The sequence below is a fragment of the Bos taurus genome, chromosome 3, assembly GCF_002263795.3.
Source record: "Bos taurus isolate L1 Dominette 01449 registration number 42190680 breed Hereford chromosome 3, ARS-UCD2.0, whole genome shotgun sequence".
NCBI classification, from domain to species: Eukaryota; Metazoa; Chordata; class Mammalia; order Artiodactyla; family Bovidae; genus Bos; species Bos taurus.
The window spans coordinates 14,011,001-14,071,446 of NC_037330.1; the positions used below are offsets into that span (position 1 = coordinate 14,011,001).

The 60,446-nt window shown below is 49.2% G+C and overlaps 2 protein-coding genes across 2 annotated transcripts; one reads left to right on the plus strand and one right to left on the minus strand.

The window, feature by feature from the left end:
- Positions 1-16,672: 16,672 nt before the first annotated feature.
- Positions 16,673-26,570, plus strand: SH2D2A (SH2 domain containing 2A). The gene is given in 8 exon segments (NM_001105401.2): positions 16,673-16,773; positions 17,416-17,570; positions 18,324-18,505; positions 19,242-19,331; positions 19,603-19,771; positions 23,012-23,161; positions 23,501-23,809; positions 25,474-26,570. Coding segments are annotated over 8 exon segments (1,257 nt in total). The 5' UTR covers positions 16,673-16,739; the 3' UTR covers positions 25,642-26,570.
- A 4,962-nt stretch (positions 26,571-31,532) lies between these two features.
- Positions 31,533-59,245, minus strand: PRCC (proline rich mitotic checkpoint control factor). The gene is given in 7 exon segments (NM_001045961.1): positions 31,533-32,115; positions 33,785-33,850; positions 35,814-35,957; positions 37,565-37,660; positions 39,886-40,452; positions 42,627-42,674; positions 58,493-59,245. Coding segments are annotated over 7 exon segments (1,479 nt in total). The 5' UTR covers positions 58,964-59,245; the 3' UTR covers positions 31,533-32,028.
- Between the last annotated feature and the right edge of the window lie 1,201 nt (positions 59,246-60,446).

Consider the following 60,446-nt stretch of genomic DNA (forward strand, 5'->3'; position numbering starts at 1 on the left):
TTGAGCAAAGGGATGCTGGAGGCTCTGGGTCTCGTGTTCCACCTGCTCCAAGCTCAGGATTGACTGATGCATCTTCATGGGGTAGGAGATAGGCGCCTTCTACAGTGAGGGACCCAGAGGCCTGGGCTAGGAGGTCTGAGATCAAGTGGTCAAGGGTCAGGAGGGCCGTGCCACTGGATCAGACCTAGGTGGGGGCAGGACAAGTTGGGTTACAGTTCCTCTTCCTCTAGGCTCTGGGCATAGAGCAGTAGACTGCAGCCAGGGTGGCTGCTGGGCATCATCACAGAGGGGGAAGAGCAGGGTTCGAGGACAGGAGGGCCAGCATCCTGCTCCTGCTCCCAGGCCAGCCCCAAGCCCCATGCTCCCTCCAAGTCCTGGGAACTTGGATAGCAGGGCACTGGGTCTTAGCTTCCCAGCCAGGGGGCAAATCTGGAGTAGAAACTTGAAGCTTCCGCTCGGCCCAGTGTCAGCAACGGTGTGGAAGCCCCTCCCCCGGTCCAGCGGTTGTCTGTCTTCCTCTCCAACCTTCAGTTGTGACAAAGGACAGGGGAGATGTTAGTCACAGCCATTGCCCCACAGCAAGAGGCTTCCAGCCAGAGGCTTCAATGCACAACCCCTCGGGCCATCAGCACCCACCCCCAGGGCCGAAAGGGGAGTTTGGGGGGGTCCTCTCATCCTGTAAGGCTAATGGGCAGTGTGCTGGCACCTCCTGCCAACTCTTGATCTTGGCCCGGGAGTTAGAGGGTTTGAACACCCAGGGCTTCTCCTGGTCACCTTCCATGAATGGGAGCCCCTCTGGATCACTCAGCTAAAGATGCTACCAGTGAGTGGACACTCAGGTGGTATTATCTGTCCCCAGTGAACAAGGGAAGTGACACTGAATGCATGCCTAATCGGGAATCCGGGCTGCTGGGCTGGGATGGAGTCAGAAGGGAGGGCACTTGGTGAGCCCAGGGACATAACAGCAGGAGCTTGAGATCAAGTGCTCAGGCACCACTGATGCTGGCTGAAGGAAGGCACTTCAAAGGGGCCACAGAGCTGCGAGCTGTGATGTGCTTGCTGTGGAAAGGAGGCCTGAGGGCCAATGGGCAGGCATTCCCAGTGGGTGTGCTCAGGGCTGGCGTGCTTATCCAGCCCGGATATCTGGGTCACCAAACTCAGGGGCACCTGCCCTTCTCCACAGCCAGGAGATGAGGCCCTTGCCCAGGATGGTCTTGGACTGAGCAGGCCAGGAGCTTCTCTTCCCATCTTCAGTCCTGCTACAGAGGGGAGAAAGGAGAGATGCTGGGCTGGGGCGGGGTGGGGTGGGGTTGGCGGTCAGTGTGGGGGTGGGCAGAGGGAGGTACTCCCAGGATAAAGATGTCAACTGAAATCCTAGGACAGAGAAGGAGGCACAAAATTCCTTCCTGCCTCTATCCCCACCTCCATCCCCAGTGGCTGCAGCTCTCAAACCCCAGAGCCATGGTCAGATGTCGGGCAGAGGGGGAGCAGGAAAGGATGAGGATGCTGGGGAGGGAATGAGGGGAGAGAGCCAAGCCAAGGCAGGGGGTGTGGGAGGGGAGACCCGGGCAACAGGGAGACAGGCGTCAGAACCTCTCCACACACGAGCACTGGAGGCTCCGCAGACCCTCCACCCCTCGGCTCTCTGTGAGTCTGCCCCCACCTTCCCCACTCATAAGCAACAACAGGGAAACTTGGTGTTTAGTCGTATCTGGAGGTGAGGGGGGGTCACATCCTGAGGGAGCAGAGGGGGCCACCTGGGTTCCCGCCCTATCAGGTGGGGTCAAGTTGGTCCTCAAGCAGCACTGGACAGAAGGAGGGAAGTGGGCAGCGGTGCAGGGGGAGAAAAGGGAAGGGTAACCAGGGTGGCGGCAGGGAAGACATTCTGAGACTATGCAGGAAGATTCTCAAGCGAACAAAACAGAGGTCCCTTCTTCTCTGAGGGGCAGAGAAAGGAGAGAGGGTGACCAGAAGGACAGAGGTTGACAGCTGGGTCAGGCAGAAAGATGGAGAGATAGAGGGGTCTAGCCAGCATGCATCTCCGCAGATGGCAACTGGAAATTGACTCCTGCCCAAAGCCGGAAGGATGCAGGTAGGGCTATAGAGAAACTTCTGGGGAGCAGGGGGAGGGGGAGGCCCAGGTGCCAAGGAGGCAGAGGTGGCCCCTTTTGGAAGCAGAATTACATAAGGGAGAGACCTCCCTTAGGAAGGCCAAGGGCTGAAATAAGATAATGGATGCCAAGTGCTTTGTAAGCTATAGAGCACTATACGAATGATTGTTGTCATCTAATTGTGATATCATTGAAAAGATGCTGCAGACGTACATTTAGTGCCACGGAAAGATGGCCGTGATGCACTGAAGAATGGCAAGAGGAGGTTTCACATAATATAAATGCGATTTTTTGCATTTACATGTACAAACCCAGAGAAGCATCTGGAAGCGTAAACATTCATCTGGGAGGTGAGGTTATGTGTGATTTATACCTTCTTTTTGCTTATCTGTATTTTCTCTTTATGTTTCTTAAAGAACATACATAATTTATGTCATGAAAAACAAGCAGTTTGCTTTGAAAGGAATGAGACTTCCTCCAACTCGGGCTCAGGAAGGGTAAAGTCCCTGGCTCTGTCCTCTCCCAGCCTGGTTGGGTACTTCAGGGTCTGACCCATACATATTCTCCAAGAACATTTTTCCTCCATGCTGTAGGCTGGGCTAAAGTCAGTTTTCATGAATTTAGGACTGGCAGTTTGTTTTCATAACCTCACGATGTTTCCAGCTGGGAAGATATAAAACAGGGGGAGGTCGAGGAAACAGAGGTTCCCAGCAACTCTGGGCCCACCCGAAGGGAGGCCCACAGCCCTCTGCTTGCGGTGTCTTTAGGGCCACCTCCCCACCCACCCCCGCCAGATCAGGCTTTACTTACAGTGGCTTCCTGGTGGTGGCAGCCTGGGTTCCCACACCCCCTCATTCCTCAGCTCTGCCCATGTATCACGGTAATGCCCGAACATGGCTTCCTTTTGTATCCCTTCCCCTGCCCTCTTCCAGCCTCTCCTCCCTGTCAGAGTGTGGACCATTGCAGCCCTGGAGTCCTCCTCCACACACACTTTTTCCCCGCTGGACTCTCACCTCCTCTCTTTCCCAGTCTCACAATATCCTCCTCCCTCCTGTGAATCCCTCCCCCAGAACTACTCAGAATACTATCTAACATCAAAATACTATCTAACATCGATAATTTCTTCTGCTGGCAGAGTTTTCAGTTTCCAAAGCGTATGGGAAGTCCACTTTAGAGAGGATGGCATCAGTGATCTGAGAGGCAGAATGACTTGTCTAAGACCACACAGTCAGCTTCTGGAAACCCAGCCCCTTCCGCCGCCCACCATGCCTCCAGGGCTGAGAGGAAAGTGATTTGTCCTCCCTCGTCCTTCAGTCCAGGCATTATCTCAAATCTTCCCTGGCATGTCAGCCTTCCATTTCTAGCTGCAACTTGCCTTTCCAGCATCATGATCCGTCCCAACCTAAAATAAAGTCCAAGTTCCGATCAGTCTAGACCCTTCTTGCACCCTGCTTGCACCCTGCTGCCCATCACCCAACTGGCACTCTACTGGGACTTGCGTCTGCATCTGCCCCACCCCCTTCCCCATGTTTGGGCTCTGAGGCTCCCTTATCACACCCTTTCTGAACTCCACATCATCCACAGGGCACCAGATACAGGCTGCCATACATAGCCGCGGTGTTATGTCAGGACTCCCCTTAGGAAAACTGAAACCTCACAGGTATTGAATATAAGGGATTGGCTTTACTGGTGTGGGAGGACTGAAGAGCAAGAAGGGAACAGTAAGTAACGTGGAGCAAACAGCAGAAGGAAGCTCCCACCCCTGGCTTGGGAGAACAAGTGGGTGAGGTTGGGGTTGTCAGAGGCTAGAATCTCAGGGAAGGGATCCCTCTGGAGGTGGGATTCAGATCTTGGAGGAAGTAACACTGCCCAGGTGGTGCTGGAGCAACACTGAAATGAAGCAAATGGAAGAAGCAACTCCTCCTCTCTCTCCTTGTACCCAACCTCCCTATTGGCAAAACCTAATAAGAACCCACCGGAAAATATGCTCTGAAAAATATAGTTTGCAGAATCAGGCCTAGCCTCGCAGAGCAGAGTGTAGCAGGGAGGCATTAGAACTGAGAGACGATAGGTAAGTGACCAGCACCCATGAAGGCCATTATTTCTTATGATTATTATAACTAACATGTACTGAGCACTTTCTGCATATCTACACTTGACATGCACTCTAACATAAAGAATAATCTGGTAGACTTCACTGTATCACTGACATTGGACAAATGAGGGAACTGAGTCTTCCGAAAGTTAAATAACTTGTTCAAAGACCTACAACTGATAAATGACGAGTTGGGATTCAAAGTCAGATCCACCCACACTTAAAAAAAAGATCTCTATCTTTATTTCCCGAAGAAGCCCTAAACATCTTTTTTTTTTTTTTTGGCCACACTGCTCAGCACGCAGGATCTTCCTCTACCAGGGATCAAACTCATGCCCCCTGCAGTGGAAGCAACCACTGCACCACCAAGGAAGTCCCCTCCACACTTGCCCACATCATCCTGTTGTCTACAAGGTGCCCACACCGGGCTAAGAGGGCTCTGGAGAGGGGTGGGCATAAGTCCTCATGAGCAGGATGGCAGATTGGACATCAGTCTGACTGCAGCACCAAGCCTCCCCAGAGCATACTCTGTGTGCCAAACCTCTGCTCACAGTAGGGCCTGCTCTGAGTGAAGGAGCCACGTTCGTGCTCATTCACTCAGTCGTGTCTGACTCTTTGGAGTCCTATGGACTGTAGCCCCATAGGCTCCTCTGCCCATGGGATTCTCCAGGCAAGAATACTGGAGTGGGTTGCCACGCCCTCCTCCAAGGGATCTTCCTGACCCAGGGATCAAACCCACATTTTTTATGTCTCCTGCACTTGCAGGCAGGTTCTGTACCACTAGCATCACCCAGGAAGCCCACAAAGATGGACAAAAGCCAGGCCCTGCCCTTGCACAGGGCACTGTCTCCCGGGCAGGAAGGCATGCAGACAGATCACTGCAGTGCACCATGGCAGCCCCACAGAGCTGTGCAAGAACCAGAGCTCTGCGAGCCCCGTAAGTGACGCTCAGATCTCATCATTTCCCTGCTGAGAGTCCCGCAGGGGCTCCCCAGAGCCAACCGGCAAAGACAAAGCTCCCAGGCAGGCTGATCGCTCAAGCTCTCTGCCCCACACAGCCATGCCATCCCCAGAGGGCCCTGCAGCTCTAAGCCTCTATATCTTCACTCACTTTGCTCCTTCAACCCAGAATCTCCTCCACTCTCCCCACCCTCCCCTTCCTGTGTATCCTGAGGATCACCTGCTCACCCTTGAAACCAGCTCTTTCAACTACCAATGCCTCTCTGAAGCCTTCTTGACTTCCTTCCCCCATGCATCCTTATCCTGGGCAAAATGGACCACTCCTTCCTACATCCCCCAAATCTCCGGCTTCTAGTTCAGCTCCTGTCACTCTGAATTATCTGAGTTTGTTTACCCATGCATCTCCCCTGCCCTCGTGTCTTATTTATCTTTGTAGCCCTTGAAACTATCACACACTCCAGCACATAATACATTTCTAATAGATGCTCCGTGAAACCATGATAACAAACCAGCCAGGGGCAGAGAATGCAGAGAGGAAAACATACTGCCTTTGGAGCCAGACCTGAACTGAATCTTAGCTAAACATACTAGCTTGCTTGAACAAGTTATTAGTAACTTACTGCACCCGGCCTTTGTCAAGTGCAAGGTGCACTGCACTCTCACAGCACGATGCTCAGCACCTGCAGGGCTCTCTGCCTTCCCCTTCAGGTGGTCGTGGGTGAGGTTCAGGCCACGTGTGAGGGCCTTGGCCCCAAGGGCTACACCAGGGAGTATGCAGGTCTGATTGCCGTAACACCTTCCCAGCCAGAGTCTACACTCTGGACATGCTGGAAGAGAGAGACTGTGAACCCTAACTCTCCCGGGCCCCCTAGACCTCAAGTTCCAGCCCCCAGTGTCTATGAGATCCCGAACTCCGCTGAACATCTTCCTGTGCTGACCTTCACCCCTCACTGGTGCCTTCCGTGGCCCCCAGCTTCGTAGGTCCCTCATCACGTCTGGAGCTTCCTCTGGTGGTCTGGGGTCCCTGGATATCTCCAGGATCCTCTACACTGCTCCACCGCTCTCCCTTCCCAAATACTTCCAAGCAGTCCTGGGGCCTGTCTGTCACCAAGAACCCTCTCTGCTGGCTCTCGACTCCCCAGGTCCCTCCTCTCCGATCCTCTCCATCTCCGCCAAGCTCTAACCCTGCACCATCTGGCCGCGCGGCCAGCTGGCTGGCACAGGGGCTCAAGCTGCTGCAGGATTCCTTCCGCTGCAGTGCCATCACCACTGCCCAGCCAGCTCCTTCCTTTGCCGGGTTGAAATTCGCTTTAACAGCACATTCAGCCTGAGCAGACTTCTGGCAAGTCTGACGTTCCCCAAGTACCCACAGCAGGGGAGAGAAGCGGAAGAGAATTGGGGAGGGCAAACTGATCTGACCTGGTGTGCTCCTCACAGGGCCCCAGGTCTTTGCCCAGACTTCCCCGGGACCTGGCAGCCCTCCCCACCCAAGACTTCTTATCAAGGTCCAGCCCAGATGCCCCACATTGCTATTTCCCCTGGGACTCCCTCTGTCACTCCAGCCAGAAGAGAGCTCTCTCCTCTGAGGTCTTGGAGGATGCACATGGCTCTGGGCTTGACTGCTTCTCCTCTGTGGTCCTAGCCACCTTAGAACCCTTATCTCCTTGAGGGGAGATATTTGGTGTATGGTTTGATATTTGGTGTATGGACTGAACTGTGCCCCCTCAAAATTCATATGCTGTAGTCCTACCCACAATGTGACTATATTTGCAGATAGAGTCTTGAAAGAAGTCATTAAGGTCAAAGGAGGTCATAAGGTGACGCCCTAATCCAACAGGACTAGTGTCCTCGGAAGAAGACACACCAGAGACACCTCCCGCCCCCGCTTCCCCATGTGAGCCCAGAGGAAAGGCTGTGTGAAGGCATGGCGAAAAGACAGTCACCTGCAAGCTAGGAAGAGGAGCCTCACCAGAAACCGACGCTGCTGGCACCCTGATCTTGGACTTTCAGCCTCCAGAACTGTGAGAAAATAAATTTGCATTGTTTATGCTGCCCAGTCTATGGTTTTTGTTATGGCAGCTCAAGCAGACTAATACCTCCAGGAACTCAGGGAAAGGGTTCTAGGAAGGGAACATCAACAGGCAAGCCATCCCACACATGCCCATGAGCCCTTCCTGTCATCAGTTCAGCTGCTCACAGGACTGAGCAGAGGGACCAGACCCAGTTGCTAGGAGCCCAGCCAGAGGGACGACCTGAGGCTGCCCCTACACCCTAGCCTTAAGGAGGCTGTGGTTAAATGTCCCCATCACGGGGCTAAGAATTTATAGGCAAGAAGGGAACAAAAGACCTGAGCTCCTCCTACAAACCAGCAGACCCTTTGCTGGGCTCAGCACCCTTCTGCAGATGGAATCCCCAAACCACCTTTCCAGAGAAGTGTGCTTCCCCCAAGTTTCGGACCAGGCAACCAAGGCTTGGAGAGATCAGGCAACTCACCCAGGTTGATCTTGGCACAAACATGGAGGGGGATGAAAAGTCACAGCTTCAGAGAGGCTAAGGCTCTTCCAAGCACATCCACCTGATGACAGGGTGAGGAACTCGTGGGATTTCGACGGCAGACCTGGAACACGGTCTGTGTTTTTGGGAGGAGTCCACTGTTCCTGAGTTTAAGAGAATTCTTCCCCTGCCAGAGCTGCTGGCCTGGACCCAGGCCTCCAGACAAAGAGAGTGAGTAATTCCATTTTAAAGGTGAAAAATGCTTCCGTTGCAATTATCACACAGTGTATCAAAGCAGTGGGCATGGTTTCCAGAAACAGGGGGAGGGGGTGGCTAGTGTGCCCGCAGAGCGATCAGAGCAGAGCCCTGGCATAGGTGGGGCTGTGCCAAACCTGCCCTTCTCCCAGCCTGGTGACCAATTAAACAGCAGGTTTGGAGAAGATGGCGATCGGGTGTTTGACTATTGAAAATCAGACTTGAGGGTCTTCTGTTTGATTCTTCTCAGATACAAAAGGAGACGACCGATGTGAGGGGAGGGTAAGGGGTAGATACTTAATGCCAAGCAGTGCGCATTCTCACAGTGCTCCCCTATGCGGGGGGGAAGGGGGGCATGTGGTGTGTGAGAGACAGAGGCCCTCCCTAGGGTCCTCCTTGTCCAAAAGGCAGAATACCAGCATTGTGGAATTTTCTGCTGAATCTCTGCAGCAACTGGGCCAGGTTAGACTGACTTATGGGCTGGAGAGACCATGGCAGAGCCCCCGTCACTCCTTTCTGCCTTTTGACTTTGTTTCCATCTCCCCCAACACCTTTCAGGCCTGCTCTGCCCCGCTCCAGGCCTGGGCCAGCCCTCCCTGCTTCCCAAGGAAAGAATATTACGGGAGAGGCACTTCCCTGGTGCTCCAGTGGTTAAGAGCCCACGGCCAATGCAGGGGACATGGATTTGATCCCTAGTCTGGGAAGATCCCACACCCTCCAGAGCAGCTAAGCCCGTGAACCACAACTACTGAGCCCACACTCTAGAGCCCGGGAGCCGCAACTACTGAGCCCCATGGAGCCCATGCCCTGCAGCAAGAGAAGCTACAGTAACCAGAAGCTAGCGCGCAGCAACCGGGGAGCAGCTCTGCTCGCCACGACTAGAGAAAGCCGGCACAGCAACAAAGACCCAGCGCAGCCAAAAATAAATAAGTCAACGAAATTACCAAAAAATGCTTACGACAAAAAAATAAATAAAAAGAATATTATGGGAGGTTGTAACTGAGCCAGTGATTATGTGGCTGGTGTGGGAAAGGGCTGCCAGGGAGCTGTGCCGGCCCCACCTGCAGAGGCCTCTCAGGAGAGGTCAGCAGCCCATAGACAGGCAGCTGCCTCGGGGGCCCGGCCCTGTGACGGTCTCAAGGTCCCAGGTCTTTGCACTCTTGTTCATCCTGTTTGGGACACTTTCTCTAGACCTTGAAGGGCTATTCCTTCCCACCTGGTCAGTGGGTTACCGCGTCTGTCACCTCCTGGGAAGCAGCCTTCCACAGCAACTTCTGCATGTGTTAGCCACTCAGTCGTGTCTGACTTTCTGTGATCTCATGGACTGTAGCCCGCCAGGCTCCTTTGTGTAGGAGAATTATCCCAGCAAGAATCCTGGAGTGGGTTGCCACTCCCTTCTCCAGGGGATCTTCCTGACCCAAGGATCGAACCCAGGTCTCACACACTGCATGCAGCTTCTTTACCATTTGAGCCACCAGGGAAGCCACCTCTACTGTATGTCTAAAACCCTGCACTACCATCTTATTATTGTCTCGTGATCTGAAATTATCTTCCTGGTTTGCTACAGACTTCTTCTCCTCTCCCCTCAGGAGAATGCAGGCTCCCGGAGGGCAAGGGCTGTGCACTTCTTGCTGCTGCATTTCTATTACCTAGGCTCCCTAACACATCCTGGGAGAGTTCAGCTCTGTTAAACTGGCCAACTGGATGAATCTCCACTTCTTATTATTACCCTATTGATAAAATAAATAAAACAATGGAACCCGAATACAACAGCCTTTTCCAGTCCATGAAGCATTGCATGAGTCACAGCACATTTTCTGCATTCAGTGGCTTAGTCTGGGTTATCCCCGTTTTACATGTGAGGCAACTGAGGCCCAAGGAGCCTGTGGATTTGCCCCAGGTCACAGGGCTGGAAGGTGGTGGAATGGGGGCTCCAACAGACCCAACTTCTATTCTCCTTCCACAGCACCCTAGTCTCGTCTTCCTGTGACACGCTCACACACACAGGCGCAGGTGTCCACGGAGAAGAAAAAGTCTGCACCGTGACAGAGGCAGTCCTGCGATTGTTTGCAAGGAGACACGTGTGGGACTGCAGGAGAGCGGCCTATGAAGGGGACGATTGCACAGTGAGGAGGTGGGGAGGTACCAGTATGAGCCACCTCTGCCCGGAGGGGCTTTTCTTTAAACTGAATTATAGTTGATTTACAATGTTGTGATAGTTGTTAGTTTCTGGTGTGCAGCAAAGTGATTTGGCCCCTCTCCTGCCTCTCTCTGTATATATACAATTTTTTTTAAACAGACTGTCTTTTATTAATTTACCATTAAATAGTTTTCAGTTAACACAAGAACATAGAGGTAACATTACAATTGCATTGTTATAAACTTAAAAGGCTTACGTATTTGTTTCATTACCAGGGACATATACTGGAACTAGGTTCCCCACAGATGATGCTAGACAGCTACTAGTCCTTTTATTTTGGTCTTATTAATAGAAATATAATGAGATTGTAAGTATAGGCCTCTTCATAGTTTCGTAGGAGTCAGAAGTTTTGCTTTCGATACTAAATAATATCTGGAAAACATGCTCACTAAAGTGTTTTTTTGAGAAGTTCTAAGAATTGGCCCAGATTCGTGTGATAGTCATTCTTTAAGCTGTAGTCACTGTGGGCCTCGAGGAATAACTCTTCCAAAGAATGGAAAAGGCACATGTATATTTTCTTTTTATACTTTTCCCATATAGTTTATTACAGGATATTGAGTAGAGTTCCCTGTGCCATACCGTAAGGGCTTGTTGGTAATCTACTTTATATATGCTGCTGCTAAGTCGCTTCAGTCGTGTCCAACTCTGTGCGATCCCATAGACGGCAGCCCACCAGGCTCCCCCGGGGATTCTCCAGGCAAGAACACTGGAGTGGGTTGCCATTTCCTTCTCCAATGCATGAAAGTGAAATCGAAGTTGCTCAGTCGTGTCCAACTCTTAGCGACCCCATGGACTGCAGCCTACCAGGCTCCTCTGTCCATGGGATTTTCCAGGCAAGAGTACTGGAGTGGGGTGCCATTGCCTTCTCCTACTTTATATATAGTTGTGTGTATCTGTTAATCCCAAACTCCAAATTTATCCCCTCACCTCCTTTCCCCTTTGGAAAGCCATAAGCTTGTTTTCTGTCTGTGAGTCTGTTTCTCTTTTCTAAATATGTTTATTGGTATCATATCTTAGATTCTACATATAAGTTCTATCATATAGTATTTGTCTTCCTCTTTCTGACTTACTTTACTTAGTATGATGATCTGTAGGTTCACCCATGTTGCTGTAAATGGCATCGTTTCATTCTTTTCATGGTTGAGTAGTATTCTATTGTGTATATGTGTATATACCACATTTTCTTTATCCATTCACCTGCCGATGGACATTTAGGTCACTTCCATGTCTTGGGTGTTGTAAATAATGCTGCTTTGAACACTGAGGTACATGTATCTCTTTCAGTTAGTTTTCGCTTTCTTCAGGTATATGCCCAGGAGTGGGATTGCTGGATCATACGGTAATTCCATTTGTAGTTTCTTAAGGAATCTCCGCACTGTTTTCCATAGCAGTTGCACCAACTTATTCTCCCACCAACAGTGTGGGAGGTTTCTCTTTTCACCACACCTCTTCCCGCATTTGTTGTTTGTGGCCTTTTTTTGGTAGCTTTTTAATAATGGTCGTTCTGAGCAGCGTGAGGTGGCACCACATTCCGTTTCTTTATGGCTGCACTGGGTTTTCATTGCTGCACACAGGCTTTCTCTCGTTACACGGGGCAGGGCGTTACTCTCCAGTTGCAGTGCCTGAGCTTCTCCTTGCCGTGGCTTATCTTGTTGCAGGGCATGAGCTCTAGGGTGTGCCCGCTTCAGTGGCTGGTGGTGTGCAGGTTCCGTAGCTGTGGCTCTTTGGCTCTAGAGCGCAGGCTCAGTAGCTGCGGTGCACAGGCTTAGTCGCCTCGTGGCACGTGGAATCTTCCTCAAGAAACGATCAAACTAGTGTCCCCTGCATTGGCAGGCAGATTCTTAACCCCTGGGCCACCAGGGAAGTCCTCATTGTAGTTTTGATTTGCCTTTCTCTAATAATTAGAGATATTGAGCATCTTCCCATGTATGGAAGGGCTGTTTTTAATTCTCTAAAAGCTAATTCTCCTTGTAAAAATGTTCTCAGCGTGTTAATATGTGTTATTGACTAGCTCTGACAGAACAGCATTTTTCCAGGCACTGAGAATGCAACATAAATAAGAGAAGATTTCCACCTTAGAGTGGAAAAGAATGAAGAAAAGAAACTTGGAAACCTGTCTCTTCTGCCATTGACTCATTGTTTCTTTTTTTTTTTCTCTCCTACTCTATTGTGGAGGGATCTTTTTCTCATAGCTTTTGTTAGATAAGAGATCTTCTGCCAGCTTTCAACTGGTATTCTGTGAGAATTGTTCCACATGAAGATGTAGTCTCTATGTGTTTTTTTGGGGGAGGTGAACCCCACATCCTTCTACTCGGCCATCTTGATCTCTACCTGATTCATTGTTGACTTGAGGAAGTCAGATGCTCTTTCAGCCCACTATACTATATTAAAAAGTCAGGAATGGATCTAATTTATTAGTGTCAATATGAATATTACATTTGCAAAAGGCCTCATAACTTTCAAAAAATTGTAAATATAATTATTATGTATATTACACTATAGAGGAAGTTTTTTTCACACCTTCATAAGAACGAGAAACAACTTTACTAGGCCTGGTTCATTACAAATTCATGAACTAATTCTGTAGTGAAACTTCGATTTAGAAACCCAGCCAGACACATGCAGACCCGTGGGGAAAAGGGGCTGTTGAGGCAGGGTTCACAGTCTCTCATTCTTAGCATGCTTCTTGGTTACCTGCTGGTTTGCAATAAGCAGTAAGAGGCATTAAAAGGTTAATATGCCATGGGTGCTTCTCTTCACCCAGACGTGAGCTCCAAAAGAATAGGTTGTTGAGTTTTTATTTACTTTTGCATGCCTAGCCCCTAGCATGTTTGGTATACGGTAGGCAAGAGAATATGTGTTGACTAAATAGATACAGCAAGAGTAACTATAAAGTCAAATCTTTGGTCCTGTAGACGCCTAGAATGGTTCAGAGAAAAGGCATCATGTGAAATCTGAAATATCACCGCTCCTTTCCGTAGCATCGTGGGAGCATGTCATGATCACTCGTGATGTCAGCCAAGCGCATTCTGCTGGATGAAAAACTGCATTCAAAGATACTGTGGTTCTGCAAATGAGTCCATGTTTTGAGCTGAAATTTCAGCAAAGCATAGGTTACTAAAAGGGTAGAGTTTTTGACTGGTAGTTAGGAAAGTTTCCTGGACTCTGGTTTCTTACAGCTTGAATATTCTGGTCTTCACAGGGAAATTTCATAGTGGGCCCTTTGGTTCTAGTGAGAGTTAAAGGCTTAAAAAGTCAGCTCTTTTTCTGCTCCCCTGGGGTATCTTTAACATGAAATCATTCAATGGGAAAGCAGGGAGGCAGGGCCCACTCATCCATGTGGGGTGATGTCCCTAACTCCCTGGCACCTATACTGGCTAGCAGTTGAAGTCCCAAGCCAGATCACCTGGTTCTAATGCCCACTTCCTGACCGCGTGACCTTGGGCAAGTCACTTAACCTTCCTAAGTCTCAGATTCCCTGTCTGTGAAGGAAGATAATCAGAGCATCTGCTTTGTGGGTCTGTATTAAAGCTATGTATTAAAGCCCGTAAAGCACTTAGCACAGTGCTTGCTCATGGCAAACACTCAAGACGTGGTGACTCTAATACCCCTCCCCACCCATATGCGTAGAGGTCCCAAGTTGGAAGCTCTCATTGTGTGACTGAAGCTAAGTCTCTTGACCTTGATCTCAGTTTTCTCACCTGTAAAATGATGCCAGATAATTCTCAAATAAGACAAATCCTGCCCTTGACAGTTTGTATCAAATAAGTGATTATATAAGGTAATGGTGGATCAATGGTAAGATCTGGACTCAGGGCAGGATGATAAACACACATGCACACACACAACAGCTTTGTTCCCTGAATGCAGATGGTAGGAAAGAAAGATGTGTGTATAATCCAGTTTGTATTATCCTTGCTTTATTGGACACAGATCTCTTCAGAGTCCCTCCATTACTACCTTCTTCCCAAAAACCCTGGTCTGGAACTTGCTATAAAGGACAAGATGTTGTTCCTTATACTTTCTAGCACCAAGATAGAGACACAGCAACTTCCCTGGTGATCCAGTGGCTAAGACTCTGTGCTTCCTATGCCAGGGACCCAGGTTTGATCCCTGGTCAGGGAACTAGATCCCACATGCCGCAACTAAGAGTTTACATGCTATAACTAAAAAAAGATCCCCAAAAACTCCTGCATGCTGCAACTAAGAGCTGGCACAGCTCTTTTCATTGACTCCTTGGCTGCCTGCCTCCCAAACCCCTTCCACTTTTATCTGAGCCCTTTTTTGTGACCTGAGCTGACAGGAGTCCAAGCTGAAGTCCTAGGATTGCATGGTCTTTACACCTCACTTGTTGAACCTATCTCCTGAGTCACCCCTCCATTTCTGGTTAATATGCAACACCACACCATGGACCATGGATCTGGCTTCCAGAGTGGATACCAAGGGACAGGGCATGAGGTCTCTAAGTTCCTGTGAGATCATCTTGACCAACAGGAAGTGGGAAGCATGAGCAAAAATAAGTTCCTCCTCCTTTCTCCCCTCTGTGGGTTACTCTGTGTGTGTGTGTGTGTGTGTTAGTTGATCAGAAGTGTCTAACTCTCTGAGACCCCCATGGACTGCAGCCCACCAGGCTCCTCTGTCCATGGAATTCTGCAGGCAAGAATACCGGAGTGGGTTCCCATTCCTTTCTCCAGAGGATCTTCCTCACCCGGGGTTACTCTAAGGGGGGGGGGGGAGTTCATCTTGTGCCCTGTCTGGAGAAAGTCCTCAAGTGAAAATGCTTGTCAAGCAGGCGGATGTTTCTCTTTTCAGCTCATTTTGAGGATCTTACCTCAAGACGTCAAGAGGACGGAAATGGTTTGCCAACAGGTTCCTAAGGGAGATCAGGATGGCTGGCACTACGAGAGCCCACCTCAGAGGCTCCTAATCTAGCCATGTGTGTGCATGTGTGTGTGTGTGTGTGTGTATACAGGGTTGGGACATCAGAAAAGGGGACTGAGCTGAGCTGTGGAGGATGAGCAGGGTTGAAGAAGTTGGGGAAAGGTATTTGTAGAAGAAGGACGAGCATGTTCAACTTCATGGAAGAAGGAAATGCGGTGGAGCAGTGGCTGTGTGGTTGGAGCAGAAGCTGGCTCAGGGGCTGCCAGCTAGGGTTTACCTAGCTGGAGGGTGCCAGACCCAGAGTACATGCTGCCTTGCACCCAAGAAGGACTCTGGAGTCCTGATTTAGCCTGCAGAGCTACTTCCCTAGCACCTCTGAGAAGTAAAGATGACCCCCAGCATCACTGCTGGCCCAGTCACACCCACACTCCAAGGCCTTGCCTCCTCCTGAGCTGCCTGATCCCTCTTCCCTTCCTTTAAAACCATTGCCTTCAGGAATTTCCTGGCGTCCCAGTGGCTGAGACTCTAAGCTCCCAATGCAAGAGGCCCCGGTTCCATCCTGGTCAGTGACCTAGATCCCACATGCCGCTCCAAAGAGTTTGCATGCCCCAACTCAAGATCCCATGTGCCGCAACAAAGACAATCCCGCATGCTATAGCTGAGACCTGGTGCAGCCAAATGAATAAATATTAAAACAGAACAAAACAAAAAAACCTGTTGCCTTAGCCTTGATCCCATCCTTTTTATGGGACTCTCAGCACCAAGAACAGTGCCTGGCACATACTCACGGACTGTTGGCCTAAATCACGGTGAAGTTAGTCAAAGATCTAGTTTTTAGTCTCAGTTCTGCCACGAACACCTGAGACACTGAAAGACCCAAGCCAAGGCACGTAACTTCTCTGAGCTTCAGTTTACCCATCTGGAAAATGGGGATAATGTTCCCCCATCTCCCCTTCATTAGTGAGGATCATAAGACAGAAACGGGACTGGTCCTCTAGGGTGGTAGGAGATGCAAGCCCACTGCAGATCAAGACATCAGCCTGGGAGTCATCAATAACAATTGCTGATAGTTTTGCTGTTAATAATGACCTACTTACTTGAAGGAAATCCCCTCTCCCTTTCTCCAGGATGGTTGCTCTTGTCCTAACCCAGTTCCATGACCTGCCTGAAGATAAAGCCAGGCTTCCTCCTCCATACCCCCTTGTCTCAGAGGTTTCCTAAGACCTCAGAAGGTCCTTCAAAAGTCTGACCCACATTCTTCCTGTTGCAGCTCTGCCCCCTCCCCTCCTCATGTAAGAGCAAAGTCCTGCGTATGAATCTTCGACGAGCCTGAGGCCTCATCACATTATAAGGCTTATTCTTCTGAAGTTGATGTTCCCACTGCCGCTGCCAATACAGAGCGAGAGACAAGAGAAAGGGTGAGGAAGGGAAGCCCCAGTCTGGAGTGAGGGCGTGGAGAAAGAATCAGGAGGGATGGAGATAAGACAGCAGCATACCCAGACACACAACGACACAAACACCACACCACCACCACCTCCAGCGCCTGGCTTCCGGGGGAGGGACAACTGTCTTACGGCTTTCCATGACGCGAGTCCTCCGCGAGGGCTAGGGCTGTGGGTGAGGCGACATTTCCTGCCCCAGGGGGCTGGGGTGAGAGGAGAGATGAGTTGCTGAGTATGCACACCTTTTGAGAGCCCATACACACACACACTGCTCCAGGGGCTCCTTTCTCAGGCTGCCCCCCATGGAGTTTCCCCTGGCCCAGATATGCCCCCAAGGTAAGTGTGAAGTTGGAGAACGTGGTGGGAGGGAACCTCAAGACCCCCACGACCCCTGCTCTACTCCCCTCTGGGCCTAAGCTCCCACCTCGGAGGTGAGGGGCCACAGCCTGGCCACACGCCTTGCCACACTCTGGCAAGGCTGACTGGCAGGAGGCCCACAGCCCCTGCTCCTCCACCTCGGGTGCCACTTCCACGCAGCCCTGAGGATAAAGGGGACAGGGTCAGCTTCTTCGACAGGAGAGAGGAGGAAGCAGGAGAATGAAGTGGGGTGGGAGGCAGAGGACCCTGCTCCAGAAGAGGGGCCTTCACTGAAGCAATCTGCCTCCATTCCCGGATTCCGGAACTGCTGGGCCAGCTGGCTTCCCTGCGCTCCTCCCTGGGCCCAATTTCCCAGACAAGCGCCTCTGTCACCTCAGCCCTCTAGGCCTCCTGGGCTCCTTACTCCTCCTCCCTGAGAAACAATCTCCGCATCCCTCCTGCATTTCTCCTGCTGTCATGACTGTACCTATCCTTCAGGTTCCCCATGACTGGACTGCCGGGGCCGCAGGGGAAGTGGAGGGCCTGAGCCTGAGCCTGGGAGAGTGGTGGGAGGCAGAGAGAGACGCAGGCCCTGACCGAGAAACCTCTCTGTGCTAACAGGGAGCCGAGAAGCCCCGGCCATAACCTTCAGCACCTTCCAGCCCCTGGGCTTGAACCGCAGGAGCTGCCAGGGCCCGGGCTTGCTTCTGGGACCACGACTCCAGGCCCCTGAGGAAGCCTGGCCCAGCCCCAGGGGCCCAGCTGGCCAGGCTGTGGTGAGTGGAAATCTGCGGGGTGCAGCTCCCTCCTCTACTCCTGCCCTCCCCCGGGGGTGGGCTTGCAGGTGGACAGAGGCCAAAGCAGGAATGAGCAGGGGCTGCCGCCATGGCCGGGGGCCCAGAGGAAGGGCAAGGAGATGAGGAGCACCTCCTCCAGTTGCTGAATGGCCCACTCGCTTCTCCTCTGTCCCTGGGAAGCTCAGGGTGAGTCCACAAGTGATGGGTACAGTGGACTCCAGAAGTAGGCGTCCACAGCTCGGTCTGCGGCCTGCATTTGCCCATCCTCATCTCAGTCCTCCTCACCCATCCGTCAGTAGGAAACCCTTCCTGTGAACTAGCTCGGTCCCTCCTACTGTATGTAGGGCGAGCCCTTCCTCATTCTGGCCTCTGGTGCTCCCTTCACCCCTCAGGCCAGGGAATGCTTTCTGTCCATCTGGAAGGCCCCACTCCCATTTAAGCACAGTTTAACAGCTCACTGCTACTGGAATAAAGACCCACAGGACCCAGAGGGAAGTGGAAGGCAATTCCCTGGAAACAAAAACAGCTTGAGCTAAACAAGTCAGGCGTTGGGAAGGACTTTCTGGGAAACGATACCCTAAAAGAGGCAACTGGAACGGGGACAGGGAGCTTTCTCCACAAGTCGAAGAGCGAGGAGGTGTAAGGATAAGGAGGCAGCAGCTGCCTTAGAGTCAGAGGAAGGGCTACTGATCACGGCCGCCTCTCCACTCCTTGAATTCTTCTCTCATGCAGGCACCTCTCCAGGTCCCAGCAGCTGCCTGCAATCCAAAGGATGTTGGGAAGGAGGAGGTGCCAAGGGAAGAAGCTCTGTTCCTACAGGCCGAGACTCGGGCTTGGTTCCAGAAGACCCAGGCCCATGAGCTCCTACAGCACGGGGCGGCCCCCATCTGGTTCCACGGTTTCATCACCCGGAGGTGAGTCACAGAGGAAGAAACAGGCTCAAAGCAGGGCAGGGGCCAGTCCTGGGTCCTGCCGTCAATCAGGAGTAGATTGAGGCTACAAGCCAGGTTATGACTCCTGGAGGTTCTGAGGCTACTTGCTAAGGCAGCGCTCCTGGGGAAGACCACCGAAGAGGCACAAGCCCAAAGCCCCTACCCCTCGCCTCCACTTCCCTCCTGTCTCTAAGGCTTCTAGTGCTCATTCTCCTCCTCGGCCTCCGTCTCTCTCCCTCCATGTCTCCCTCCATCTTTACCTCGGGCTTTCTCCAGCCCTCTTCTCTGTCTTCCCTCCCTTGCAGTTCCTCCCTTCTCCTCCACTTCTCAGCTTCACTTCTATATCTATCTTTATGCTTACCTCCTCCATGCAACTTGTGACTTCTGAAGTCTAGAAATCTAATACCATCCCGGTTGCTGCTGCCACAGCGCTGACCCCCTGAACTCCCCACTCCAGGCTGCCCTTCCAGGATGGGGCCAGGAGGAGGATGCAGGGCTGGGAGGTCTCTTGAGTGGAACCCCTGGTCCGTGTCCAAGCCCAGTCCCTGCAGCGCGAGTACTGGAGTACGGTGACCACATCCTCTCTCTCCCGCCTCCACCCTTCTCTGTCCACTTAAGCAGGCTTGGTTGGGCAGGGGTCCCCTATGAGAGCCGGGGAGACAGGAGGTGAGGCTGGAAAAGTCTGAGCAGCCCTCCGTGTCTTCTCCATCATCCTCAGAGAGGCCGAGAGGCTGCTGGAGACTAAGCCTCAGGGATGCTACTTGGTGCGTTTCAGTGAGAGCGCCGTGACCTTTGTGCTGACTTACAGGTGAGGGGCCGGCACTGCGCGGGGGGTGTGGGGGTGGGAGGCAACAAGGAGGCGGGACTTTGGGCTAATCAGGGGGCGGGACTTGGTGCTGAAGAACGTGTGAGGGGCAGAACTTCATGATGACCCCCAGCAGGGGCGGAGGGGTCTAAGCCCAGCCCCCAGGCTACTAAGGATGGGAGACCCCGCGCATTCGGGAGGATAGAGATCACGCCTCGTGCTGGTGTCCTGGCCAGAAAAAGGGAGCAGATCTGATCCTGCCTGGTGTCTCCAGGAGCCGGACTTGCTGCCGCCACTTCCTGCTGGCCCAGCTAGGGGACGGGCGCCACGTGGTGTTGGGCGAGGACAGCGCCCACGCGCGGCTGCAGGATCTACTGCTGCACTACACTGCGTGCCCGCTCAGCCCGTATGGGGAGACGCTTACCGAACCCCTCGCCCGCCAGGTACGCCATCCCCACCCTGGCCCCGATACTGACACTGACCCTGACCCCGGGGACCCAGGCCAGGGCCCCCACCCCCACCCCACACAGCACTCAGGCCGCAGGACCTCGCCAGGCACTTTCCTATTCCCACGGAGGACGCAGACATCCCTTTTCCACACATCTCCGCTGGTTGCCCTTCCAGAAATATGCGTGCTGGTGGAGGGGTCCTTGAGAAACCAGCTCAGTCACACAAAGGCTGGAGGGACTGGGAGTGGTCAGCTAGGCCCAGAAGTCATTTGTTTTTGTGGTTTTATTTTGGCCTTGCTGCCCGGTTTGTGAGATCTTGGTTCCCAGACCAGGGATTGAAGTCTGCAGTGAAAGCGCCAAGTCCTAACCATTGGACCAGCAGGGAATTCCCGGGGCCATTTGTTTTTTAAATTAAGAGATATTTACCGAGACAAGACAGATGGGTGTCAAACCCACAAAACTTACTTACCAGCGGCAAAGACAAATAATAGGAATCAAGTGTGAGAGTGTGATGAGAGAGGAAATGCAGAGTGGTGTGCCATTGGGCTCGCATGGTGGGGAGCCATGTCAGACAGTGCCTCCCCCAGGACGTTCAGGCAGTTCTGAGGGCCCACTCTGTGCCAGTCATTGGTCTGGACACTGGGAAATAGCGCCAAACAAAATTGGCCCAAATGTCCCTACCTTCATGGAGCTTTCAGTCTAGTGACAGGAGACAGACAATGAATGCGTAATACAGATGACAAGCAGAGAATACAGAAACAAGGAGTGACGGAGTTGGGGTTATTTTACACAGGGACTTTAGGGAAGGCTACTCTGGTAAGAGGACATTTGAACAGAGGTCTGAATAAAGTGAGGGGGAAAGGCATGCAGATAACTAGAGAAAAAATTCTCGGTAGATGGCACAGCAGGTGCAAAGGCCCTAAGGTAGAAGGATCCTTGATGTGTGTGAATAAGAATAACAGCACTGAGGAAGCTAACATGAGCAGAGAGGTAGAAAATGAAATCACACGGGTGAAGGGCTGCCTGGTGGACTCTTGTAGGATTCGGGATTGTATTCTACATGAGATGCACTAGGCACTTACAAGCTAAAGAGTGACATGATCTGGAAGTTTGGAAGGGGCATAGATAATCAGATGGAGGCCACTACAATACTCCAGGAGAGAAGACAGCAGCCTGGACCATGTTGGTAGAGGTGAAGGGGTGGGGAGGTAGAACACTGGGTCTGTTTGAAAGGTGGACCTAAGAGGGTTTTTGCAGGATTGAGTGAGGGATGTTAAAAGATGGGGTTGTATTGACTGAGATGAGGAAGGCTACAAGAAGACTAAGTCTGGGAGAGATGGGAGATCATGAGTTAGTTCAGTTTTGACATTCATGGTTTGAGACATTCATTCAGTATCCAAATGGAGATGTCAGTTAGGCAGTTGCAATAGATGGACTGGGATTTGAGGACAGAAGTCTAGTTTGGAAATCAACATTTGGGAGCCATCAGTATGTAGATGGATTGATTCTAAAGCCTTCAGGAGGAAAGAAATCTCAGGAATGAGCATAGATGGAAAAGAAAAGATACCAAGTCTCCAGCATTGAGAGTTTGCAGAAACGAGGGAGAACCTACAAAGAAAAACCACAAAGAAAATTGAGAAGGAGCAGCCAGAGAGAAAGGGGAAGAACCAGGAGTGTGATGCTCTAGACACCAAGCAAAAAAAAATCCATCAGGGAAGAGCAGATGCCAGAGGGTCTAGAATTAACCATTGGATTTGGCCAACAGAAGGTCATTGTTGACCTGGGCAAGAATAGTCTCCTGAAGCTTGGTTGGAATCCGTTCAAAGAAGTTGTTAAGGGACTGTGCCTAGCAATAACTACTGTATGGAATTTTGTGAGGAATAAGCAGAGACCTGAAGATTCCTAAGCAGTGGGAACAGGATGTAGGAAAGACTGGTGGACAGGGGAGCCAGCTGGAGTTGTGAGAACCAAGGGCACAGCTGTCAGAGACCAAGCTCTATGACCAGCCCTCAGAAGGTCTTGTCACTCACATTCTCTGGAGTTTGGGCTTTATCCTGGAGCAACGGGCAGCCATGGAAGGATTGCTAGAGGAACTTCTGCAGGTTCATTCTGCTCACGGAGTGGAGAATGGGTTGGCAGGGCAAGATAATGCAGGAGGAGGTGATGGACTTAGGAGGCCTGAACGGGATCAGCAGCTGTGGGCAGGGAGAACGTGGGCAGATGTGAAGATATTTAGGCAGTAGAAGGAGCAGGGCTTGTGCTCCATAAGATGTGGGGAGGAAGGGAGGGAGGTGTCCGGGTTGACTCCTAAGGTGCTGCTGTTTCAGCAGCAGGGTAGAGCTGCTTTTTTTTGGCTGTGCCAGGTCTTAGTTGCAACATGTTAGATCTAGTTCCCCGAATTAAACCCAGGTCTCCTGCATTAGGAGCGCAGAGTCTTAGCCACTGGACCACCAGGGAAGTCCCAGAGGTGCTACATTCATAAAGGGAATGCTAAGACCTCTTAGGGGGTTAGGGCAGGGAAAAAGAATTCTGATTTGAATCCATGCAGTAAGCGCCTGAACACCGTCAGATGGAGACACGCACTTGGCAGATTGCAGAAAAATTAGAAAAGCCCTATGGGCTGAGCCTCCCAAAACTATCACACATGTGGAGAACATTCGTGAACCCAGTGATAAATGCTGAGCTAAAAGCACACCTAACATGGGAAGGAACCCTATAAGGCTCATCTCCCCTGAGGCAGTGTCTCTGTCCCTAAAATATCTAGCTGTTAGCTGTATAATGTACTCCTCTTGCAGCTGCAGTAGTAAACATGGGCACGGAAGTCTTGGAGATCTATCCCCAAGCTGAAAAATTTTAGGCTAAAGACTTGTAAAGTCTGGTTGCAGTTTTACAACCAAATGGTGACTGGTCTGGGCCTGTGTTCCAGATGAAGTTAACTTAAATGCTAAATATAGCCTGTGATCAGAGCAACTGTCCCACCTCCCAGTCTCCTTGCCATCTCCATGCCCTCTGCCTCACTTAGAAACCCAGCGCCACCCAAATTTCCCTGCTGCACCCCCACCCCGACATTCTCCACATGGACCAGATTATTTTGCCCTCCTTGGATCACCTGTCCACTCCCACCAGCCATCCCTCCGGCACCACATCCCCAAGGCCTCTTTCTTCTCTCCACCCGTCCCCACCCCGTTCTCCCCCTCTTCCCTTCCCCTCCCCCCCCCCCCCCCCCCCCCGCAGACTCCTGAGCCCGCAGGACTGTCCCTAAGGACCGAAGAATCAGACTTTGGAAGCAAAAGCCAGGACTCACCGTTTCAGTATAGCCCGATTCTCAAAAAGGAGCGAAGTATAGCCCCCACGCAGAGAGATGGATCTGGGGAGCCAAAGCAGGTATGTGACCCAAAGCGCTGGGAGAGAAGGCGGGGTCTGAGGGAGGGGCGGAGCCGGGGGACGAAAAGGAGGGCGCGGCCTGTGTGAGGGGGCGGGGCCAGTGGGGTAGGAAGACGGCCTGCAGGGGGCGGAGGCTCAGCCTGGGTTCCAGCTCTGGCACTGCCTGGGTTAGGGTGACCCACTCTCTGCCTTGGCATCACTAACTCAGTGGACATGAGTTTCACCAAACTCTGGGAGATAGCGAAGGACAGGGAAGCCTGGCGTGCTGCAGTCCACGGGGTCGCAAAGAGTCGCGACTGAACAACAACAATTCTCCTCCCTGCTCGCCTTCTCTCCTAGTCCTCCCAGTCGCCCAGGCCCAAGCCGCCCATCCCCGCCAAACCTCAGCTGCAGCCCGAAGTCTACACAAGCCCTGCTCCGAGACCTCGCCCAGCCCTGCCGCCCAAGCCCTCCAACCCCATCTACAACGAACCTGATGAACCCATCGACTTCTACGCCATGGGCCGTGGCAGCCCTGGGGAAGCCCCCAGCAACATTTATGCCGAGGTGGAGGTGAGGGAGCCTGATTCAAGGAGTGAGGACCCGCAGTGCATCCTCAGGCATGAAGTCCTACGGAAATGCCAGTCCAGGCCTGTCCTAGGCAGCCAGGTAAATGGGGGTGCAGGGAAAAGTGAGACCCCTAAGAAAGACTTCCTGAAAGCTAGATTGAGAGGGTGGAGAACGTGTTCAGACTGGATGTCTAGGTCAGGGTGAATGAAGGTCAGAGATGGGAAGAACAGAGCATTGATACTGCCAACAACCCTCTTCCAGGCCCCTCTGTATTTGGAGTTACTGAGACCTGCCTCCCCTGTGTCAAGTTCCCACCCTCTCCACTTCTCAGAGAAAGCAGAGGGCCCTGCAGGTCCCCTCGGCCTTCGCCCACCTGCGCCTGTGTCCCTCTCACCAGGCTGGCCCTCTTCAGAACCCCCTGAGATTGACCCCACCCTATGGCGGGGATTTTGGCCTCCACCTTGCCTCTCCTCCCCAGTCTGAACTTGGGCCTCTCTCATTCTGGCCCCCTCCCCTCAGCCTTGAGGGCCCTGCCTTCCTGAAGAAGAGCACCTGAAGATGAGCTCAGGGGAACGGGTGCCTGCATGTCCCTTCCTGCACATGCCCCCTCTCCTGCAATCCTCACACCTGCCTGGTCTTCTCACTGATCAAGTGAGATCTTGTTTCTTTAGACTGTAGCTCCCACCCAGTCCCTCTGCCTCTGCCCCCTTCTTCCATTCCCCGTCCCAATGCTGGCACCTCAGGCTCCCCCTCAGCCCTTGTGCCTGCTCACACTTATCCACACCCCTGACTGCCATCCTAGAGCTGATGTCAGCAATCTACGTCTCTATGTGAATTTCTCTCCAGGCTTCTGCTTAGCTCCCCAACATCTCACAGCCTTCTGGACTCAGCACAGCCAAGTATCCTCACCTGCCTCCCCTGATTGTTCCCTCCTGTGTTCCCTCTCCCAGTTGGTATCTCATCCAACTATTCAAGCCGGGTTCACAGGGCTGCCTTGACATCTCCCCGCTCTTCACCCTCACTCCCCTATAAGTACTGATTCCTGCTGGGTCTTTTCCTAAATATATTTTTCCTTTCCTCAGTTTTAGCTCCCATCATCTCTCATCAGGACTTTCCAAGAGCTTCTTATGTGATCTCCTGGCCAACAATCTTGCCACTTCTGATCCACTGCTCCAAGAAAGTCAGAATGGTCTTTCTAAAACAGCTACCAGGCCCACAAAGCTCTCCATAATCAGGTGGGGTGGGGAGCCACCCCCTTGGTCTTACTACCAGCTACACCATCCACCCTGAACTGGTCACATTTCTCCAAACTCATCAAGTGATTTCAAACCTTCCAAGGTTTTACACACGCCATTCCCTCTGCCTATAGCTACTTCCTACAAACGTACCTTCCTACTGCCCAGCAACCTTCTAATCCTCCTCCAGCTTGCCCACCCTTCCCCACTTCTGCAAAGACTTCCCAGACCTCACCACAGAAGCTTTCTACATACCTGTCACGTCATTGATTGTTGATACCCATACTCCCCTCCCCCAGCAGAGTATTAGCTCCCTGAGGGCAGGGATGGGACTTGTTCATCCCATTTCCAGAGCACCAGGCACAGTGCCTGGCAAACAGCAGGTGTTCAGGAAATGTTTGTTGAATGGATGAGAGAGGTTTAGACTTCCTCTTTGCAGGCCAATTTCTGTTAAGATCAGAGGCTGCAGGTTAAGTCTAGGAGGCAGAAGGTAGAGGGTATGACCTGGGACCATCCTTCTCTCCACAGAATCCAGGTGGCCAACAACTGCATTCTGAGAACTCCGTGGCTGAACAAGGCCCTACTGTGCCCCACCAGCCCCTACCCCGCTGGGGGCACACTCTCCCCCACAACCTTTCTAGACAAGTGCTTCAGGACAGAGGACAGGCATGGCTCCCCCTGGGGCCTCCTCAGTAGCTGGTCTGAGCTGGGGAAGGATAACTTGGAACAGCGGGTCCAGAGACCTTCACACATACCCAGCCATCCTTCTCAGGAAATGTGAATGGAACAAACTGTAAGTGATCAAAGCTGGAAAGGACCTCAGCCATCATCTATTGCAAAGACGGTGAAAAAGTGTCACCTTGGATGCCAACTCCAATCCATTGATTGTGGCTGCCTAGAGCACTGCTTTGGAAAGGATGCTAAGGTCATATCTGAACTCAGCAGAAAAGAACGCCGTGATTGATTAGTGATGTCTGCCATGGGTGAGAGAAGAGGCGCAGCACCTCCTTTGCCCTTACTGATCAAGTCCAACTCCAGCTTTGTTTTTAGAAACAAACCCAGAGAGGGATGGTGGCTTAGTCAAGGTCAAGGACTAGAACCCAGGCTTCCTGATTCTTCTGTTTAGTGCTCTGTTCTGTACCCCACTCTACTAACTCTTCTCCATGGGAAATGTCTGAGATTTCCTCAGATAGGAAATCTGGCTGCTTTCCAGAGTTCTGTTGCATGGGGGCCTGGGTGCTGGTTCCCTTCCTCCAGATCCCAGCTTAGCCCTGTTCCCCTAACTGGTCTGGGCCCACACAAAGAAACCTGGAGGCAGGAGGAGCAAATGTGGGGTCTGCTTCCTTTCAGGGACATACCCTCTGGTTCCCTCCCAAGAATCTCCAAGAATCCAGTGGCCCAGTGCTTGCCTCTAAGGAAGAGGGCTAGGAGGGCCCTGCTGCATCCCACTGCCCTGGTTTCCCCTCCTGGAGTCTGATTTCCTTGGCCCTCAAGCCTTTGAGTCTGGGCCCTGGTCCAATGCTGCTGCTGTCTGAGGGATGGTTTGGCGAGAACAGATGTTAGAACTTGTTTGTTGATTCTTGTCTGGCTAATAAATCATCACCAACCACCTCCCCCAACAGGGATTCAAGTACTCCAGGCTCCTTCTGTTCTGAAACTCTTATATTGTAGAAGGCAAGTTGTCAAATGGCCATCGCAATCGGGGGGCGAACGTCCGGTGGTTGAAAGATACCTGGGCAAGGGTCACAGATCTATGGGCTGGGGGTGGGAAGACACCAAGCAAGGGACACAGACTGCTCTCTGAAAAGTATTCCTTCCCAACGGGTGGGCTAGGCAGCTAGCCAGGGGCAGAGGGGTGACTACATCGCCTGGGGGCTGCCAGGCAAGAAAGAGGGGCAGGGAGGGGAGTGGTTGAAAGGTAGCCCCCACACCTCCTTCCTCAACCCCCCTGCCAAGCACAGGACTGGAAGGGGGAGGGGGCATTCTTAACCTTTGTGTGTGAGCCCCTTAGAAGGATAGGGGGCACCTTTGCAGCGGCTACCCCCTCTTGGGCTTAGGCCTCCCCCGTTCCTCTTATGAGGCTTCCTCTTCTCTCCCAGACCCACTTCAGGGCCTCTTGCCCCTGTGGCCAAGCTCCATACCCTAAGCTTCAACCACCTAGAAGAATCTGTCTTGGGTTGTCTTTTTGTCTCAGATGGGGGACTCTCTGAGGCAGAGCTGTGTCTGCCCCTGGATCGCCCTGAGGACTCAGAGCAGAGACTGCCCCCCACCCCAACTCCGGGAACCACTCACAAGGCTTCTGGTACTCCTGTGATCCCACCCTGTTCTTACCCTCATTTCTAGGACAGTTCAGTCAAGACTCTCAGTGTCCATCAGGGTCTCTCTCCCTCCCAAGGGCCGCTGTGAACTTGCCAGAATCACAGAAGTCCCCCAGACCCCTCCCTGAAGACACATTCCCTAGGTCTAGGTGCTGCCACCACCATGCCACCCCCAGCCTGGGGCAGGGCCAGCCCCAGTGACTAGTGAATTCCCCTCCTTTCCACTCAGTGCTAATCAGCTCAAGGAGAAATACAGTTGCTGAGTCAACAGAGTGGGGTTCCACTTCCTTCTGTCTATAGGTCTAAACTCCCTCCTGAGCAAGAGAAGAGGTGGGAGGGAAAACGGGGTGGGCGGGGGTGGGGGGAAGGTGGGGGGTGTGGAGGGGAGGGGAGGGGAGCAGATGGCTTTGGGGAGAGGCTCAAAGTGCAAGAAAGGTCTTAGATTAGACTCAGGGAGTCACCTGGTGGCTGATTCCTTGTGGCAGCAGAGGAGGTAGAAAAAGGAGAGGCTTGCTGTATAGCAAGAGCTGGGAATCAAAGTCAGCAGATGAGATTTCCTTAGACTTCATGACAGAACAGGATGGGCAGGCTTGGGGAGGGGACAGGAATGCCTAGTGACCCACTGAGTGTCTCTGAAGGAGCAGAGCCTGCTTTAGGAAGGGGTGAGTGCTCCTCTCCGCTAGGGGCAGCTCAGCAGCGTGGGTGGGGAGACCCTGACCACCAGCATTGCCAGGTTTCTGCCCTGCTTCTTTGCTAACACACTGCCCAACCTTTAACAGGTAAGCTTTTTTCTGCGCCACTGTTCCCTACATTCCTTTGAAATGGAAGGAATGTCATATTTGCCTATGGGGCTGCTGTACTGATCAGATGAGACCAGGCAAGCAAGGGGCTTGGCAGAGCAGAACTGTGGGGCTAGAAGGGACTTCTAATCCTTTGTGACTGACTTTTTGGTTCAACCAAATGAGAAAATTAGTTCTAGAGAGGGGAAATGACAGGGAACTGGAGGTAGTCAGGGCGGATCTTGTCATCCCAAGCACTTGCTTCCCCTTACACCGTAGGGCCCCTCCCAGGCCCTAGGATAAGGCCCAGGTCCTCTCCAGGGCTCCAGCTGCAGGCCCAGCCTTGATGACGCAGGCAGTGCAGCCTCCCTTCTCCCCGCTCCCCACAGCCATGGGCACCCCCACACCATCCTGCTGATTTCACTCCCTCGGAGGCCCAGGGCTACAGTGAGACCTCAGATGGAGAAGCTGAGTAACATACAGGAAAGGGAGCCTCGCAATTGTGCTGGGCAGGTTACTCTGCCCCAGTAGGGACCACTCGGGCCAGGAGGGGAAGGGCATTTCCCAGCTGACTCAATCTCCCCATGGTTATTCCCTCCTGCCAGCCTCCTCTAGACAGGGCTCCCTCGGGCTCAAAACCCTCTTATATCAGAGAGGAGTCTCCTCCCCTGAGCCCCACATCCCCTTCAGAGCCCGCAGAAGGCCCTGTGGCAAGTGAAGTTTCCAGCTTTGTCCTCTGGTTCCAGTCCCTTGAGCACCATCACCTCCGCTGATGCCTTTTTTTTTTTTCCAGCCCTTGTCTCCCTTAAGCTGTCCCCTTTATCAGGTCAGCTCCCTCAGCTAATGTAGTAGACAGTCTCAGTAAGGTGCCCTGTAACTCTGGCTCAGGGGACCAAGGGCAGGGGCAGGGGGCTGAACGATGTTAACCCCCCAACCCTAGCTATCCTAATTCTACAGCATGAACCCACTTAAGGAGGGCTAGGGGCAGTTACCACTTAGGCTCTACCCCTCAGCTACCCCTACTGGACTTAGAACATCTGCCCCACCTGAAATGAAGCTGAGCAGAGGAAAAGGGGGTACAAAAAAGGTTGGGAGCAGGCAGCAGAGCATTCTACCACCCTGCTGCTGCTGCTGCTAAGTTGCTTCAGTCATGTCTGACTCCGTGCGACCCCACAGACGGCAGCCCACCAGGCTCCCCCGTCCCTGGGATTCTCCAGGCAAGAACACTGGAGTGGGTTGCCATTGCCTTCTCCAATGCATGAAAGGGAAAAGTGAAAGTGAAGTCGCTCAGTCGTGTCCGACTCTTCGTGAACCCATGGACTGCAGCCTACCGGGCTCCTCCATCCATGGGATTTTCCAGGCAAGAGTACTGGAGTGGGGTGCCATCGCCTTCTCCATCTACCACCCTGCCACCCCTCAAAACTTCAGCCATCCCTTCAAAAGACTTCGGCTTCCTGGTCAGTAAGTTCAGCACCCAGCTGGAACAAAGATGTGGCAGGGTTCCTGCCCAGGGGTCAGAGCATTGGGGTAGGAGCTGAAATGCCCTCTTCTGTGACAGCTGAGCCATCTCTGTGTAGTTCCTAAGTCTGCTCCTGTGGATCCCAGCTTCCTCAGCTCCGTTGTCCTGGTCAACTTGGGCTTTGCCCCAGGCCCATCCAACACCTTACTGGGCCATTTGAATCCATTTCTGACCAGCAGCTCCACCACCCTTCCCCCCACCGCAGTCCCTCGGCTGTTGCTGCCATGCCAATTTTAGCCAAGTTATCCCTCTTGCCTCCTTTGGTCTCCCTCATCCCTGTCTTCTCTTTCCTATTTATGACGACTTGAGGTTATTACCTCAGGAAGCCCTCCCAAATAGAGTCTGTCCATTTTCTAACTTTTATTTCTCTCGGTGACCAGGAAATTCCAACCATCAAGTAAAATGTCGTCTTATAGTAGGAATAAAAAGTCACTTGGAACTTCCCTGGTGGTAGGTATTCTGGTAGGTAGGTATTCTGTGCTTCCACTGCAGGGGGCATGGGTTCAATCCCTGGTCGGGGAACTAGGATCCCCCATGCTGCTCTGCAGTTTAAAAAATAAAAAGGTTTACTACTTGTGGAGAACCAAAGGAGATGGGACACAGGAGGATGCTGAAAGACGTCTAGCTTAAATCTGTCCATTTGCAGAAGACACCAGGACTCTCCCTACCCACATGCCTCACCTCCCAACCCAGAGCACTGCCAGGTCCGTCATGACACAGCCCCTAAAGTGACAAAGTTGAACCACGGAATCCCAGGAGTATGGCAACTCGGGAAGGAGTGTGGCAACCCCATCTACAGAGCCCTGGATACAGGAAGAGCAGCTGACTCCTTGGGACCTCAGCCTTTGGGGCCCTGCTGAGCCTACCTCACCACCTCACTTCACTGTGACACCCCAGGGGTGACCTTAGTCCTCAGTGCCTCTGTGGATGGTGGGAGTGGTGGTACCGGCTGAAGGTTCCTTGCTGAAGGCTGGCTGGATGCAGTGACTTGGACAACTCCTGCCTGCGTGTCCCTGTGGGATGCAGGAGCCCTGTCTGGCTCCAACCCGAAGTAGGTCAGATTTCAGATAAGCGGGTGGTTTTCCTGTAAGTGATGAAACCCTCCTCTGTACTTAATGAGAAACAGACTCCTCAACTTACCCCAGCTCACAAGACCTGGTGAGATTCCTCACTTCCTTCTCATCCCCAAGTCCCTACCACACACTTCAAAACTGCCCCTCGGGTCTCAGCCTTCCTCTCTGTCACCAGGACTGTCAAACACCAATTTCTCCCAGTGTTTTTCCTGTCCAGAACCTGCATCTTCATTCAGTCAGCGTTCCTTGCCTGGCATCCAAGGCCTTTCTTTCCATAGGAGTTTAACACTCCGTTCCTGCGTGAAGTCACTGCAATTAAGTCCTACTGAAGTTCCAAGTCCCCTCAGTGTCTACAGTAGGATGTGCTTGCTGCTTTGTGACCAATATTCAGTATCTTCCATCTCTATCTGAACCGTGCTCTGAGGAGGAGGAATCATGACACTATCTTGAGGCTTGTGGGCACCTTGGTGCCCTACAGCCAACTCAAGTCCACAGACCCTGCCACCTCCCTCCCTCATCCACCACCTTCCCCCAACCTACCCCATCCGCTCAAGCAAAAAGCTCAGAGTCCCAAGGGAGGCTTCAAGGATATCCGTCTAGCCCCCAATCTCCGTGCAAAGCTTCCAAACCAGTCCAGGCCAATAACAACCAGTAAAAATTTGAGTCATCTTTAGGGACAGGCATTTCACTACTTTTTCAGGTCCAACAACTCTTTCACATCCCAGAAACAATCTCCTTGACTTCAAGATACCTGAGATCAGCAATACTTTCCATATTTGGGGTCACAGGCCCCGGTCCCAAACAAAACTGTACATACACTTCCTAGAGTCTTCAGTGGCCAGGACCCCAGTTAAGGTGGTCAGAACTCAGAAAAAATACAAAGTAATCACAAGATAGCTCACAACAATTTGGAGGCTGCTTTACCCAAGGTAAAAACTAAGACATAAGGACAGGACAACAAAAAAGAAGCGTCCAAACAAAAAAAAAAAAGAGAGAGAGAGAGACCTCACTTAAAAGTAGGAAAAGGTTCAGGGCACACAGTGTCTGTTGGACTGAATATTTTATTTCAACAGACATCCCTGGTTTTAAAAAAAAAAAAGATGGAGGGAGGGGGGGATATCATCACACCCAACAGGGAGCAAAACTCCCATCCAAGAACTCAGAGCCTCTTCTGAGGCATCACTTGAGTCTTTGCTAGCTCCAAGACAGAAAGGAGCTGAATTTTCTAACTTTTGTTAAGAAAAATCTATCAAATATGTTCATTCTCGCAGAGGCGAGGGCTGGGTCCTCAGGGAAAGAGATCCTGGGCTCGGATCAGCTGGGGTCCCAGAGACGAAGCTGGGGGCCGAGCCAGCTGGGCTGCAGGAGATCCAGAGGCAGTCAGGTCCAGAGCCCTAGAATCCGTATTTGGCTTGGGTCTGCCGGCGGCTGAGCTTGTTCTCCGACCAGGTGTTCTTCAGCTCCAGCTCCCGCTCCTTAGCCTGTGCAAGGGAGAGGGGAAGGGGAGAGTCACACCAAGGCTCTAAGAAACAAGCTTCTCTTGCCTCTGTGTGCTTCCCAGTTTAAAGTCTTTCTGCCATCAAAACAATTATGAGGAAAAAGTAAATCCCTTGAAGGATTTAATTTTCTTATTCAAGCAGAAGGGGAGGACCCTCAGAAAGCAAAGGAATAGGGTTCAAGCAGAATTTCCAGAATGCTGGTCCTGGGACTTCCCTGGTGGTCCAGTGGCTAAGACTCCATGCTCTCAACGCAGGAGGCCAGAGTTCAATCCCTGGTCAAGGAACTAGACGCCACATGCTGCAACCAAGAAGCTGCATGCCACAACTAAACCCTGCATGCGCAACGAAGGCCTGTTGTAGTCAAATACATAAATAAATATTAAAAAAAGAATGCTGGTCCTTCCTCAGCTAGATTTAAAACGGAAATGCTCAAATGGGAAATGGACAAATGAGAACTTGAATTTGGCGTCTGAAAGGAACACAATCCGCTGCCTTGGATACCTAACAAGCCACGTGGGGGAAGACAGCGTTGAAGACCTGGACAGGTCCAAATAGGACACCTACCAACAGTAACTTAGTCTGGAGCCGCTGTGTCGCTGTTGTGTTGAATACAGTATATATGGCACCCGAGAAATTCACACCACTTTAGAGCACAAATTGAAGCTGAAAAACTGACTGGAAGGTACAAGAATTGATGCTGTCCCCTCCTGACTGTGGCAGCTCCTAGCTCTAGACTGCATTCTGGGAATGTACAAACGCCACCCTAGAAGAGGGGCTCCTCAACCCCACCCCCACCTACTCCCCTGGGTGGAGGAGGGTGCTGAGAGTTCAGATTTAAAAAAAGACCCTACAGGGGAACAGCAAGCAAAAAATAATTTAAAAATAAAAACAAAAAATTTAAAGACACTACCCTTAAATTCTTTCCCTACAAATAACAAGATAGGGTAAGGGTACAAAGGAGTCAATGAAAAAGAAGGTGAAAATATGATAAGAACAATGAATGCAAGTTCTGGCACTGAAATCGCCAACCAGCATATACACTATCTGAAAATGACCAGGAAAGAGTCTCACTCCTTCTGTACTTTTGACAGCATTTAGTACACTAGATCTCAAAAAAATATTTAATGACACAATAAATATTTGAAAGCTGCCAGGTCCTATCAAATAAATACCAAGAAATATTCCAATTCCAAAAGATATTTTTAGATTATCTGTAAATCTGAATTACTTGCACTGATGTTTCCTGCCACAGAAATGAAGAACACAAAACCAACCTTACCTCCTCATGAGGTGTATGTTCTGCTAAAAGTCTCTGAACCAATTTTTCTTTCGTTTTTTAAATTATCAGATGAACTTGTACTTAAAAGAACCTTATAAGAAACATTTCACCCCCTCTCTTATGTTTTAAATACCTGAATGTTCATTTACAGTTTATTCCAAGCACCTGTACTTGAGTCTTACATGAAGTGAGCCTGAGGCAGAGTAGGATAATTCTGAAGGACACATCCCCACCTAGTGGCCATGTGGAGAACTGCGGAGGGTGCCCGCTGGAAGCAGGTTGTCTGACAGGCTTCCAGCCAAGATCTCAGCCTTCAAATCCCCAGGTTTACAGGGATCCTGCCTAGCAGGCCAGGGCCCTCAGGCCTCTCACCTGATGAATCAGGTACGTAATCTGGTGTTTCCGCCGCTGCTGGCCTGTTGGCTGCTCACCTTTCTTCTGTAAGGGAAGAGAACAATCATTAACACATTGAAAGAAAAGTGGAAGTTTCTCACTTGCCCCAATGCAACAAGGACGGGTATTAAGAAAAAAACTACACAGCCCAAATCCTAGGGGGAAGAAGTCATCTTGGAGCAGTTTTTAAGTCTGTATACTTACAAGATAGTTATTTTTACTAAAGTTATTATGCAAAAATCTCAAGCTCAGAATACTTGCCTACAAGAGTCTGCCAATATACTCATTAGACTGGAAATACTTTGCGGTCAGGGCTGTCTTCTGTATCTTTGGTAACCCACCACCCTCAGCACCAAGAATGGGGCTCTGCCCACAGTGGACAGCTGACACCAGCTTTACCGCCTGCAGTCCATCTAAAGCAGTTCAAAGGTCCAGGTGACCTCCCTCCCTTCTTACCTCCCGCCACCTCCTCTGCCCTTAAGGGCCCCTTCATCTCTGTCCACTTCTCCCCAGTCAGGCCAGATGTCTAGCCTATCTCCTGCCTGCTGCTTACTAAGCTCTCTCCCATCCATCACCTTGGGCTGAAACCCTACTCCCTCATTCTAGTAAGTACCAACAAGCAGCTTCCCTGGAATTAGGTTTTCACAATCACCACGCCTCTCCAATTCTCAGCCTTCACCCATAACTGCGCTGAACCCCTACCCCAACTGTGATGCAAATGATTTACTGTCAGAGTCTGTATTGGTTTGGGCTTTCACTCTGCGGTTTTCCTGTCCTCTGCCAGTGCTAGTCTCAGACTAGAAGCTTCCCAATCAGCCCCACCCAACTCCCAAAACTCCTCTCTGGAGCCTCCTTGGCACTTACGTAATCAATTTGCACCATAATCATTTATACTCAAGTGTCCTTAAAACTCTTTTTCTCAACTACACTCTAAACCTGTCAAGGACAGGAACTGCATCCTTCTCTTCTTTTTTTAAAATATAACTCAACACAATGAGATAGTGGGGAAAATAATAAAAGACTTAAACCTGGGAAAACAGCAGACTCCAATTCCCTGATGCTGTTTAATGTCATTTAATATGACGGTTAAAGATGACAAACATAAATCGTCCAGCTCCATTCCTGGTTCACAGTGAGCACCAACAGCAGCTGTTACTATGTGAGGATGCCTCTCCACCCAGTTAGTGGAGCATGCTCTCCTAAGTGGCTTTTCCGGTAAACAGTGATGGATCTATGCTGATCTAACCACAGTCCTTTGCTCTGTCCTGTATGACCGCCAGCACTCAGTTAAAACAAATGGCTGGGGCTCAGATGGCCATCTGTGGCCAAAAAACAAAGCAAAGAAAATGGGGGGAGAAGGGCATAAAATGCCCGACCTTGGCCTTGCTGGTGCTGGGCTAGAATCCAGGCTCCCCCACATCTTCCCCGCTGTGGCAGGCTCATCAATGTCCACATTTGCTGTACTCAGCTAGTAGGTGAAGAGATGTTCATCATACTGACTGAAGAAAACTAGCACTGAGAAGGTAGGAGAGTGGTGTGGGAACTGTGAGAAATAAAGCATCTGCAAAGACCACAGCTGGGTTCAATAAATAAGAGAAAGAAAGGGGAGAGAAGGGGATGCACACTCAGAACCCAGGACCCCAGGACTTCGGAGGCTCTGTTGTGCCCACACCTCAATGACGTGCTGCACCAGATCCCAACTTAACAGGCTGGAAGGGCGTAGGACAGCAGGAAGGAGCCACACATACTGAGACCTTCCCAACTGCAGGACAGGAAATGGCTCCAGCCGTCCAGTCTCAGCAACCAGACTACCATATAGATAGAGAGCGAAGTGCTGCAAAATTCTGGAAAGTAGAAGCTGTGTCTGGGAGGCTTGGTGTACACGCCAGTACCAAGGGGAACACGTGTTTGCTAAAGGTGTAGGGACAGTAACAATGAGGTGAGGGGTCAGATTCTGCTTTGGGGACTCCCAAGGGGGCCACCCAGTAGACCTTTCTTTCCCACTTACTTTGCTGAATGATTTCATGGTTTTCTCTTCTGTCAATGACTTGGTCATCCACTGCTGGGCCCCACTGAGCTGGTCGTCACCTTTGATCTCCACAAAGTTGATCTCCTCCCTCCCTCGGTTCCTTTTGCCCTGCAGCCGCTTAAACTGGAAAAGGGGGGAGAAATTCAGGAGTCGAGGGTCTGGGTAGGGGATCAGGAGATGTCACCAAGGACCCAGAGTTCATGGAATGATTTTGGGGCTCCCCAATTCCACTGCACCCTTAATTCTCTCTGTGCAGTATGTCCTTTCACCATGCCACCTACCAAGCTGACAGGTGAAAGGCTACTTCTCACAAGCTCTCCTGGCCTCAGGAAAAAGAAGGCCAAAATGTATTCCCAAACGTGAGTGCAGAGATTCACTGGTATGAATTTTACTCAAATTGTGTATAAATTGTATATGCCTAAAAGAACTGCACACTATTTTCAAATTAAGAATTAAAGGTACAAAAACAATCCTAGGATTTCTCTTCTAAAAATCAGTTCTTTTAACATGTCTGTTCTTTCTCATTGGTTCAGTATCACCAAATCAGCAGACCACACACCAGATTAGACATTAGAGGAGAAGGCAATTCGAGATGGAGAGAGAGGAAGCCTCAAAAAAGAGCCTGGCAAAATTTCCAGGAGACTGCTACTCTTTGCCCTTCCTCCGAAAGAAAAAAAAAGTATCACACTGTTAAGTCACCAGAAGATGTGCTGAGGAGTGTAGGTGAAGAGGAATTAAATTCAAGAACACTTGGAAATCTGCAGTGAAGCCTAGGTTGTGGTCTGAGCATCAGCAAGGCCTCTCTCTACCCATAAGGAGCTGACTTTTGCCACTGGATAAGTTCCCTGCTGCCTCCTAGGCTTAGAACAAAAAGGGCCTAACTACTGAACTTGTCAAGGAGGACATACACAGGAAAGTGGACGAACACAGGACGAACCACAGGCAGAAGTTTACAAAGTTTCTGTGAAAAGGTGAGGAGAATGTTATTTTTATAAGACCTTGCATCCCCTATTTCTCCAACCCACTCCTGGTAGGCTGCGGCCTCCCTACAGATGGAATACTTTATCTCCTGAACATGCCTGGACGGTCGCAGAACACGAGGTTTTTATCTTCCCTTGTGCCGAGTTGGGGAGAGGCTCAGCAATAGGGAATAATACAGTGATGTGAAACACAAGGTTATTTACTGTGGCTGCTGTTCCCTCCCCAAAATTCACTCTCCCCGTCTCTGTCAGTATGATTGAACCCAACATTTTGGCTGGGCATAGTACCACCCAATGAAAAGACTACTGCGTTCTCTTGCAACTAAATACGGCCATATGACAGGTTCTAGTCAGTAAGATAGAAGGAAAAGTATTCTCAGGAACTTTCAGGAAGTCTCCTAAAGGGGGAGGTGACTTTCTGTTTCCACTCTGCTGCCTGGTGTGCAATAATGATGGCAGTGGCCTTAGCTACATTCTTATTTTATCGAAGGGGGCTGGATCTTGACAACTTTTTGAAGCTGCCATACCAGCCTTGGCCTGCCTACCTCTAGCCTTCTTTTATAAAGGAAAAAGTTAACCTCCCTTACATATGCCATTATTACCTGAAGTTTCTCAATTATATGTTCAAACCGAATCCCAAATGAATACAGCTTTTTTGCTTTTTTTAAAAAAAAAGAATTTCCTTTAGCTTCAGACTTGAAACCTGGTGTCTAGGGGTCAAAGATGGTCACTTTGGCTTTATTAACTTACTGCTTCGTCATCAATGAAGGACGCATCTGGGGCAATTTCCTGGGGGGAGACCAGAGCCGGGTCCTGTGCGGGATAGTAGCCACCACTGTAATAATCCTGTAGTCAAGGAGGAGAGAAAACACACCAGCTGAGGGCACAGTGCAGAGAACGGAGAAAACCTCATCCAAGAGGCAGTGGTGATACTCACACCACAGACCCCTCAAGCGGACCAGCCAAAGCACAGATCCTAAGGACCTACCCTACAACTCAAGAACCAGAGTTTTTTCTGATCTACACCATCCAGACAGATGGATTTTTTTTCTAGGGAAGAGATACAAGAAATAAAGACATTCTCTCCTGCTTCAATTCACAGCCTGCTCCCTTAGCTGCTTCCCCAGCATGACTCCTACTGCTGACCTCTACCGTGCCTCAGCCGGTCTCCTCCTGCTCAGAAGACCCCAGGACGCTCCAGTGTGAGCAGAGAGGAGAAGGCATGAGGCATGCTTCCTGCTCCTCGTTGGATCTAGCAGCCCTGGGCACGGGGGACTCCCTCCCCTAGCAGGCAGGGAGGTTGCAGATCTCTGATAAAAATAAACCACCATAAGGGTGGTATGGAATTGACAAAACTGGGAACAAACCAGGTTTGCATTACCAGATTTTCAGTTCAGGAATTGATGACGCCCCTTTAGAGGTGAGCTGGCCAGATGTTGCTGTGGACCGTGGAGGAACAGGGGTGAAGGCAAGGGCAAGGCCCCTACTGTGGCCAACTCAGGCAACTGCAGGGCTGAGAAACTATTTCCTCCCTGCCTGCACTTTTTCCTAATTCTTCCACTTTTGCCCAAAACTCCAAGAAATGCTCCTCTAAGAACATTCATTTTATACGTGAAAAATAAGGTTTAATATTAAATCAAAATAATACATTAAAAAACAGAATAATTAAAGCATTAATTTTCATTTAAAGTATTGACAAAAAACATACATTTAAATTGAAGGGCCCCCTAGAGTAATTAGAGTGCTTTAATTTGCACTGACTGCCTTCATGGTATCTGTAACTGCATACAAAATCCCAACTGTTATTCATTGGCTGGATATAAACCAGTGGTTTCTTACATTTTTCTCTTTCTTTGCTAATGAGGTCAAAACATTCATCTTCCTCCTTCCAACAACACTGAGGGGAGACACACTGTCCCTGGTCAGTCTACAGGACACAGCAAGGCTTAATGGCAAATAGTTTTCAAAGTCTTTGATCAGAACAGAGAGCCCTCAAAGTCCACCTACCATGGGTCCCTACGCAGGCCTAGATTGTAGACAAGAGTAACAATGACCACTCAGAGAATCACTGAAGTCTTGAAACCATCACACACTAGCAGGAAAACTTCCTAAGGCTGCCCAGCCACAGCTGCCTCTGATCAACAACCACCATGGCTGTGAGTCCCCGGACTCCTGCGAGCCCTCTCCATCTAAGCAAGCTCTGACCACTGGAAGTCTGTCTTAAACTACTCACAACCTGGCCTCATTATATTCTCACCCTCTGAAGCCCTGGAGAACAATTTAAACAGCTCTTCCACATAACATTTGAATACAATTTCTCATAACCATTTACTGAGCATTTGCTATGTTACCAGTGTAACCCTTGTAGCAACCCTGAAGTTCTATCATTCTCCCCATCTTAGAGCTGAGAAATCTGAGATTCAGAGGGGCAGATAAGTAATTTGCTCCAACTCACACAGCTTGAGATTCAAAATCTAAACCCCACTTCCTGTCTCTGCCTAAACTATGGTCCCCCAGTGTCTTCTCTCCAGAGACTGACGTTAGTCCTTTGACTTCTCATGTCTCAGTCAAGGCCTCTCACCATTCTCCTATTCCCTTTGCATTCAACTCTCCAGACTCCCTCCTCTCCCTCCCCACTTGCTATGTTCTCAGCACTCCCCACCTCCAGAACTCTCCTTGGACTCACTGCTATCGAGTCGTCTATGCCAAAGCTCTCACATCCTCCTCACCCACATGTGCAGAAGTTACCCGGGATCTCTAGGATTAGAGACTGCTCTTCTTCCACTTTCTCCCTATACCTCTCATCAGCTCCTACAATGACATTTTGTGTTCAGAATAAAGGGATTAATTGTGTGGTTCAACCTGTCAGGCTTCGAGACTTCGGCAATTTTAGATCAGTATGGTTCAGCATAAATGCATAATGTTTTGAGACCCGATAAGGAAAACCAAGACACCAGAAGACTCATTAATTCAGCCAAAGTGATGCCAGAGAGGCCGATCACAGGCTCAAAACTCTCCCGGACTGCCAAACTCCAATATTCCCTGGCCTGCCCTCCATGCCGCCTACCCACCTGATAGTAAGCACCAGCGGCATTGGCATCGCCATATGTGGAAAACTGATTGTAGCTGTAGTCATCCCCAGGCTTAGGCATCCAAGGGGCCCCACTTGAGCCTGCTGCCATCTTGAATTCCAAGGGGGCATTGGCTGCATCGTCCTGGAAGGCCGGCTCTGGTTCTGTGCCTGGAGGCAGCTCTTCGGGGACAGTGGGAACGGGGTAAGGGTATGGCTCAACTCCAGGCGGCTCGGCCTTCTCAGGGAGGGAGAAAAAGTTCTCAGGGGCTACTTCCTCATCACTGTCGTCCTCCTCCTGCGTGATCTGCTTTGTCACCTGCAGGGCAGCACTCTTGGCGGCAGCCTTGATAGCTGAGGGCGACGGAGTGGTGGTTGTGGTGCCCACAACGGGGGCAAGAGAAGAGGACTTGGTCTTAGAAGCTTGCCTGGAGGGCTTAGTGTCAGAGGAGCCATCCGAGGGTTTCCGGGAGAAGGCATGGGGCAGGAGCAACCTGTTAGTCTCTTTCACAGTCAGGTTTTTAGGTTGGGGAAGCAAGGCGGACAAGCCAGCCCCCTCACTGGATCCCTGGTGACCCAAGTTTGGGTAAGGAGGGAAGAAAGGTGGCAAGTGAGGTGTTATGATACATGCTACTGACATTAAGAACAAGCATTACAGTTACATGCTCCAGCCTAAAATCTTACCAGCCCTGTTCTGTCTGACCTTTGCCCACTAAGGTCATCCAAAGTGACTGGACTCCTCCTACCTCAGGCCCTTCTACTGTCCACTTCTCCCAGCTCCTCTATCACAAAACCTTTCCTGATTTTTTTTTTTTTTTTTTTGCTAATATGATACATTTAGTAAATACATTGTCTTTCTTCTCCAAAAGCCCAGGGCTCTCTCCAGCTTATCAATGAACATCTCTCAATATCTTGAAGGTTCCTCTTAAGCATGGCAACTCCCTGCTTCCTTTGGATTGCCACTCAAAGTCAATAGCAAGGCTCTGTCCTAAAAAGACATTCATACATCCCGCCCAAAGTTCCCTCCCTGCCCAAGGAAAGCCCTAGAGATGTGGTATATCCAGCTTGTTTATGCCAGTCAAGCATTTAACTTATCAATTTGTAAGCTAACTGGCTCAGTCCATCCAGAGTTGCTGTTACTCATAAGAATCTTTCGGATTCTGCTTTATGTGAAACAAGGCCAGCTGGCCTACCTGTAGGGCTGAGGGAGGCACTGGTTTGAAAAAGGAGATGGAGTTAGTGTCACTTATGGACGCTGTGTTACTGTCCTGGAGTAACCATGTACTTCAGCACTCTCGGCCAAGAAATGCCCAGAGTGAGTAAACTAGGGCTTCTGAATCGAGCAGTCCAAGCAGAACTGTTCACCCAGAAAATGGGCTCTTCTCCCTGCTGTCTGTGTTCACAGACTTAGGTCATTCTATCCTGGCAGACGCCAAAGGCTCAGGCTCATAAAAACCAGACTGAGATGGAAGATGGAGCACATACATCCTTCAGGCTCCCTTCGAAGCGTGTGACTTCTTAGCCACATCTGGGATCATGGCTACATCCCTCTGCAGTGCTTGGTCCACACTCTGCCTCATCAGCTCAGAGGTTCTCTATGCATGCATCTCTTCCTACCGTCTGGAAGGCTGCTCTTTACTCCTAGAGTGCGTTCTGAGCCAGAGTCCTCCACCTCTTTAGTTGCCAGTTCACTTCCTCCAGGAAGCCATTCTGACAACAGGCGACAACTGGCTTCATTCAGTCTCAGCAAGTGAGTGTCTTTCATGATTCTTCCTCCGTATCCCACTACAGACATGGACACGGCATCACTCTCATCAGTTATCTAACTTCCATGTGAATTTGTCCTTCCAGGACCTCCCAACATGGGATATGACACCTTAACAGACTCAGGGAAGGGGCAACCTCAGGATCATGTACTGAATTAGGAGACAACGACCTTACAAAGCAAGAGCCGCTTTTGCTCTTCCTGAGACATACAATTGACATGAGGTCAGAGGGCGTGTAAATCACTGAGTGTGGAGCTGAATAGGAAGAAATTCCTGGGAGGCAGAATAGAGGCCCTGGGACAGGGGAAACAGGAAATGGCAGTGTGAGCATCTCCCAGCACTGTCTGGTTAAGGACTTCTGGTCTTTATGACAAAGCAGCGGCTGAAGGCTGCAGGCAAGAGCATGGACTCAACAGTCAGACCGCCTCAGCCTGACCTCAGCTCTGTCCCCATGAGTTGTCTGACCCTGGGCAAGTTCCTCAAGGTCTCATTCTCCTCATATACAATACAGGAATGACAGTAACACTCTGATTTAGGTACTATTAAGAGGATAAAATCAGTTAAACACTGGTATAGCACTTGGTACTATTTAAGTTTCTTTTCCAGGTTAAAAATAAGACTGGGAGAAGATGGATAATTTTAAAGTTCAGATGTCCCATAACACCATTTTGACCAATCCATTTATTCTACTGTTCCTAAATAATCCTTTTACCTGAAATGTAATAAATCAAACTGAGTTCCAATTCATCTCCCTACCACGCCTGTCCTCTAGGAGAGGCGACGCCAGCACACTAAAGTCAGTGAACAGTGAGGGGAGGGGAGAAAAGCACAAGGTCTGATGTTACCTGGAAAACAAAACTACACTCAAATAGGCAGTCCTCAGTATCAATATCTGCATTTGCTCAAGCTTGATTTGGAAACTTCCCATCTTCCAGGAAGCAATATGGGAAGAAATGGCTTCTGTCACAAAGCTTACCTGAAGGACAGTTTTCTTCTTTGTGGGTTCATCTTCCTCAGAATCTGACTAAGAGAAAAAGAAACAAAGTAAGGCCTCGCTGTTTAAGGACAATAGGGAAAGCACTCACCTTAAATGAAGCAGAAATAAAGGCCTGGACAACAGTGGCTATCATCTTGTCTGGGCCCTTCCTCTGTGTGAGGGATGTATCTCCCAGGACCAGCCAAACAGCTTCAGAGAATGAGGCAGGCATTGACCTCCCCTGGTCACTCATTCTCAAACCCCCAGACCTGTTCCAGAGCCTTTTGCATCAATTTTGTCCTTTAAATTAAGACTACTTCCTCTCATTCAGTCTTTGGTGGAAAGAAAAAGCTATACCCATTCTTCTTCCTATAAATCTGTCCACTAGAAGATAAATGGCATTTGGCCCACAATCTCACCCAATCTCAGCTTCACTTCTAAAACCACTTATATAGACTACATAACCACAGGGCCGGGGCACTCCTATGGGATTAAGTGGTGTGTTAACTACTCTTCTATGAGACATTAAAGGTCAAAGCCATTGGAGAAATCCATTCCTCTCCAAGTATGATCTATTGTTTAAGTATGCCAGACAGAGTCGTTCACGTCCAGGAAGAAGGCAAGTAAATGATGACTGTGAGAATTTGGGGCAAGAAGGGAGGTCCCTCTGTGTTATCCCTCTGATTCATCAGGATTGTTTCTAAAACAAGCTCTCACACTGAAAAATGGCCGAACTTTTAGTTCAACATCAGCTCCTCAGCCATCTTCAACTATCAGAAAGATGCAAGGCATATGAAAAACGAGCTGTAACATTTTATTTTAAAAAATTAATATCCAAACTGAGAACTTTAAAAGTTTTGCATTTGTTGTTAAGACCCTGGTTTGGGGCACCTGTAAATAAAGGTGATTAGGCAGAAATCTAAGATCCTTTCCATCCCCAAGATTTTAAACAAGTAAAATTCTCTGCCTATTTTTTTCAACTGAACCTCATATGTCACAAGTTCCCCACAGGATTCATCTGCTACAAGGACCTTTTGGTCATCATTACTCAGAACCTAGTGTATGCAAGACACTGTGCCAGGCACTATAGACACGGCTCCAACTGGTGTCCTGTGGCTGGGCTATATATATACTACGATGCTATTCATCCACTCAGGCAGCAGGACAGGACTTGCAGCAGGCGGAGTCCTGGCCCACTGATTTCCAGAGGCACAGCCTGGACTACTTTCTCCACTGTGCTTCAAAGAGTTTCTTATATACCAAGACATGGAAAAAGTACCAGCCCTCAAGAAACTTGAGTCCAGTAAGAAGAAAGACAAGTACCCAAATAATTGTAATAAAAGCAGTTAAGGATAAGGGCATCAACTGTGACTCCAAAATCTCCTCAAAGAACCGGCCAAGCCTCCACGTGTACTTCTTCCACGGAAGTCCCCCACCTTGTCACTCCTCCTGCAGGGTCCTGGATGACTGCCACCTCTCACTCTCCTGTCAGTGTGCACTCTGCTCCTCCTGACCTGAAACTCTGAAGTCTTCCTAAAGCAGCTCACCTTGCTCTCCTCACTGTGTCCCTGTGTTATTTATTGTCTGGGGTGGCATCAGGCTAACAATGATTCATCTGTGCTTGCTCTGTAAATCCTGCATTTTTCATGTGCATATATACTTGCCTTACTAGAACTAACACCCAAAAAAGAAGTCCTTTTCATTATGGGGCACTGGAATGCGAAAGTAGGAAGTCAAGAGACAGCTGGAGTAACAGGCAAATTTGGCCTTGGAGTACAAAATGAAGCAGGCCAAAGGCTAACAAAGTTTTGCCAAGAGAACATTCTGGTCATAGCAAACACCCTCTTCCGACAACACAAGAGAAGACTCTACACATGGACGTCACCAGATGGTCAACACCGAAATCAGATTGATTATATTCTTTGCAGCCAAAGATGGAGAAGCTCTATACAGACAGCAAAAACAAGACGGGGAGCTGACTGGCTCAGATCATGAACTCCTTATTGCCAAATTCAGACTTAAATTGAAAAAAGTAAGGAAAACCACTGGACCATTCAGGTATGACCTAAATCAAATCCCTTATGATTATACAGAGGAAGTGACAAATAGACTCAAGGGATTAGATCTGATAGACAGAGTGCCAGAAGAACTATGGATGGAGGTTCATGACATTGTATAGGAGGCAGTGATCAAGACCATTCCCAAGAAAAAGAAATACAAAAAGGCAAAATGGTTGTCTGAGGAGGCCTTACAAATAGCTGAGAAAAGGAAAGAAGCAAAAGACAAAAGAGAAAAGGAAAGATATACCCATTTGAATGCAGAGTTCCAAAGAATAGCAAGGAGAGAGATAAAGCTTTCTTGGTGATCAATGCAAAGAAATAGAGGAAAGCAATAGAACGGGAATGACTAGAGATCTCTTCAAGAAAATTACAGATACCAAGGGAACATTTCATGCAAAAATGGGCACAATAAAGGACAGAAATGGTATGGACCTAACGGAAACAGAAGATATTAAGAAGAGGTGGCAAGAATACACAGAAGAACTATATAAAAAAGATCTTCATGACTCAGATAACTATCATGGTGTGATCACTCACCTAGAACCAGACATCCTGGAATGCGCAGTCAAGTGGGCCTTAGGAAGGATCACTAGGAACAAAGCTAGTGGAGGTGATGGAATTCCAGTTGAGCTATTTCAAATCCTAAAAGATGATGCTGTTAAAGTGTACTCAATATGCCAGCAAATTTGGAAAACTCAGCAGTGGCCACAGGACTGGAAAAGGTCAGTTTTCATTCCAATCTCAAAGAAAGGCAATGCCAAAGAATGTTCAAACTACTGCACAACTGCACTCATCTCACACGCTAGCAAAGTAATACTCAAACCAAGTGAGGCTTCAACAGTACGTGAATCGAGAACTTCCAGATGTTCAAGCTGGATTTAGAAAAGGTAGAGGAACCAGAGATCAAACTGCCAACATCCACTGGATCATCAAAAAAGCAAGAGAGTTCCAGAAAAACATCTACTTCTGCTTTACTGACTACACCAAAGCCTTTGACTGTGTGGGTCACAACAAACTGTGGAAACTTCTTAAAGAGATGGGAATACCAGACCACCTTACCTGCCTCCTGAGAAATCTGTATGTAGGTCAAGAAGCAAATTAGAACTGGACATGGAACAACGGAAAATGAGGTTGGAAAATGAGTACGACAAGATTGTATATTGTCACCCTGCTTGTTTAACTTATATGCAGAGTACATCATGCAAAATCCTGGGCTGGGTGAAGCTCAAGCTAGAATCAAGACTGCAGGAAGAAATATCAATAACCTCAGATATGCACATGACACCACCCTTATGGCAGAAAGCGAAGCGGAACTAAAGTGGAGACTGAAAAAGTTGGCTTAAAACTCAATTCAAAAACCTAAGATCGTGGCATCCAGTCCCATCACTTCATGGCAAACAGATGGGGAAACAATGGAAACAGTGAGAGACTTTATTTTCTTGGGCTCCAAAATCCCTGCAGATGGTGACTGCAGCCATGAAACTGAAAAGACGCTTGCTCCTTGGAAGAAAAGCTATGACCAACCTAGACAGCATTTTAGAAAGCAGAGACATTACTTTGCTGATAAAGGTCTGCCTAGTCAAAGCTATGGTTTTTCTAGTAGTCATGTATGGATGTGAGAGCTGGACCATAAAGAAAGCTGAGTGCCGAAGAATTGATGCTTTTGAACTGTGGTATTGGAAAAGACTCTTGAAAGAGTTCCTTTGACTGCAAGGAGATCCAACCAGTTCATCCTAAAGGAAATCAGTCCAGAATATTCATTGGAAGAACTGATGCTGAAGCTAAAGCTCCAATACTTTGGCCACCTGATGCAAAGAAATGACTCCTTAGAAAAGACCCTGATGCTGGGAAAGATTGAAGGCAGGAGAAGGGGATGACAGAGGATGAGATGGTTGGATGGCATCACTGACTTGATGGACATGAGTTTGAGCAAGCTCCAGGAGTTGGTGATAGATAGGGAAACCTGGCGTGCTGCAGTCCATGGAGTTGCAGAGTCAGACACGACTAAGCGACTGAACTGAACTGATCCGTGAAAATGCAAAAAATGTATACTAACTAAAATTTTTTAACAGAATTCAAGAATTATTATTCTCTCTGGTCTGCCAAGAGGTCAAACACAATCCAAGAAAAGCCTTAAGCCCCAAACACCCAAGCATTTTTGACCTTTTCTCTCTGTTCCAAACTCCACTGCCTCAGGGTTTACTGACCATTTCCCTTTTCTTTTTTTTCCCCTCACTCCTCCTTCCCTTGTTTTTTGACTATGAAGACTTTCTCCTTTTCAGCAGACCACACAGAACCACCTTACTGTGGGGTACACAAGGCTGTCATGAAGTCCCCTAGGCATGTTTAAACTTTAACATCTTAGGCAATATGTCCAATGGAAACAATCTGAAAAGAAAATGTTATCAAGTTTAAGACGATTACATTCATAAAACCATACAAGCATATTTTTATTTTTCAGATCTGTGACAAACAAAAAGTGGCTACTGTGAAATTGTAGGCAAACTGTCCTATGGCTAATAGAATTGAAGGCCAGATCAGCTGGGGGAAGAAAATTTAATTTTTCCTTAAATGTCACAGACTGTTTCCATTACACTGTCAACCTAAGTTTAAAGCTTAAAAGCACACACACGAAAAACTGTACAAAGATTTTAAGAACACCTTATTAATTCCGGATTTAGAGGACTGCTACGGTTACTCACAATCATCCTTCTCTCTTTGAACATCTTGTACTAATCTACTGAGCCCCATTATAAATCATCTCATGATGGGCACAAATAGGACTCCCTAAAACAGAACACTAAGACCCTCAAAAAATGTGCTGAACCCCTAAGCCCTTCTTAAGACTATTCATCTTTGAGAGAGGGGCAGAAATAAATCTTTACCTCTTAAAGCTGACTAACAGGGCTCTGAGACATTCAGTACCACACCTGGGCCACAGAGGAAGTCCAGGGCCCTTGGGAGAGCAGGGAAGCAGAATGAGAACCACTCGCCCTCTGAGTTAACTTTAGCCAACCAAAGAGGCTGGAAACATGGAACTCACTGGTTCATTATGGGAAAGAGGCTGAGAGGCCACTCAAAGGACTTACGGGCATGTGTGGGCTTGGATGAAAACAGGAAACCAAAGAAAGCTCAGCAAGGAGTTATCCAAATACCTCACACACAAAAATAAATTTCAGTTCAGAGTACTATAAAGGAGGAGATGAGTAATCCAAGATGTGCCATATATCTACCAGTCATGGGGTCAGGGGCTCTCTTAGAGAATTTAAAAGGAAAATTAATTCAGCTTCTATCAGGAACCAACTGGAGGCAACAGGATCAGCCTAAGCACAGTATTTAGACACAACGAGAACTTCCTTGATGGTGAAAGGTACATGACCACACTGGGGTTTTTTTCCCCTTTATCATGGTAAAGCATATATAACATAAAATGTATCATTTTAACCATTTATAAACATACAATTCAGTAGCATTAAGCACATTCATAATATTGTATAACCATCACCACTATCTGTCTCCAGAACTTCTCCTCATCCCAAACAGTAACTCTGTACCTACTAACAATAATTCCCCATTCCCCAGTAACCTCTATACTACTTTCAATCTCTTCATTTGCCTACTCTAGGTACCTCATACAAATGGAATCATATAATGTGTCCTTTTGTGTCGAGCTTATCTTACTGAGCATGTCTGCAAAGTCCATCCATATTGTAACATGTATCAGAACTGCAGTCCTTTTTAAGGTTGAGTAATATTCCACTGTATGTACATACCACTCTTTGTGTATCCACTCATCTGTTGCTGAAAATGTGGGTTATTGCCACCTTTTGGCTACTGTGAACAGTGCTGCTATGAACACTGCTGCTGCTGCTAAGTCGCTCTAGTCGTATCCGACTCTGTGCGACCCCATAGCCGGCAGCCCACCAGGCTCCGCCGTCCCCGGGCTTTTCCAGGCAAGAACACTGGAGTGGGTTGCCATTTCCTTCTCCAATGCATGAAAATGAAAAGTGAAAGTAGCATACAAGTATTTGTTTGAGTCCTGTTTTCAATTATTTTCACCTAGGAGTGAAACTGCTGGATCATTCTAATTAACTTTTTGAGAACCCACCAAACTGTCCTCCACAGGACTATATTAAAAGGTCAACTCCTAGAGTGCTGAAGACCAGCGAAAGGCGATCTAAGTGGGTCTGTGTCATCTGACCCAGAGAGGATGATGATGCTAGAGATACAGGAGCACCCAGGGCTGGAAGAAGTAGGCTGGGCCAGAAAAGGCATTCCCAGGTTTTCGAGACACAAACTGGCCGTGTCTCTTAAGAAGGAAGTGCTGCATTTCTTTTTGGCCTCCTAAGAGCCTGCGCCTCAGTGGCCACCACTGTCCTCTCTGTTCCAGCTGCCAAGAGTGACAAGACACACACCGCCCGAGACTGCTGAGCAAGAACGGAAACAGACATTTCCCATTAGGCCAGGCCCAGCGGGATCTGCTCACTCCCCATGGCAGCTCCCTCTTATCTCCCAGGCTCTGGTTCTGACAGACTCCCTTTCCAAAAAGCAATCACTAGTTGCCAGGGCCAGAGGCCAAGAAGGAAATCTGAGCCCAAGCACAGACCACCGCCCCACCACCAACCCCCCAGGCTCCAAACTCTAATCACTTACACACTCCTCTCTGCTATTATCCCAATTAGCTGCATTCATCAACGGTTTTCCCCTTTGGTCTCAAATATGTTCTTACATCTGCCCGTTCAGTTAGGGCATCATTTTCGCTTCCACTTTTGCACTCCTCATAGTACCATTTTCCTAGTTCTGGTTGCTCAAGACTCTTCTATCTTTTGATAGGAACTATGATAGAAAATGTGGAAAACTCAGCAGTGGCCACAGGACTGGAAAAGGTCAGTTTTCATCCCAATCCCAAAGAAAGGCAATGCCAAAGAATGCTCAAACTACCACACAATTGCACTCATCTCACACGCTAGTAAAGTAATGCTCAAAATTCTCCAAGCCAGGCTTCAGCAGTACGTGAACCATAAACTTCCAGATGTTCAAGCTGGTTTTAGAAGAGGCCGAGAAACCAGAGACCAAATTGTCAACATCCGCTGGATCATGGAAAAAGCAAGAGAGTTCCAGAAAAACATCTATTTCTGTTTTACTGACTATGCCAAAGCCTTTGACCGTGTAGATCACAAATGAACTGTGGAAAATTCCAAAAGAGATGGGAATACCAGACCACCTGATTTGCCTCTTGAGAAACCTATATGCAGGTCAGGAAGCAACAGTTAGCACGGGACATGGAACAACAGACTGGTTCCAAATAGGAAAAGGAGTACATCAAGGCTGTATATTGTCACCCTGCTTATTTAACTTCTATGCAGAGTACATCATGAGAAACGCTGGGCTGGAAGAAGCACAAGCTGGAATCAAGATTGCCGGGAGAAATATCAATAACCTCAGATATGCAGATGATACCACCCTTATGGCAGAAAGTGAAGAGGAACTAAAAAACCTCTTGTTGAAAGTGAAAGAGGAGAGTGAAAAGTTGGCTTAAAGCTCAACATTCAGAAAACTAAGATCATGGCATCTGGTCCCATCCCTTCATGGGAAATAGATGGGGAAACAGTGGAAACAGTGGCTGATTTTATTTTTGGGGGCTCCAAAATCACTGCAGATGGTGATTGCAGCCATGAAATTAAAAGACGTTTACTCCTTGGAAGGAAAGTTGTGACCAACCTAGACAGCACATTAAAAAGCAAAGACATTACTTTGCCAACAAAGGTCCATCTAGTCAAGGCTAGGGTTTTTCCAGTGGTCACGTATGGATGTGAGAGTTGGGACTGTGAAGAAGGCTGAGTGCCGAAGAATTAATGCTTTTGAACTGTGGTGTTGGAGAAGACTCTTGAGAGTCCCTTGGACTGCAAGGAGATCCAACCAGTCCATCCTAAAGGAGATCAGTCCTGGGTGTTCATTGGAAGGACTGATGCTGAGGTTGAAACTCCAATACTTTGGCCACCTCATGCAAAGAGTTGACCCATTGGAAAAGACCCTGATGCTGGGAGGGATTGGGGGCAGGAGAAGAGGACGACAGAGGATGAGATGGCTGGATGGCATCACCGACTCGATGGACATGAGTCTGAGTGAACTCCGGGAGTTGGTGATGGACAGGGAGGCCTGGCGTGCTGCAATTCATGGGGTCGCAAAGAGTCGGACACGACTGAGTGACTGAACTGAACTGATGATAGAAAGGAACACAACATACCTGGGAGCAAATACGACTTCTGCTCCTCTCAAACTATGTGATTTTAGCTTTGTTCTCTAAATTCCTATATCCTCACCTGTAAACCAGGGGTAAGGCTTAACTTAGAGAGTCACTGATGTGCCCAGCACAGTGTCAGACACTGCACAGGTGACCCACAGATGTTGGTGCATTCGTCTTTCCCTTTCTATCTAGGGCTAAATCCTAGTTAAATTCACCGCAGTCAACTCTTAACAGAAGTGACCAAAATCAGTGAAATTTCAATTTCATAGCTTCAAATCCTTCACTACCTGGGTAAGCAATTTGAAAGGACGCCTAACACTAATCCAAGTAACTCGGAAATTTCTATTTGCGTTGGAAGGCACATTACATGACAGAAAACCCTTAGAGCAAACGTATTCCTCTAATTTTGCTTTTTTGGTATCCTAATTTTAGAAGTCTGCATCTCCTAAGCCCACAAAATCAGCGGGCTGATTTTCTTAACAACTGTTCAGAAAAAGAACAGTAAGAAGGGAAAAGGAATGATGATTCCCCATTTTATGGATCATTCCTAATTTTTGACTCACATTAAGTCAAAAGCTGACTGAATTTGATATTGAAACGTACACGGAGAGAGAATTTCCCGTGTTCCCTGACTGTGGCTGATCGATGAGCTGACTCAAATCAAACCAATCATAATCTCTCTCCCAGAAAACCAGACCAGAACTAAAACTATAGCTCAGTCTGGGCCAGTCACTAAAAGGAAGGAATGAAAAACCAAGGAGGTATAGGTGGCCCTCTTTCATCCGCAACAAAAGTTAAGAAGTGGAGGAAACTGGTCTGCAGACAAAGAAGAATGAATTAAAGGTGCAAACAGAAGCTGTGTGGGTCCCTGACAGATCTCCAACTCCTGATTCCAGGCCCTTTCCAGGGTACCTCAGTATATTTATGATGTATTTCTACTTATGCTAGCTTGGAGCAGTTTCTGATACTTGTAACCAATTAAATCTAACTAATCCCCAACCTGCTCTACCTTTGTATTCCCCAAATAAATAGCACCACTACCCTCCCAGCTGCCTGAGCCAAAAGGTCAGCCTTGACCCCTCTCCTTCACCCACGCTGCTACTGCTAAGTCGCGTCAGTTGTGTCCGACTCTGTGCGACCCCATAGACGGCAGCCCACCAGGCTCCCCCGTCCCTGGGATTCTCCAGGCAAGAACACTGGAGTGGGTTGTCATTTCCTATTCCAATGCATGAAAGTGAAAAGTGAAAGTGAAGTCACTCAGTCGTGTCTGACTCTTAGCGACCCCATGGACCACAGCCTACCAGGCTCCTCCATCCATGGGATTTTCCAGGCAAGAGTACTGGAGTGGGGTGCCATTGCCTTCTCTGCCTTCACCCACGACATCCAATCAATTCCCTGGTCTTACCACTTCTCCCTCCAAAAAAGACCTGGAACCTCCAATCCTCTCCATCCCCACCACTCCCTTGTCTTACACTGTCTCTACCAGTCTTGCTCCCTCCAGATCTTTTGGCACCCTGTGATCAGAGGGTTCTTGCTCAGACTTAAGGGCTTTTCACTACCCTAGAATTATGTACAAGGGCCTTGGCATCGTATCCAAGGCCCATTATCATCTGGCCTCAATCTCTTTCTCTCTAGCCTCTGCTCTCATCACTACCCCTGCCCACCACGCACTGCAGCCATGGTGCCTTACTAAAGCTCCCCGCAAAGTGTTTGCATTCTCTCATCTCTGGGCTTTTGTACATTCCGTTCCCTCTGCCTGATGTCCTCCTCTTCATCACCCCTTTCTCTGGCTACCTTCTGCTCACTTGTCATATCTCTAAAGTGTAGACATCATCTCCTCCTGAAAGCCTCCCCAACCTCTAAAGTTGATTAGTGCCCCAAAGGAGAGGTCCCGTGGCACCAGCTCTATCATGGTCCTCCTGATTTGACCTTGCCTGTCTCCCCCCACATGGACCATCAGCTCCTTTTACAATAGGGTCTATCATGCTCACTACTGTACTCAGCTCCTGGCACAGAGAATCAGCTCAACAGTGAATGAAGGAATGAACGAGAGTTCAGAGTTAATTGATCCTACTTCAGCACCAAATTCTAAAGGAAAATTATTTAAGGAAACCTAATTCATTCACTTGAAAAGCAGAGACATTACTTTGCCAACAAAGGTCCATCTAGTCAAGGCTATGGTTTTTCCAGTGGTCATGTATGGATGTGAGAGTTGGACTGTGAAGAAAGCTGAGCGCCGAAGAATTGATGCTTTTGAACTGTGGTGTTGGAGAAGACTCTTGAGAGTCCCTTGGACTGTGAGGAGATCCAACCAGTCCATTCTGAAGGAGATCAGCCCTGGGATTTCTTTGGAAGGAATGATGCTCAAGCTGAAACTCCAGTACTTTGGCCACCTCATTTGAAGAGCTGACTCATGAAAAGACTCTGATGCTGGGAGGGATTGGGGGCAGGAGGAGAAGGGGAAGGCAGAGGATGAGATGGCTGGATGGCATCACTGACTCAATGGACGTGAGTCTGAGTGAACTCCGGGAGTTGGTGATGGGCAGGGAGGCCTGGCATGCTGCGATTCATGGGGTCGCAAAGAGTCAGACATGACTGAGCGACTGAACTGAACTGAACTGAACTGAATTCATTCACTCAGATGTTTACTGAAAGCCCAATAAGCACAGGACACAGAGCTTAGAGCCACAGGACCTTAGACCCACAGATATTTCAAAGGCTAAGGTCGCCCTTACCTATTCACCTTAGAACTTTCTTGGGCTACCTTTCCCAGGAATTACATGTTCAGAAAACAAAACACTAACTTGTACAGAACAAAAATGGGAAACTGAACCAGTTAAGGGCTAGGATTTGGTTTTATTCTAATTATCCATCTCACAATTTATCTCAGGAATTTAGCAAATTATACTTACAAAGGAGGGATAGTTAAAAGTCCTCAGAATTTTCCACCACTTCAGCCAGCCTAAATGGAAGATTCTACAGTCTCTACCAGCAACTTTTCCTGATGCTACCTCTGAGGACCTAAAAATGAGTCTTTCAACTGTCACTGTGGAGGGAAGCAAGCTGGCTCAAAGTGCCATCTTCCCCCATATATAGCAATTAGGCTGAAAGGAAATTTGGGAAGAAAACTGTGAAAACAGAATGCCCCCCAAAATGAACCTATTTTCCTCTGTCTTAGGAACTTTCCTTTGTTCCAGGTTAAATCAAGAGCAAACTTAAGTTCCAATGGAGCAAAAGAAGGCTTTTTGGAACCCTAGACTTAGAAATAACAGACTTGGGTAAAAAAGAAGGGGAAAATGATTTGGAAAAAGTTTGGAACAAGGTAGTAAGAGAGATTCTGGAAATACCTTCCATAAAGAATCCATATTCATTTGAATTCATTCACCCAAAATATTTAGATAGTACTCAGTATGTGCCAGGCATTGCTTTAACCACTAGGAATTCAGCAGTGAAAAAAATAAACAATAAGCCCTGTCTTCATGGAGCTTGTATACTAGCAAAAGAGAGAGGCTAATAAAATAAACAGCATGTGAGACGGTCAGTATGTCATCTCATACACAGCAAGGTAATGCTCAAAATCCTCCAAGCCAGGCTTCAATAGTATGTGAACGGTGAATTCCAGACATGCAAGCTGGATTTAGAAAAGGCAGAGGAACCAGAGATCAAATTGCCAACATCCCCTGGATCATCGAAAAAGCAAGAGAGTTCCAAAAAAACATCTACTTCTGCTTTATTGACTATGCCAAAGCCTTCGACTTTGTGGATCACAATAAACTGTGGAAAATTCTGAAAGAGATGGAAATACCAGACCACCTGACCTGCCTCTTGAGAAACCTGTATGCAGGTCAGGAAGCAACAGTTAGAACTGGACATGGAACAACAGACTGGTTCCAAATAGGAAAAGGAGTACATCAAGGCTGTATATTGTCATCCTGCTTATTTAACTTCTATGCAGAGTACATCATGAGAAACGCTGGGCTGGAGGAAGCACAAGCTGGAATCAAGATTGCCGGGAGAATCCATGCGCCCTTTCTTGGTCCTACTTGAGCTTAGTCTCCGGTACCACTGTGCAGACTGGGTCAAGTAGAACCAAGAAAGAAAGAAAAAAAAAAAGATTGCCAGGAGAAATATCAATAACCTCAAATATGCAGATGACACCACCATTATGGCAGAAAGTGAAGAGGAACTAAAAAGCCTCTTGATGAAAGTGAGAGCAGAGTGAGAAAGTTGACTTAAAGCTCAACAGTGAGAAAACTAAGATCATGGCATCTGGTCCCATCACTTCATGGGAAATAGATGGGCAAACAGTGGAAACAGTGAGAGACTTTATTTTCTTGGGCTCCAAAATCCCTGCAGATGGTAACTGCAGCCATGAAATTAAAAGACACTTGCTCCTTGGAAGAAAAGTTATGACCAATCTGCTGCTGCTGCTGCTAAGTTGCTTCAGTCGGGTCCGACTCTGTGTGACCCCATAGACGGTAGCCCACCAGCCTCCCCCGTCCCTGGGATTCTCCAGGCAAGAACACTGGAGTGGGTTGCCATTTCCTTCTCCAATGCATGAAAGTGAAAAGTGAAAGTGAAGTCACTCAGTCGTGTCGGACTCTTATCAACCCCATGGACTGCAGCCTACCAGGCTTCTCCGTCCATGGGATTTTCCAGGCAAGAGTAATGGAGTGGGGTGCCATGGCCTTCTCCATATGACCAACCTAGACAGCATATTAAAAAGCAGAGACATTACTTTGGCAACAGAAGTTTGTCTAGTCAAAGCTATGGTTTTCCCAGTACTCATGTATGGATGTGAGAGTTGGACTATAAAGAAAGCTGAGCGCCGAAGAATTGATGCTTTTGAACTGTGGCGTTGAAGAAGACTCTTGACAATCCTGTGGACTGCAAGGAGATCCAACCAGTCAATCCTAAATGAGATCAGTCCTGAATATGCATTGGAAGGACTGATGATGAAGTGGAAGCTCCAATACTTTGGCCACCTGATGCAAAGAACTGACTCATCTGAAAAAACTCTGATGCTGGGAAAGATTGAAGGTGGGAGAAGGCGATGACAGACGATGAGATGATTGGATGGCATCACCAACTCTATGGACATGAGTTTGAGTAAGCTCTGGGAGTTGGTGATGGACAGGGAAGCCTGGCATGCTGCAGACCATGGGGTTGCAAAGAGTCGGACACGACTGAGCAACTGAACTGAACTAGATGGTGATAAAGTATCTTAGATGGTGGTGCTATGGAGAAAAATAAAAAAGTGGGGTGGGGCGGAGTGGGTGACAAGTTACAACTGAAATAGGTCAGCTAGCAAGTCCTCACTGGGAACCTGTCTTTTAAACCCAGATTTGAAAGAGGTGAGGGAGAGAACATTCAGACATCTGTGGGGAAGAGAACAGAAATAGCCTCCGGGCCGATTTGGAAGTCTGAAAAAAAGCAAGGGCGAAAATAAGCTTCCCTCTGAGGGTTACCAGAGGTGAACAAGGCATGGACCAACTGACCTTTTAGAAGTGAAAGAATGGGAAGAACTCCAGATAACTCTAAAGTATTACCTGCCCCTAGGATGTTCAAGCTGGTTTTAGAAAAGGCAGAGGAACCAGAGATCAAATTGCCAACATCCGCTGGATCATAGAAAAAGCAAGAGAGTTCCAAAAAAACATCTATTTCTGCTTTATTGACTATGCCAAAGCCTTTGACTGTGTGGATCACAATAAACTGTGGAAAATTCTGAAAGAGATGGGAATACCAGACCACCTGACCTGCCTCTTGAGAAATTTGTATGCAGGTCAGGAAGCAACAGTTAGAACTGGACATGGAACAACAGACTGGTTCCAAATAGGAAAAGGAGTACATCAAGGCTGTATATTGTCATCCTGCTTATTTAACTTATATGCAGAGTACATCATGAGAAACACTGGGCTGGAAGAAACACAAACTGGAATCAAGATTGCTGGGAGAAATATCAATAACCTCAGATACGCAGATGACACCACCCTTATGGCAGAAATTGAAGAGGAACTCAAAAGCCTCTTGATGAAAGTGAAAGTGGAGAGTGAAAAAGTTGGCTTAAAGCTCAACATTCAGAAAATGAAGATCATGGCATCCGGTCCCACCACTTCATGGGAAATAGATGGGGAAACAGGGGAAACAGTGTCAGACTTTATTTTTCTGGGCTCCGAAATCACTACAGATGGTGACTGCAGCCATGAAATTAAAAGACGCTTACTCCTTGGAAGGAAAGTTATGACCAACCTAGATAGCATATTCAAAAGCAGAGACATTACTTTGCCAACAAAGGTCCATCTAATCAAGGCTATGGTTTTTCCAGTGGTCATGTATGGATGTGAGAGTTGGACTGTGAAGAAAGCTGAGCGCCGAAGAATTGATGCTTTTGAACTGTGGTGTTGGAGAAGACTCGTGAGAGTCCCTTGGACTGCAAGGAGATCAGCCCTAGGATTTCTTTGGAAGGAATGATGCTCAAGCTGAAACTCCAGTACTTTGGCCACCTCATGCGAAGAGTTGACTCATTGGAAAAGACTCTGATGCTGGGAGGGATTGGGGGCAGGAGGAGAAGGGGAAGGCAGAGGATGAGATGGCTGGATGGCATCACTGACTCGATGGACGTGAGTCTGAGTGAACTCCGGGAGTTGGTAATGGACAGGGAGGCCTGGCGGGCTGTGATTCATGAGGTCGCAAAGAGTCGGACACGACTGAGTGACTGATCTGATCTGATCTGATCTGAGGATGTCTCTTCTATCTCCCAAGTTCTCACTTCAAAAAAGGTCTTCAATTTTTCTGATCCAACATTCAGAAAACAACACAAGCTTGGTTGCCTCTTCTATATGTAAATGGTGAAACTGAAGCATAGGCCTGCAGTTCAGCTAAACTCTGCATCTTCACTCTGTCCTTCACCAGGTAAGATCTTACACATTGGACACCTGTTTCTCATCTGTAAAAATTAGAATGTTATCTCTCACAGTTCTGTGGCAATTCAAGGAAAGGGTCAATGCCTGGCAAATAATCTGTACTCAATAAATACTGAATTTCTTCCCTAACTTCGCTCAAAAATAGAATCCAGGATTCCTATCCTTTCTGCTCAGACCCTGATGCTTTTAAGTTCAGAGGCAAAGCAAAAGATTAGTTCTGAATGTTGGCCAAGGGCTCAGGAATTGTCTCCTGTTACCTCTTCTAATGCCATATTTTATGCTGTTGTGAGTACATCGGGGGTTTGGGGGGGGGGGGGGCGGGGGGAAACTTCGATGAAGATGCAACAGAGGGAATGCAATCAAGGATCCCTGGGCCTGGCCCTGTCAGTGTCAGGGGATGGTATAAGGCCTTTCCGCGGGCAGGTCCAGTTTGGAGAAACACGCAAGGACAAGTACCCTAACTCCCCAAGCCGACAAACTTCAGCTGGACTAATCGCACAGTACCAGGGATCCAGTGGTCTGGAATCAACGGATGCATTTACAGGAGAGAGTCTCCGAGCCTCCACAAGTCCCTCCCACAGCTGAGCCCATGCCCAAACCCAATGGACAGTGGGGGTGCCCTCTCCGGATACTCACATCCCCTTTATGCAACTCTGGCGCCGCAATCTTCACCGGCTCTGTCCTCTTCTTTGGCTTCGGAAGCCCCAGGGGGGGCCCGGCACCGCCGATAGGGGGGGGCAGACTGAGGCCAGGGCCTCGGGGCGAGGGCAGCCCCAATCCGAGCCCCTCCCCAACTCCCGCCGCTTCAGCCGGGCTCACGCCTGGAGGTGGGGGGAAACCTCCCAGGCCGAAGGGCAAGGGGGGAGGAGGCTGGAGCCGGGGGTCGCCGGTGGGTGGGGGCAGCAACAGCGGCGGGGGAAAGGCTGGGGCCAGCATCTGGGGGGGCGGAGGCAGCAAGGCCGGACCCTTGGGTGCGGGAAGAGAAGCGAACAAGCCCCCTAAAGTGGGCCCAGGTGTAGGGGCCGCCGCCTCCTCCTCCTCCTCCGGCTCCGGCTCAGCCTCATCCGGCTCACTTTCATCGCTGCTGGCGTAAGCAACCAGCGACATGGCGCCGCCCGCCTTTGGGGCGCCCTTGCCGGCAGACGAGGCCTACTTGAGACCGGGGATGTCCGGAGGCCTAGTGTGCCCCCCCAACTCGGCGGGGAGGGGAACCAAAAAGCCCGCCTTCTCCGTACTCTAGGGCTAGCCCCGGCAGAAGCCCATGCCCATAGTTGATTTCTACCGAATAAGGCTTCCCTCTTCACTTAAGCTCCTAGTCCCGGGCAACTACACACAGCTAATGGCCGCCGAGTCACTCCGCCTCCTCCTCGCCTCACTAACATAAGAACTACAACTCCCAGAGAACACTTTGGCCACGGCACCATTCTCCGCCGCAGGGAGCGCGGCGCAAGGCACGGCGGGAGTTGGAGTCAGAGGAAGGATTGACGGGTCCGCAGAAAGACGGGCGCTAAATCCGCCTCTGATACTAGGACTCCTGGGATGAGTAGTTTTGGGTTTGTTGGTTGGTTTTTTTTTTTTTTTTTTGGTCCCCTGACAATTCCTAGATAACTACAAGCCCCATCGGTCACCGCGGTGGTTACGGAGACAGATAGGAAAGCATTTCGGTACTTGAAGTTCTCTAGGGCAGCTGCTTGGGCGCTAAGATTTATGGGAAACGTAGTGCTCTTAAAAACTGCAAGTAATGTCGGGAAGGAAAGGGCGTCTGGGAAGGTGGCGGGGGTGGGGGGAGGGTAGCTTAAAGAGAAAGTAATCTGTAAATGAGGCTGATGAAGTCTCCGAGTCCACTGAAACTCCAAGTTAGAATAAAACACCCCAAGAACAAACAGGGCTCGAGAAACCTGTACGAAATTGGGCTGCGAGCCAGAAAGATTCAAGACTTCAAGCCTAATTAAAAACATCTGAGAGCTGAAATAAATGTAACATAAGAAGGTGTAAGTGATCTCGCCTTTACCAAGGTGCACATCCAGGAGCACACCTCGCCCTTCCAGCCAGGGTCCTGACCTCACTCGTCAGTGAGACATAACGATGGGCAAGGGCCCTGGAAGGCAGAGCTTGGTCAGACCAGATCAGATGAGATCAGTCGCTCAGTCGTGTCCGACTCTTTTCGACCCCATGAATCGCAGCAGGCCAGGCCTCCCTGTCCATCACCAACTCCCGGAGTTCACCCAGACTCACATCCATTGAGTCGGTGATGCCATCCAGCCATCTCATCCTCTGTCGTCCCCTTCTCCTCTTTCTCCCAATCTCTCCCAGCATCAGAGTCTTTTCCAATGAGTCAACTCTTCGCATGAGGTGGCCAAAGTACTGGAGTTTCAGCTTGAGCATCATTCCTTCCAAAGAAATCCCAGGGCTGATCTCCTTTAGAATGGACTGGTTGGATCTCCTTGCAGTCCAAGGGACTCTCAAGAGTCTTCTCCAACACCACAGTTCAAAAGGATCAGGTCTTCGGCGCTCAGTCTTCTTCACAGTCCAACTCTCACATCCATACATGACCACAGGGAAAAACCATAGCCTTGACTAGACGAACCTT